The sequence below is a fragment of the Stomoxys calcitrans genome, chromosome 1, assembly GCF_963082655.1.
Source record: "Stomoxys calcitrans chromosome 1, idStoCalc2.1, whole genome shotgun sequence".
Taxonomy (NCBI): Eukaryota; Metazoa; Arthropoda; class Insecta; order Diptera; family Muscidae; genus Stomoxys; species Stomoxys calcitrans.
In genome coordinates this window covers 13,124,619-13,196,707 of record NC_081552.1, presented here as the reverse complement: position 1 = coordinate 13,196,707, position 72,089 = coordinate 13,124,619, and positions in this window count along the sequence as shown.

Below are 72,089 nucleotides of genomic sequence, written 5' to 3'. Positions count from 1 at the left end.
AATATAGAATACGACTACGATATCCAAATGTGGGACCAAGTCTTTGGGGGGACGCCCCTCCCAAAAATATCCTATAAAGAGGACAAATTTACGGCGCTAGCAATATGGAGCTCAAATGAAAGATATTTGGGAGTAAAGCACGAATCTGATACGAATATTCGGGAAAAAGTGTCTATGGTGCCACCCCACCCCATAACACCACCCAAATAGGAAGTAATTGACTACCATTGCAATATGAGGCTCAAATAAGAGGTATTTTAAAATAGAACACGAATCTGATAGGGATTTTCAGGGCCAAGTCACTGAGTGGACGCCCCATCCCCCAAAATATCCCCCGAATTTAAAAAATATGAGGCTCAAATCAAAGGTATTTTGGAGGAGACCACGTACCTGATATCAACATTCGGGACCAACTGTCTAGGGGACGTCCCACCCCCACAAGAACACCCAAATAGGACGTATTTGATCACCATGACAATTTGGGTCTTAAAGAGAGTAAAGCTGGATATTGGTAGTTATTACGGCCCATAACCCAAACCGGACATATTTGCTAATTTTTGCAATAAGGGATTGAAACGAAAGGTGTTTGAGATTAGAGGTTCAAATAAATGATATTTGAGAGTAGGAAACGATGCTGATATATTTTCAGAGCTAAGTGTTTAGGGGACCACCCACTCTCCAAGACACCCCTAAGTCGGGCATATTTACAGACAATGCCAATGTGCGGCTCAAATGAAAGGTATTGGGGAATAGAGCACGAAATTGATACCCACTTTCGGGACCAATTTTCTTCCCCAAAACTCCTCCCAAAGAATACAAATTTATCGACCATGGCAATACGTGGCTCAAAAGAAAGGTGTTTGAGATTAAAAATCGAATTTGATAACCAATATTGGCGCCAAGTATTTGGGGAACGTCTAATCCCATAAACTCCCCTTAAGCCAATGGCAATATGGGGTTGGAATAAATTTTATTTAAGCGAAGAGCTCGACGCTGATATTTATTTTAGGGGAAGTGTCCCCAGACACAACTTTACTCTCGAAAACACCCATAAATCGGAAATTATCAGAACGTTGGGCTCAAATATGGAGTACATCTATATATATATGTAAAAATTAGTTTGTGTTTGTTTGTTTGGTTGTTTGTTTGTGGGTTTGTAAATTTATTTGTTCCGAATAGACTCATAAACGGCTGAACCGATTTCTTTCAAATTTTCACAGATTGTGGGGAGTGGTCCGGAAGGAGCTATATGCTATATAATTTATTGATATTGGTAGGGGGGGCGGACCCTCCCCTTTACCCTAAAAGTACGGCCCCAAAATAAAAGTGAACCGATCGGGACAATATAGTATTCAAGTGAAAGGTATTCAAGAGTAGACTAAGAATTTCATATTAAAAATAGGATCCAAGTAACTGGGGGCCGCCCCGACCGCAAAACCCCATAAATAGGTTTATTGGACGATAATGGCAATATGGGACTCGAATGAAAGGTATTAGGGAGTAGATTATGAAAATGGTCAGTAAGGAGGAAAATACTTTTTAGTTTGTTGATATTGGAAGGGGGCGGACCCTCGCCCGTTACCCCAAAAACAACACTTAAAATCTAAAGTGGACCGATAGGGACAATATTGGTATCAATTAAAATGTATTGGGAAGTAAAATACGAAAATGCTATAAAAAATTGGGATGAAGTATGACAGGGGTCGTCCAACCCCAAAACCCAACCAACAAAACAATATCTATATGGGACTCAAATGAAAGGTATTCGGGACTAGACTACGCATATGACATAAAAAAAAGAGGTCCAAGTAATTGGGGGCGACCTACCCTCAAATGGCAATATAATTCGATCCTAGCTAGATGAGCCTCAAATTGAAAGCATTTGGTAGCACATTACGAATATGACATTCAACTTTGTGTCCAAGAATCTAGGTGGTGCTTTACCTCCCCATTAAAACAATGGGGTATCAAGTGACAGATATACTTAAGTGGAGTGCGTTATTCAAATTTGTGCTCAAGTGGCAGATGGAGTGGGGCGCCCCCACCCAAACGGCTGTATACACCAATTATGACAATATGGGGTGTTAAATTCAAAGTAAAAGGTGGTGGACTGCGAATATGATATCCTCATTCCGCTCATATACCTAGCGGACCGCCTCACCTCGAAACAGTTGATCAATTATAATGACCTAACAGGACACTGCCACCGTACCCCCAAAATTATGGCATCCAGTGTGATAGGAGCAGTTGCACACCTTAAGTCAAGGTAGCCGCCATTTTTAGCTCATCGAGCCTTTTTTTTCTACGCAAGCCCAAACAACGCGCTGCTGGGCAACACTTTCATGTTCAAAAGTTTAAATGGTTTAATTACTAAGAACTGTCGCCACCGCACCTAATATAAAGACCGACAAATTGGTTCTCTACCACTGAGAATCGTTTAATATGCCAATTTGATTTGATTTAAGAAAGACTAAATGATGACTTTTCAACAGGTAGCCATATAGTATGCTATAGACAACTACCACATCGTGATAGGCGCTAAGCCAAGCGAGTAGCAGCATAGACAAAGGAAATCTATTGACTCATAACATATGTTCAAAAAAGCTTTAACAGATGGGAGAAATTAAAATTCTCAGTCGTTTATATGTATAGGGTGATTTTTTTGAGGTTAGGATTTTCATGCATTAGTATTTGACAGATCACGTGGGATTTCAGACATGGTGTCAAAGAGAAAGATGCTCAGTATGCTTTGACATTTCATCATGAATAGACTTACTAACGAGCAACGCTTGCAAATCATTGAATTTTATTACCAAAATCAGTGTTCGGTTCGAAATGTGTTCAAATTTTGACAAATTTTGTTCAGCGATGAGGCTCATTTCTGGTTGAATGGCTACGTAAATAAGCAAAATTGCCGCATTTGGAGTGAAGAGCAACCAGAAGCCGTTCAAGAACTGCCCATGCATCCCGAAAAATGCACTGTTTGGTGTGGTTTGTACGCTGGTGGAATCATTGGACCGTATTTTTTCAAAGATGCTGTTGGACGTAACGTTACGGTGAATGAACACATTTCGAACCGAACACTGATTTTGGTAATAAAATTCAATAATTTGCAAGCGTTGCTCGTTAGTAAGTCTATTCATGATGAAATGTCAAAGCATACTGAGCATCTTTCTCTTTGACACCATGTCTGGAATCCCACGTGATCTGTCAAATACTAATGCATGAAAATCCTAACCTCAAAAAAATCACCCTTTAATTGCGCAAGCATCCGGGGAAACATGGAACGGAGAACTTTTAAGTTATTTTTTTATAACATTATGGGTATTAAGGCTAAACCTTTCCCTTATCGATGTCAGCACTATCATTTAAATAAGGGCATCTATTCTGTTTGCAAATAGATCAACTGAGTGGAGACGCCACGAACATAGAGAGAGATAGGGCAGAGTGGTAAAATTTGATCATGCTGCAATTATCTTTGTTATGGCAATCTATCGGTCCGTAAAATAAAGAAAAATAAAGTATTGGAATTTCGTTGCGGTTGTTTGCTGTATTATCGTTTGCAAATTTCCCACCCTAGGATAGGTGTTTCAGGTAGTTTAAGTGGTTATCTTTGCCATAGATAAAAATGTATTTAGTAGAGTGCGAATATCCAAATTTTGAGTTACACTGTTAGAGGGGAAGGCTCAACAAACCTACACAGAATCAGAGCTATTGGAGAATAGGTTAAGTTACAGAGGTGACATTTTTCTACGTCTTGAAAGAGAAAGCTCAGTGGAGCGGGTTTGATTGAAAATTTAGCTCAAAGATAAGAAGTCTCCTTTTTAAAGTCGAGCCCAAGTAGCATGCCGATAAGCACACATTTGTTTCGTTTTGTCACTCGATTCGTTCGCCAAGTCATTGAAAACAGCTGATTTTATAAAGGGAATATAGCTGTTTTCTATGACTTGGCGAACAAATCGAGTGACAACAAGTAAAAGCGGGAATTGTCCGACCGGGCCAAATCTTACACACCCTCTACCATGGATCTCATTTGTCATTTTTTTGCTCGATATCTCTTTATAGGCAAACAAAGGATAATGGATAAAAATTGCAAAGCTATTGGAGCTATTTCAGGTTATCAACCAATTCGGGACATGCTTGGGTTGGCTGTTAGAGACCATAGTAGATGTCATTGCCCAAAATTTCAGCAAAAATTGGATAAGAATTGAGCCCTATAGTGGCTTAAGAATTAAAATCGGCAGATCGGTTCTTATGGGGGCTAAATCAGGTTATGGACCCAATCAGACCATATTTGGCACGTATGTGGAAGGTCATATCAGAAGTCGATGAAATAATGTTTAGCCAAATCGCATAAGAATTGCGCCCTCTAGAGGCTCAGAGACTCAAATTGGGAAATCGGTTTATATGGGAGCTACATCAAGTTTTAAACTGGTTTGAACCATACTTAGCACAGATATTGGAAGTCATAACAAAATATCTTATACAAAATTTAAGACAATTTCGGAAAAGAATTTCGCCGTTTAGGAGTTCAAGAGGCCAAGATCCAAAATCGGTTTATATGGCAGCTATTACAAAACATAGACCAATATGACCCATTTAAAATCCCAACTGACCTACACTAATAGGATCTCTTCGAAATTTAGCATGCTTTCCACAAATGGACGGACCGACATGGCTAAATCGACTTAGAATGTCAAGACGATTAAAAATATACATATATACTTTATTGGATCTCAGATGAATATTTCGATGCCTTACAAACGGAATGACGAAATAAGATTATGATGGAGGGTATAAAAAGAAGAAACCAATTTTGTGGTCTAGGCCGTAAGTTTTTGCACTGAAGTCTTAAATGGATAATGATTATTGTCGCAACTATTATTGAAGGAATATTCATGGCCGCAAAATATATACGTAACTCAGTGAGTGCAAAGAAGAGTAAATGAAAAGAAAGTTATAATTCATATAGTGTAAAAGAAAGCGCTGCAAAGTGGGCCGGGTTCAGCTAGTCTTATATATAAAAATCAATTTGTGTTTGTTTGTCGGTTTGTTTGTTTGTGGGTTCCGTATAGACTCAAAAACGGCTAAACCGATTTTCGTGAAATTTTCACTGACGGTACATATGGCCCCATGGTGAAAATAAGGTACTACATGTTTTAATATCTGAAGGGGGCCGGACTCAAATGAAAGGCATTTCGGAGTGGAGCACGAAATTCATACCCACTATCAGAACCTCGTTTCTGGTCTTGAAATGCTGGACATTATAGGGCTCAAACAAAGCCTTATTCTAGCAGTATGCTGATATTATTTCAGGGTCCGCCCCTAAACTCCCTTCAAACCAGCCATGTTTGCCTACTATGGCAATAAAAAATTGGTATTTGATAGTAGAAAACGAATTTGATATCCAATTTTGAGGCCAAGTCTTTGGCGGTCGTCTCACCCCATAAACTCTCCAAACCAATGGCAATTGGGGCTCAAATAAAAGAAATTTGAGAGTGGAGCGCGATGCTGATATTTTTCAGGGCTCAGTGTGTGGGTGGCCACCCCACTCTGCACAACCCCAAACTGGACATATTTGTGGATAATGGAAAAAAGGGGCTCAAATCTGATATCTCATAAACTCCCCCCAAATCACACATAAATATATACCGACTATAGCAATATATAGCTCAAATGTAGTTTCTTCGAGAAAGATATGAATCTGATATCCACTTTTGGGGCAAAGGGTTTGGCTACTCCAATCCACCACCAAAACCAAGAGAATGAAGTAGACCTAACATCCAAAACTTACCCTTTTTTCTAAAATGTCAGGTCTCGGAGATAAGTGAGGCTATTTAAACGAAATTTAGTGTTTTTATAGTAATTCAAAAACAGAAATTTGGTATCCTTATTTGGGGTGGGACATCTAGGGGGCCGCGCCACCTCCAAAACCAGCCAAATGGAAATATAAAACAAAAAGATCACGAATCGGATACATGGGCGACCACCTCACCTCCAAAAATACTCCCATACCGGATATACCGGAGGTAGGTAAACCTCAGTAATATAAGGCTTAAATGAAAGGTGTGCGGGAATAGGGCACGAAAATGATATCCATATTGGGGCGAAATATCTGAAATTTTGTACCAGCACCCCAAATCTGGACATATTTCCTGACCATGCCTGTATAGGGCTCATATAAATTAAGACAGTGAAGAACGGCCCTGTCTATCCTTCATCCAGTCTACATTAAAAATAGAGTACATCTTACATCCAAACCTAAATGATCCTAAACCATCCGAGCGAATTCGTAGAGCATTAAGATCATATAGAATTCATATAAAGGAATTAATATTGTTATACAGTTAGTCAAGAGACATACATATACTATTTTCGTTGCATGGTATTTCACTAAAAGCTCTATAATTGTCTAAAACAAATATTTAAGGGATAATTTTGTTCCATATAAAGTAAAAGGAGGCGCAGCGGAGCGGGCCCGGTTCAGCAAGTGTATATATAAATATGAGAGCTATATCCAAAACTGAATCGATTGTAATGAAATCTTGCAGATATGTTACGATCAGTAACAAAACAATCGGTGCCAAATTTTGTGCAGTTCGGTTGAAAATTATATTTATTGCGCCCTTATAAGTGTAAATAGGGCGAAATATATATATTGTAGATGCTATATATTCAAATCTTAGGCGATGACAATAAAATTTTGCATATATTTTTAGATGAATAACAAAACAATGCGTACCAAATTTTATGTAGATTTTTACCAAAATTAATAGCGTTCGTCCTTAGGCCAAAAAAATTACATGTGCAAAATTTCGTGATGATTGGACAACAAATACGAACTGCACTTTGATTACCAAAGTACATGGACTCAAAGACCAGAGTAGTGGTGTAGGGTAAAACATGTAAAAGCGTGCTAAGTTCGGCCGGGCCGAATCTTGGAATCCCACCTCCCATGGATTCTGCTAAAATGTGGGAGCTATATCAGATTCTACACCGATTTGGACCGTAATTAGCACAGTTGTTAAGAGTCATAACAGCACACTGCGTGCAAAATTTCAGACAAATCGGACAAAAATTGCGTCTTCCAGTGGCTCAAGAAATCAAATCAGGATATCGGTTTATATGGGAGCTATATACTGATTTAGACCATACTAAGCACAGTTGTTGAAAGACATAAGAGAATACCGCGTGCAAAATTGCAGCCAAATCGCAATAGAAGTCAAATCGGGAGATCGGTTTATTTGGGTGCTACATCAGGTTCTTTACCGATTTGGATGGTACTTGAACGATTTGGACGGTACTTAACGCGGTTGTTGGAAGTCACAACAAAACAGTATGTGCAAAATTTTAGTCAAATTGGACAAAAATTGCGGCATCCAGGGGCTTAAGAAGTAATATCGGAGACTAGTTTATATGGGAGCTATATCCAAATCTGAACCGATTTGGCCCATTTTCAACCCGCAACGACCTACATCGATACTTAGTATCTGGGGAAAATTTCTTGCGGCTAGTTTACGCGTTCGACCGTTACCGTGATTTAAACAGCGGACGGATCGACTCACGATGTCAAGACGATCAAGAATTTATATATTTTATGGGGTTCTAGATCAATATTTCGAGGTGCTACAAACGGAATGACTAGATAAGTATACCCCCATCCTATGGGGTGGGCATAAAAACAACAACAAACAAGTAAAAAGCGTTAAGATCGGCCGGGCCGAACTTTGGATACCCACCACCTCGGGTATACAGGGTGGCTGATGAAAGCCGCTACCAAAAAAAAATGTAATAACTTTTTTTCTATTTAATAATAATAATTTAATAATTAATTTAATTAATTAATTAATTAATTTAATTAATAATAATTTAATAATTAATTTAATAATTTAATTTAACATGAATAAAAGAAAAATGTATTCCATACACCGAAAAAAAAATGTAGCAATATTCATCATTGTAGCAATATTCATCAGCCACCCTGTATATGTAAACCACCTTTCGTCAAAAATGCATGCCTTATGCCCCGTAGCAGCTATATCGAAAAATGTTCCGATCTGGACCAAAAACTAACAAGTACTAGCCATTGTTCAATTGTGTATAACAAAATATTGGTCTTTTTGATAGCTTTATATAAAAATAAACCGATATGAACCATTAACGACACGGATGTCGAAAACATAAGTCACTGTGTCATATTTCAGAGAGATCGGATTTTAAATGCGACTTTTATGGGGTCAAGACTTTATCGAGATATCGGTCAACATGGCAGCTATATCCAAATCTGAACCGATTTGGGCCAAGTTGCAGAAAAATGTCAAGGAGCCTAACACAACTCACTGTCTCAAATTTCGGCGACATCGGACAATAAATGCGCCTTTTATTGGCCCAAAACCTTAAATCTAGAAATCGGTCTATATGGCAGCTATATTCAAATCTGAACCGACCTGGGCCAAATTGAAGAAGGATGTTGAAGGTCCTAACACAACTCACTGTCCCAAAATTTCGGCGACATCGGACAATAAATGCGCCTTTTATGGGCTCAAGACCTTAAATCGAGAGATCCGTCTATATGGCAGCTATATGCAAATTTTGATCGATCTAGGCCAAATTGCAGATATATGTCCAAGGACTTAACATAACTCACTCATCGGACAATAAATGCGCCTTTTATGGGCTCAAAACCTTAAATCGAGAGATCGGTCTATATGGCAGCTATATCTAAATCTGAACCGATCTAGCCCAAATTTAAGAAGAAGGTCGGAGGGCCTTACGCAACTCATTGTCCCAAATTTTGGCAAAGTCGGAAATGGATGTTTCGATGTGCCTCTAAAGCAATGACAAAATGAATATACCCCCATCCTTCTGTGGTGGGTATAAAAACCAATGGATAAGAGATAAAAGGGTTTAAGCAGATATACATAAAAACAAGTAAAAGCGTGCTAAGTTTGGCTGGCCCGAATCTTGGAAGGATTAGCGCAACCCAAGGTAGTGGCAGAATCCATGGCGGTGGCCACAATAGATTCTGCTAAAAATTTATACGAAATAAATTTGTTTGAAGGACATAATTTTATTCTACGTACCAAACTTCTATCAAACCAGTAAAAATTAAAGCTTTCAGGAACCGAACAAAGATGATCGAGATACCGGTTTACATGGGAGCAATATCAGGTTATAGACTGCTTTGGACAGTATTTGCACAGTTATTGGAAGTCATAACGGAACACCTCATGCAAAATTTCAGCCAAAACGGACAAATATTGCGTTTTGTAAGGGCTAAAGAAGTCAATTCTGGAGATTCGTTTATATGGGAGCTTTTGGGTTGCCCAAAAAGTAATTGCGGATTTTTTAAAAGAAAGTAAATGCATTTTTAATAAAACTTAGAATGAACTTTAATCAAATATACTTTTTGTACACTTTTTTTCTAAAGCAAGCTAAAAGTAACAGCTGATAACTGACAGAGGAAAGAATGCAATTACAGAGTCACAAGCTGTGAAAAAATTTGTCAACGCCGACTATATGAAAAATCCGCAATTACTTTTTGGGCAATCCATATATCAGTATATAGTCCGATTTCTACCGTACTTATCACAGTTGTTGGAATTCACAATAGAACACCACATGCAAAATTTTAGCCAAATCGGACAAAGATTGCAACTTCCAGAGGCTCAAGACGTCAATTCGGGAGATCGGTTTATATGGGAGCTATATCTAAATCTGAAACGATATGGCTCATTTGCAATCTCCAGCGACCTACATTAGTATTAAGTATCTGTGCAAAATTTCAAGTGGTTACTTTACGCGTTCGATTGTTATCGTAATTTCAACAGACGGACGGACGGCCATGGTTAAATCGATCCATAACGTCGAGACGATCAAGAATACTCTTTGAGGTCTTAGACGAATATTTCGAGGTGCTACAAACGGAATGACTAGATTAGTATATCCCCATTCTATGGTGGTGGGTATTAAAACCGGCTGATTGAGCATTATAACCTTTTTTCTAACACCGTTTGCAAGCCACTACAAGAAAACAAACTTTTGGTAAAACCTAGAGCAACCTCATAAACGACATAAAACTCACCGGCAATTGATGCAAAGTGTTCTTGGTGTTTTCTTAAGATGCTGATGCATTTCCTCTCCCAAGATTCTACACTTCGTTTAATAGTTTATTTTAATAATATTGTCAACTTTTCTAACCTTCATAAAAACCGCAAGGAAGAAAAACTTTTTTCAATATGCACTTAAATGCAATCCTAAGGGGGCAGGGGATAAGAAAGACAGAACAATGAGAAAATTGCAACAAACTGCACTTTTTCTTATGGCGGTCATAAAAACTTATGGCAAATCTTGCTGGAACAGTTCGACTTTTCAAATCTGCATAAAATTCTTGCACACATAAGAAAGGAACCAAAGCTAAGAACTTTGTCTACGGAAACAAAATCGCCATTTGAAAGAGCCAATGGGAAATATGTTGCAAACTAAGATAACGACGAAAAACCTACAGAGAAGAAACCAAAACTAAGAAAAGATTCAAAGCCATTTACTTTAAATGTTGCGATTTCTTTTAAACACAAAATACAAATACCGTTTTATACCCACCTCCGAATGATGGGGATATATCCATTTTGTCATTGCGTTAGCAACACTTCGAAATATCCATTCCCGACCCTATAAAATATTGGGTTGCCCAAAAAGTAATTGCGGATTCTTTAAAAGGAAGTAAATGCATTTTTAATAAAACTTTTTTTAAAGCAAGCTAAAAGTAACAGCTGATAACTGACAGAAGAAAGAATGCAATTACAGAGTCACAAGCTGTGAAAAAATTTGTCAACGCCGACTATATGAAAAATCCGCAATTACATTTTGGGCAACCCAATATATATATTCTCGATCAGCGTAAAAATCTAAGACAATCTAGCCATGTCCATCAGTCTGTCTGTTGAAATCACGCTACAGTCTTTAGAAATAGAGATATTGAGCTGAAATTTTGCACAGATTCTTTCTTTTGTCCATTAGCAGGACTATATCGGACTATATCTCGATATAGCCCCCATATAGACCGATCCGCCAATTTAGGGTCTTAGGCCCATAAATGCCATATTTATTATCCGATTTTGCTGAAATTTGAGACAGTGTGTTGTGTTAGGCCCTTCGACTTCCTTCGTTAAGTTGGCATAGATCCGTCCAGATTAGGATATATGTAGCTGCCATCTATATCCAAATCTGGACCTCTCGATTTAAGGTTTTGGGCCCATTAAAGGCGCATTTATTGTCCGATGTCGCCGAAATTTGGGACAGTAAGTTATGTTAGGCCCTTCATCATCCCTCCTCAATTTGGCCAAGATCGTTCTAGATTTTGATATAGCTGCCATATAGACCGATCTCTCGACTTACATAAAATTAAAGGTGCATTTATTGTCTGACAGTGGGTTGTGTTAGGCTTTTCGACATTTTTCTAAAACGTGGTCCAAATCGGTCCAGATTTGGATATAGCTGCCATATAGACCGATATCTCGATTTAAAGCCTTGGCCCCATAAAAGGCGCATTTATAATCCGATTTCCCTGAAATTTCACACAGTGATGAAGCTACTTAAAAGAGCATTATTTTGTTCTGCACAATTGAACAATGACTTGTACTTATAAGTATTTGGTCCAAATCGGAACATATTTCGATGTAGCTGCTTTGGGGCATAAAGTATGAATTTTTCACCGGATTTTGACGAAAGGTAGTTTACATAAATACCCGAGGTGGTGGGTATCCAAAGTTCTGCCCGGCCGAACTTAACGCCTTTTTACTTGTTTTCTCTGCTTTTCATTTTCAAAGCAATATCATCCATTTAAGTGTTAAGCATATCAGAGTTAAGTTTAAAACGTTTTGAGTTTAATTCGAATTTGTCTACCGTGAAATGGATGCTTATTTGTGTTGCTACGAGTGTCTTTTCAAAGCCTTTCTGCTTTGTGTCACCGATTGCTTGAAATGTTCCAGTGTCATATTATATACCCACATACACACCCAAATTGCCAACACATTGGCTTATTCGAGTGCATATCTTAACTGGTTCACTATCTGCTGGCAATTCAATTTCGCAAACCCATTCACAATTACTCAATGGGTTTTATTTGATTTGAATGCTTGTTGGCAAACAAATAGCATTTGCAGCAATCATTTAGGGAATCTTCAATAAGGTATGAAAAGTTCGGGAAAGACAGAAGATGTCAGATGAAGGCTAGAACAAATATATGGACCAAGAACTTTTAAAAAAATTGGAATTGGGGAATGACCGATATTTCTGACATATTTTTAACATAAACCAAATTCTAATTAAATTTTCTATAAAAATAAACTCTTCACAAAATTTATATATATAATCAGTAAGGAAAGGCAAAAGTCGGGCGGAACTGACTATATATTGGGTTGCCCAAAAAGTAATTGCGGATTTTTTAAAAGAAAGTAAATGCATTTTTAATAAAACTTAGAACGAACTTTAATCAAATATCCTTTTTTTACATTTTTTTTTCTAAAGCAAGCTAAAAGTAACAGCTGATAACTGACAGAAGAAAGAATGCAATTACAGAGTCACAAGCTGTGAAAAAATTTGTCAATGCCGACTATATGAAAAATCCGCAATTACTTTTTGGGCAACCCAATATTTATTGAAACTTGTTCATAGAAAAAAATTTAGGAAAATGTTGTTTGGACAGATAGGCATAATAAAAGGACTTTAAACATCTTTATGCATAACTTAAGTAATGGTTTTAAAAAATAATCTCGAGGTTAGGTGATCTATAGAGAGTTTTTCGCTGAATGTTAGTCTTTAAAAAATTCATCAAAATGTAGACTTTAGAAAAAATTTAATAATTTTTTTTTTAGAAAAATTTTGCCTTTAGGAAAATTTTTAAAGAACTTTTATCTTTAAAAATTAAATTCGTGAAGGGTCCGGCCCGCTTAAGATTTGTCATAAAAGAATATTACGCTGAAATTTTGTCTCACGAAAAATATCATAAAAATTTTTTAAGAAAAAATTTCATTGCAATTTTGTTTTTACTAAGAATTTTATTACAATTTTATCCTTAAGAAAAATAATTTTAAGGCAGACCTGGCCTCAGCAAAATGTTGTCTTTGTACAATATTATAAATATGAAATTTTGTCATCATACAAAATGTTAATGAAATTTTGGTTTAGAATTTAATATATTAAAATTTTTTCTTCAGACAAAATAATTTTTAGGGGGGCTCGAGCCCGCGAACCCCTCTGGTTACGCCCCTGATGGAGCTACATCTTATTCTGAACCCAAAACAATTTGTGCCAAATAAATGTGGCTTTTATGGGCCAAAGATCCTAAATCGGCGGATCGGTCTATATGGGGGCTTTATCAAGATATAGTCCGATATAGTCCATCTTCGAACTTAACCTGCTTATGGACAAAAAAAGAATCAGTGCAAAGTTTCAGCTCAATATCTCCATTTTTAAAGACTGTAGCGTGATTTCAACAGACTGACGGACAGACGGACGGACATGTCTAGATCGTCTTAGATTTTTACGCTGATCAAGAATATATATACTTTATAGGGTCGGAAATGGATATTTCGATGTGTTGCAAACGGAATGACAAAATGAATATACCCCCATCCTTCGGTGGTGGGTATAAAAATATCGAATAAAACAGCAAGATGTTTTTCCAATAGGACTCAAATTCTGGCAACTGATGGTGTAAAGGCAAATATCGGCAAAAAAAAAAATATTTGTGGGAGCTACATATAAATCTAGGCACACTGGTACCCGAGTTGGAGGCTTGTTTGAATCCATGGGTGCCATGGGTTCGATTCCCACCAGAGGTCTTGGTTTGTTGCAATGTGGTATCACAATAGACTTAGAATTGTCTACGTGACTTTGCAAAGGACTGTCATTCCTACCTAATCTAACCTACATAAAAATCTTCACCGATTTTTATGAAATTTTGGAAGCTATATCCAAATCTGAACCGATTTAACTGAAATTTATTTTGCATATATAAGAACGTTAAAACAAGCACTTTATGCTAAATTTGGTCAAAATCGGACCAAAATGTGGCTTCTACGGCCCTATTAGGCCATATCGGATAAAATATATATATGGGATATATATCTAAATCTGATCCGATTTTGATGAAATTTTACACAAGTATTAAAAGGCCACGCGACACATCTCAAATAAATTTTGTAAAAATCGAACCAAAAGTATGGATACTTAAGACTGAAAAGGCCACATCGGATGAAAGATATATATAGGAGCTATATCTAAATCTGAACCGATTTCTTTCAAAATTAATAACGTCGTCCATGGACCAAAAAAGTGAAATTTGCAAAATTTTATGAAAATCGGACAACAAATGCGACCCGGGGGACCGATGCGTGCCCAAACCCCCCCTAAAAATAGGTTAATGGACGATAATGACAAGATATAACTTGAATGAAAGGTATTCGTGAGTAGATTAACGAATATGGTCAGGAAGGAGCTATAGGCTATATAATTTTTGGATATTGCAAGGGGGTCGGACCCTCCTCCTTACCCCAAAAGTAAAATTTCAAATTGAAAATTTTTGAACATTAACAATTCCGATTCAAATTTAAGCTCAATTATAAGGGCCCTCCTTTTTAAAGCCGAGTCCGAACGGCGTGCCGCAGGGCGACACCTTTTTGGAGAGAAGTTTTACATGGCATAGTACCCCACAAATGTTGCCGGTATTAGAAGGGGAAAACCACCGCTAAAAAATTTTCCTGATGGTCTCGCCAGCATTCGAGCCCAGGCGTTCAGCATCATAGGCGGACATGCTAACCTCTGCGCTACGGTGGTCTCCTTACCTTACCCCCAAAAATAAAAGTGGACCATTCGAGACAACCTAAGACTTAATAAAAGGTATTCAAGAGCAGAGTACAAATTCCATATTAAAAAATTGGGTCCAAGTAATTGGGGGGGCCGCCCCGACCCCAAAACCACCCAAATAGGTTTATTGGACGATAATGACAATATGGGACTAGAATGAAAGGTATTCGGAATAGATTACGAATATGGTCAGGGAGGTCCAAGTAATTGACGGTTGTCCATCCCCGATAAGCCCCCCAAATAGGAATATTACTCGATCATAGCTTGATGAAACTCAAAAGGCATTTGAGAGCAGATTACGAATATGACATTACATTTTGTGTCCAAGAATCTAGGTGGTCCTTTACCTCCTAAAATCGCCTCCAATAGATTATTTGATCCATTAAAACAGTGGGGAATCTAGTGATAGATGTTGATATTTTTTTCAGGGCTAAGAGTCTGGGGGATAACCTCAACTCCGAAAGAAACGCTAAATCTAAATTCGCAAAAAATAAAAAACCGCCGTGCGAATTCAGAGAGCAATAAAGATCATAAGGGATTCAGATAAAGTCATTTCTATTGTTATACTATCAAATACCAAGCTATTTTCGTAGCTTGGTATTTGACTATAAGCTCTTTAATGGTCGAAGCAATTGTTTCCAGTTACCCCTGTTGTCCTCATGCCTTTATTAACATGTAGACATGAATACTACATAAATCTATGCGCATCTTTTATCCTCTTTGATTATCTTGAAAAGTTCGAAAGCAATTGCAAACATATTTTTGTATAATTGAGGCTGCTTGGCTTATTGCAGCACTTCAAGCCAAAAACTGTATGGGGTGGCTCTCATCAAACTATGCCCGTCTTATTTGAATTAAATTGCATAGCATATATTTTAACCAAGGATAATGACACGTGTCTCATTTCCTTGGCAACCTGTGGAGAGTGATGCTGTTACAAATTGAACTTATCCATGCACCTTTGTAGAGACCGCACACTTTAATTATACAATCAATCTGAACCAATTAAAGTACTTAAATCAGGGAGGCCTATTGCAGGCAGCCTGCTTTCTACGCCATTGGCATACTCGAAGAGTTCAAATACTTTGCCAACCATCCCCTGATTGTGATGCGTTTGGCCATTCACCATACCACACCACAAGGTGAGTGAGTGCTTCTGAAGTTGTTCATTCAACTGTTCATGGTGTCACTCAGGCATGGCATATGTCGTCCTTTTTGTATACGACTGACACATATTCTCTTTTTCTTTTTTGTTGCGAAAAATGCCCTCATTACAGGTAAGCTGTCAGCATTTGAAAGTACAAAAGATTTTGCAAGTATGCGACATTGGGGGGAAAAGAGCAATGCAATCAGTCAAGGGGAAATGTTTCATAACTCCATGGTAACGCTTGATAACATTTTTGTAAACAGGCAAAAATGTGTCTCTGTATTTGCGCATGCAGTGATTGGTATACCAAGCCACTCGTAATAAGTCTTATATTTGCGAAAATTTAAATGTCCATAAACTAGTTAATACCAATAATAATCATCTCTAAAGAAGGCAATAAAAAGACAAGTCCTGCTATTGCATTCAATTATTCTGCCCCATGTCCTTATGCCACACAGCAGGTGTTAGTCAAGAGCTCTGTCCAAAAGCCTAGTCTTTGTTTTAGTTCTACTTCGCTTATGATTTATAAGAGAGTCCTTAGGAACATAGGACTTCAAATTCACAATACACCTTAAATTTCAAAAGGCCTTGTGCATATTCTAAAGACAGCGAACATAAAGAGCTCTGGCAAGACAAGATAAACCTATCCATAGAAGCCACAAGGAGGAAGACAAAAACCAGCCTAATTATATATTGAGGACTTAATACAATACATTAGCTTTAAGCCCTTAATTTATAATGAGATTATTCAATAACAAATACACATTTAAAGGAAAAAAATTTGATTTACAAAACTAGTAAAACTCAAACTTCAAACTTTAAAATACTTAGGACTATGCTTAAGGATATTAAATTCTTTAAACTCAAAGTATATTCTCATCTATACTGAAGCATAATAAGAATAACAAACCGCTCAGTAACGCTTTCCCATCCTATGATTAAACTTTCAAGGCTTCAGAATTAAAACAATCCTTCGGAAACCTGAAATTTATGCAGTTTTTACATTTGCAAGAGATTTGAATAATGTAAACTTCGGGACACATGGCAATAGTTCAAAGTTAAATACATTTCATCATGTACTTTTTGTGCCTTTACAATGCCACAAAGAAATTTTTAATTAAAATGCAACACAAAGATGCCCATTTTATAGCGACACATTGCAAAGCGAGATTGGTGGAATGCATGCGCTATTGCAAATATGAGCAATTTGCGTGGAAATTTGCAGGATAATACAATAGTAAGAAATGATGCAAGAATAAAAATGGAACAAATTTTAAGTTCGGATAGAAAAGGATAAGAGTAGTATAAGGGTATACTAATAGGATAAAGTTAGAACTAGGATAGGATAAGGATAGGATAAGGATATGATAAGGATAGGATAAGGATAGGATAAGGATAGGATAAGGATAGGATAAGGATAGGATAAGGATAGGATAAGGATAGGATAAGGATAGGATAAGGATAGGATAAGGATAGGATAAGGATAGGATAAGGATAGGATATGGATAGGATAGGATAGGATAGGATTGGATGGGATAGGATAGGATAGGATAGGATAGGATAGGATAGGATAGGATAGGATAGGATAGGATAGGATAGGATAGGATAGGATAGGATAGGATAGGATAGGATAGGATAGGATAGGATAGGATAGGATAGGATAGGATAGGATAGGATAGGATAGGATAGGATAGGATAGGATAGGATAGGATAGGATAGGATAGGATAGGATAGGATAGGATAGGATAGGATAGGATAGGATAGGATAGGATAGGATAGGATAGGATAGGATAGGATAGGATAGGATAGGATAGGATAGGATAGGATAGGATAAGGATAAGGATAAGGATAAGGATAAGGATAAGGATAAGGATAAGGATAAGGATAAGGATAAGGATAAGGATAAGGATAAGGATAAGGATAAGGATAAGGATAAGGATAAGGATAAGGATAAGGATAAGGATAAGGATAAGGATAAGGATAAGGATAAGGATAAGGATAAGGATAAGGATAAGGATAAGGATAAGGATAAGGATAAGGATAAGGATAAGGATAAGGATAACGATAACGATAACGATAAGGATATCGATAAGGATAAGGATACCGATAAGGATAAGAATAAGAATAAGAATAAGAATAAGGATAAGGATAACGATAAGGATAAGGATAAGGATAGGGATTAGTATAAGGATAAGGATAACGATAAGGATAAGAATAAGAATAAGGATAAGGATAACGATAAGGATAAGGATAAGGATAAGGATAAGGATAAGGATAAGGATGAGGATAAGGATGAGGATAGGGATTAGTATAAGGATAAGGATGAGGATAAGGATGAGGATAAGGATTGGATAAAGATAGGATAGGATAGGGATAGGATAGGATAGGGATAGGGATAGGGATAGGGATAGGGATAGGGAAAGGGATAGGGATAGGGATAGGGATAGGGATAGGGATAGGGATAGGGATAGGGATAGGGATAGGGTTAGGGATAGGGATAGGGATAGGGATAGGGATAGGGATAGGGATAGGGATAGGGATAGGGATAGGGATAGGGATAGGGATAGGGATAGGGATAGGGATAGGGATAGGGATAGGGATAGGGATAGGGATAGGGATAGGGATAGGGATAGGGATAGGGATAGGGATAGGGATAGGGATAGGGATAGGGATAGGGATAGGGATAGGGATAGGGATAGGGATAGGGATAGGGATAGGGATAGGGATAGGGATAGGGATAGGGATAGGGATAGGGATAGGGATAGGGATAGGGATAGGGATAGGGATAGGGATAGGGATAGGGATAGGGATAGGGATAGGGATAGGGATAGGGATAGGGATAGGGATAGGGATAGGGATAGGGATAGGATAAGGATAGAATAAGGATAGAATAAGGATAGAATAAGGATAGAATAAGGATAGAATAAGGATAGAATAAGGATAGAATAAGGATAGAATAAGGATAGAATAAGGATAGAATAAGGATAGGATAAGGATAGGATAAGGATAGGATAAGGATAGGATAAGGATAGGATAAGGATAGGATAAGGATAAAATAAGTGGAGGCCACCATAGCGCAGAGGTAAGCTTGTCCGCCTATGACGCTGATTGACTGGGTTCGAATCCTGCCCAAACCATACGAAACTATTTTAGCCTAATGCTGGCGACATTTGAGAAAATGTTCAAGTTTTCTTGCTAGTTTTTGTTTGCTCCTCTTTCGAGTCGAGCTCCGTCCTTTGGCAATGGAAAAGGAAATCTCTAGATCACAACACACACCAACCACTTTGGGACTCGTTTCGTTAGAATAACTCATTGCCTATATTAGGTGTGAAGGCTTCAAGGCCGTTTGTCGGTATGTTGTACTTATATCCAACTAGGCCCGCTCCGCTCCACCTTCTTTTACAATATATGGAACAAAACTATCCTTTGAGTGTTTATTTATGGTAATTAAAGAATTTTTTGTGAAATACAATGCTACGAAAATGGTATATATGTCAATTGACTAACAGTATAACAATATAATTGCCTTATATTAGGCGATGGAGCGGTTCCCAGTTATATAGCCCTGGAAAAATATTAGCAAAATAGGATAACAAATTCGTTTTCTGATTTCAAATATTTAATTCATTTTAGACCCTTATTGCTAAAGTCAGCAAATATGTTCAGTTTGGGGGGTGGGTTCCAAAAACTATTAACATTGAACTCTACTCGCTTTGAAGCCCAAATTTTCATGGTGAGCAAATACGTTCTATTTGGGGGTTGGACAGTTGGTCCTGAATGTTGAATTTTTTGTGGTGAAGTACTAACTTAACAGTCCATATATTTGATGTACAACTTTTGAACAAAAAAAATGTTGCCCAACAGCATGTTTTTTTGTCTTGTCTATCGATGAGCTAGAAATGGTTGCAATCTTAACGCTAATATTTGCAACTCCTCATATCACGGTGAACAGCATAATTTCTGGGGTATGGCGGCCTACATTTATTTCTGTCTCTACACATACAGCGGTCAAAAAAAGTATTCATCATTAGCAAAATTGATAATAAATTCACTTATTTTGGGTAATTGAAGAAAATTTAAAGTAAACAAATAATGCAGTTTTATGCAATAGTTTATTTTTCGTAATATGTTTTAAAATAAATTCAAAAAATAAATTTAATTAGCGCAAAAAATGCAATTTTATATAATAACACCAAAAACAGAACAAAAAAAGTATTCATCATTGATGTGCTATCATCAAAGTCAAATTCAAATATTATTTGGGAATCCCCCTTTTCTGTTTTATTTAGTAAAGGAGGCTTTGCCCTTGACAGCAAATATTTAATTTCATTGAAAATATAGTTTTTGTCAAAATGGGTCGTAAGCAAAACAAGGTTTCTGATGAGGTAAAAGTTTTGATAATAAAACACCACAGGAATGGTTTAACTCAAAAAACTATCAGTGAAATATTAAATAGACCACGATCTACTATACAATCCATCATCAGAAAATGGACAGAAACGAAAACTGTTGACAATAAACCAAGATCTGGTCGACCAAAAGCACTTTCAGTTGGTGATGTGCGTTGGCTAGTGCGGCAAGTTCAGAAAACTCCGAAGACAAATGCGACCATTCTTCATAAAAACACTATGGAATATTTAGGGAAGGAAGTTACTACACAAACAATTCGAAATACACTCAAAAGGCATAGTTACAGAGGAAGAACTGCACGTAAGAAGCCCTTTATAAATAAAATAAACCGAGTGAAAAGGCTAAACTTCGCAAAAATGTATGTAAAACAGCCCGAATCATTTTGGAAAACAGTCATTTTTGCAGACGAGAGCAAGTTTTATCTTTTTGGGTGCGATGGAAAGGTCATAGTGTACAAAAAACCAAATACAGAGCTTGAAGAACGAAACACAGTTGCTACTGTAAAACATGGTGGAGGTGGTTTAATGGTTTGGGGGTGTATGGCGGCTTCAGGAGCGGGAAATCTTGAAATTATTAATGGAGTAATGGATCATAAGTATTACATTGACATTTTAAAGAGGAATTTAAAAGATAGTGCTGTAAAACTTGGGCTTGGTAATAACTTTCAATATTATCAAGATAATGACCCCAAACATTCTGCTTTAAATACCAAGATGTGGATGCTGTATAACTGCCCCAAAGTCATTAAAACTCCTCCTCAAAGTCCCGACTTGAACCCAATTGAACATCTTTGGGAACATCTCGAACGCAAATTGAGAACGCGCAATTTTTCGAGCAAGAGTCAAATGCAACAGGTGATAATGGAGGAATGGACTAATATAGACCAAAATATAACCGCTAAATTAGTCCAATCGAAGAAGTTATAAGACGCGGTGGTCGAATAACAAAGTATTATTTTTTTTAAATTATGTTATTTATTTTTTTGTTTTTTTGCAATGATGAATACTTTTTTTGTTTAATTTTTTGTGTTCAGCTGTAAAATGGCCCTTTTTGTTCCAATAAATACTATTTTTTTCTTTAAAATCAATGAAATTGTGTACATATATACCACACAAGCACTACTGCATCATTAGTTTAATATGTTTTTATTCCAATTGTCTTTTGTAGACTTATTAAAAAAAAACATTGAATGATGAATACTTTTTTTGACCGCTGTAAGTTAAATAAGACAGTGTCCTGTTAGGTCATTATGATTGATCGACTGATTTGGGGTGAGGTAGTCCGCTAGATATATGAGCAGAATTCACAGTCCACAACCTTATACCTTTAATTTAAACCCACATTGTCATGATTGGTGTATACAGCCGTTTGGTGGAGGGTGTCTATATGAGGGTTGTGCGCCACACTCCATCTGTCCCTTGTGCACATATTTGAATGACGCACTCTACTCAAAAATATCTATCATTTGATCACCCCTTGATTTAAGGTTCAAATCGGTTCATAACCTGATGTAGTTGCCATATAAACCGATCTGAGATTTTGACTTCTTGAGCCTCTAGAGGTCGCAATTATTATCCGATTTGCCTGAAATTTTGTACGACGGATTCTTCTATAACCATCAACATACGTGTTTATTATGGTTTGAATCGGTCTATAACCCGATACAGCTCCCATATATTGATCTCTCTATTTTACTTCTTGAGCCCCCAAAGGGCGCAATTCTTATCCGAATTGGCTGACATTTTACACAGGTCTCCAACATATAATTTAATTGTGGTCCAAACCGGACCATATCTTGATATCGCTCTAATAGCAGAGCAAATCTTTTCTTATATCCGTTTTTCTTAAGAATAGATGCCGGGAAAGAACTTGACAAATGCGATCCATGGTGGAGGGTATATAAGATTCGGCCCGCCCGAACTTAGCACGCTTTTACTTGTTTTTTTTTTTAATAGGATAACAATGAGAGATAGGATAACAATGGGAGATCCTCTTCCAATATAAGGTTAAGGATTTTGCTGTCACACTTCTATTCCTGTAAGAACTCATCGAAGTTATGGCCTTTGTTTCCACTACCTCTCACATATCTGCGCTAGTAAGAAAAAATTGTCATCCAACTTCCTTTGGAATTTCCATTCCTTCCTCTTTCGATTTTTCTCTTCTTTCACTCTATATGCACCATTCTGCCGTTACTGTTCTTCCGTAATAAAAGAAACCTCGTAGCACATCCCGTTGAGAGCATACAAGAGACAAATTGAGAAAACATTTAACCTTCCCTGGAAATGGGCATATCCAGTGACATTCAATGGCTTTCACAATCAGTTGCAGTTGACATACACAGGCACATACCATGCCTATTTCACATGCACGTCTCCAACATGGGCATAAGTTAATGAGTTTTGTAGTTTCGTTGAGTAAAATTTCCGTTTCCTGCGGATGCATGACAAGTGCCATAAGGATTAGTGAACGCTGCAATTATAAGCGTGCCATACCAAAGTGTCACGAAGTTTTCATATGAAGTTTATGAATGCAACAACTCGACGCTCAAAGTAGGATATGGTGCGCAAAAAGAATAGTGAAATTATATCCTTAAGCATATTAAAAAAAAAAAACAAGTAAAAAGGCGTTATGTTCGGCTGGGCCGAACTTTAGATACCCACCACCTCGGGTATATATGTAAACCACATTGCATCAAAATACGGTGAAAAGGGCATACCTTATGTCCCATAATAGTTATATCGAAATATGATCCAACTTGGACCAAATTCTTATAAGTAAATGTCATTGTTCAATTGTGTTTAACAAAATATTGGTCTTTTTAGTAGCTATATCTAAAAATAAACCGATCTGAACTATATACGACACGGATGCCGAAAAGCATAACATAAGTCAGTGCGTCAAATCTCAGTGCAATCGGATTAAAAAAACGCCTTTTATGGGGCCAAGACTTTAAATCGAGAGATCGATCTACATAGCAGCTATATGCAAATCTTGATCGATCTAGACCAAATTGCAGAAATATATTGAGGGGCTTAACTTTACTCTTTGTCCCGATGGACCGATCTGAGCCAAATTGACGGAGGATGTTGAAGGGCCTAACACAACTCACTGTCCCAAATTTCCGCAAAGTTGGATAATAAATGTAGCTTTTATGGGCCTAAGACCCTAAATTAGAGGATCGGTCTATATGGCAGATATATCCAAATCTGAACCGATCTGAGCCATATCGACGGAGGATGTCGAAGGGTCTAAGGCAACTCACTTTTCCAAATTTTAGCAAAACCGGATAATAAATGTAGCTTTTATGGGCCTATGACCCTCAATCGGAGGATCGGTCTATATGGCAGCTATATCCAAATTTGAACCGATCTGAGCCATATTGACGGAGGATGTCGAAGGGCCTAAGATAACTCACTTTTCCAAATTTCAGCCAAGTGGCATAACAAATGTGGCTTTTATGGGCCTAAGACCCTAAATTGGGGGATCGGTCAATATGGCAGCTATATCGAAATCTGAACCGATCTGAGCCAAATTGACGGAGGATGTTGAAGGGCCTAACACAACTCACTGTCCCAAATTTTCGCAAAATTGGATAATAAATGTGGCTTTTATGAGCCTAAGACCCTAAATCGGAGGATCGATCTATATGGGGGCTATATCAAGATATAGTCCGATATATCCCATCTTCGAACTTAACCTGCTTATGAAAAAAAAAAGAATCTGTGCAAAATTTCAACTCAATATCTCTATTTTTGAAAACTGTAGCGTGATTTCAACAGACAGACGGACGGACATGTCTAGATCGTCTTAGATTTTTACGCTGATCAAGAGTATATATATTATAGGGTCGGAAATGGATATTTCGATGTGTTGCAAACGGAATGACAAAATGAATATACCCTAATCCGTCGGTGGTGGGTATAAAAATTGGATCCAAGTAACTGGGGGGCTGCCCCAAACACAAAACCCCCTAAAATAGGTTTATTGGACGATAATGAAAATATAGGACTCGAATGAAAGGTATTCGGGAGAAGACAACGAAAATGGTTACGAGGGAGGAAAAGGCTTTTTAGTTTGTCGATATTGGATGGGGCGGACCCTCTCCCGTTACCCCAAAAACGCCACTTAAAATCAAAAGTGGACCGATAGGGACAATATGGGTATCAAATGAAAGGTATTGGTGAGTAGAATACGAATATGGTATTAAGAGTCGGATCCAAGGAACCCAGAGGCCACTCCAACCTGAAGAGATCCCCAAACAAACATATTGGGCGTACATATAAATATGGGACTCAAATGAAATGTATACGGGAGTTGATTTTGAATTTGACATAAAAAATGATGTCTAAGTATTTGCGGGTCGCGCCACCCCCAAACCTCCCAAATAGGAATTTCTGCGATGTCGCCGAAATTTGGGACAGGGAGTTGTGTTAAGCCCCTCGATATACTTCAGCAATATAGCGCAGATCGATCTAGATTTGGATATAGCTGTCATATAGACCGATCTCTCGATTTAAGGTTTTGAGCCCATAAAAGGCGCATTTATTGTCCGATTTTGCCAAAATTTGGGACAGTGAGTTGCGTAAGGCTCTCCGACATACTTCTTTAATTTGGCCTAGATCGGTTCAGATTTGGATATAGCTGCCATATAGACCGACCTCTCGATTTAAGGTCTGGCGCCCGTAAAATGCGCATTTATTCTCCGATGTCGCCGAAATTTGGGACAGGAAGTTGTGTTAAGCCCCTCGATATACTTCTGTAATATGGCACAGATCGATCTAGATTCGGATATAGCTGTCATATAAACCGATCTCTCGATTTAAGGTTTTGGGCCCATAAAAGGCATTTTTTTTTTGTCCGAAATCGACGAAATATGGGACAGTGAGTTGTGTTAGGCTCTTCGAAACTTTCCTGCAACTTGGCGCAAATCGGTCATGATTTGGATATAGCTGCCAATTTTAGAGAATTGACCGAGTCCTTAAAATTTTCCATTTCATTGCTGATTTATTTCAAATAATTTATATTTAAATATTGCTAATTATTTTCACGTTTTTTTTGCCAGTTTAGGCGGAGATCATATAATTTCACAATTTTTCGTTTTGATTCTCCTCTTCTCGGAGATTCGAATGTACGGGACTCAAATAAATACTATCCAAAAGATGCACACATAGCATGTATATACCATGGAAGGTAAGTTGGCCTAATGTGTGTCTTCTTTTGTAGTGAGGTTCTTGGGCTAATATCTTGACGTCCTTGAAATTTGGTACATGTCCTCGAGTTGCTCAGCGGGCTGTGAGTGAAGTTTTCTGTTCTAAAGGCTTATTCCTTGCCTTTTGATCCGATTTATGAGCGGAAACCCTTGTCTTCAGTTTTGTTTTTGTAGTGCCAATATATGTCATTGGGCATATATTGGACTTGTCCCCATCGCAGCTTATCTTGTATACCACGTTAGTCTTGCTAAATAGGTTGTTGACGGTATTGCCGCTGTTTTAGTGCCAGTTGGTATGAGTATTTGTTGTAAATGTTGTAATTACCAAATCTCTCCTGAAATATATGTTGTCCTTTTATAAATTCTTGGTGTAAGTTCCTTCGTATCCTTGTATTTTTTATTCTTCACGTGTTTTATTAGATCTGTTACCATTTTTCTTGGGAAATCATTTGGCTCTAGTATGTTTCGAATTCTCTTCTCATCTTCGATGTGGAAGGATTTGTCGCTTATTCTGAACACCCTATCGATACAATTTGTGGCAGTGTTGATTTTTTCCTCCTTGGATGCTTTGAATAGAAGTTAATGAGTCTTCCCGATGCTGTTTCCTTTTGGTACCAATCGAGCTTCAATCTGTTGCCTTTCCTATGGACTATTGTGTCAAGGTAGGATAGCATGCCATTTGTTTCATTCATCTGTTTATTGAATGAATTCAATATTCGGAGTGCGTTTCCTACTTCATTCATGTCGATTAAGCAAAATATGTCATCTACATATTTGGTCAAAAATCGCGGTTTGCTCGTCAGTTTATCAATACAATTGTCTAGTAGTTCCTCCATGATTATGTCTGCTACAATCGGCGATAATGGCATTGCCCTTTTTATGATCATACAATCTGTCGTCATACATAAAGTATCTGGAATCCTTTGTACATAAGTTTACCATCTCAATAAGTAAATCCATTGGAATTTATGTATATTCTTGAATAATTGTCCATTTCTCCTTTATTGTCGATATTGCCAGATTGACAGGAACACTGGGGAACAAGGATACAACATCGAACGAGACTAGTAATTCCGTGTCTTTAATCTCTTGGTAGTTGATTCTCGTTTTGAATTCTATTCCGTCCTTTATGTTGTATATTGAGTCCTTCGTAACATTGTTTCATATCTCTGTGATGTATTTGGATAATCCGTATGAAGGGGAATTTATGGAGGAACTTATCGGCCTGTTTTATGGATTTTTGGTAGCCCATATATCCTTGGAGCGTTAGCAGTTTTACTCAATAACTTGTTTTATTATCGTCTTGTTTATGATGTTTTGATTAAAAAGGGTGTCCACAAATATCCTCTAGGGTGCATCTCATTCTCCCTTTTTCATCGCCACAGTTTTTCCTCCTTTATCTGCGCTTTATATTAAAATCTCCTCATTTTTATTTAGAAATTTTCGAGTTTCCCCCACTGTGATTAGAATAAATTTGTCTCTCCTACCCAAATTATCATTCTGTAAGTGGTTGTCTATCAATGTAACTAGTCTCACTCTCGCATTCTCTGTGGAAATGTTGTTTTCGTTGTCGGAAGTGAGAATTTCGGGCCCAACGACAATACCCATTCAACATTGGTTGGAATGTCTTGGTCTGTGTTGTTGTGTAGTTTTTTTTACTTAGAATTTCATTACAATTTTGCCCTTAAGAAAAATAATTTTAAGACGGTCTCAGCAAAACGTTGTCTTTGAAGAATATTATAAATATGAAATTTTGTCAATTTAATAAATGTTACTGAAATTTTTTGTTTAGAATATGTTTAATTTATATTTAAATAGCTGCTAATCTAAAATTAAATTTATATGAGCAGCTATATCAAAATATCTTCCGATTTCCACCATATTTGGGTTAGATGTTGGGAGAAAAGAACTCACCATTTGTAATTTCAGTTAAATAGGGTAATAGATAAAGCTTTAATGGGGTTCAGACCCTAAAACGGCAGATCGGTCTATATGACAACTATATCTAAATATAGTCCAATCTAAACCATATTTAAGTTGAATATTGGGAGTCTTAAAATAACTCATTATTTAAAATTTCCACGAAATCGAAACCTTAGACCCTTTATCAGCAGATCGGTCTATATGGCAACTATATCCAAATATGGTTCGAACTGAAACATATTAAAATCGAATGTAGAAAGGCTTAAAACAACTCACAACTCACTTTTTTTTAAATTCTGCGCAACCGGGTAATAAATGCAGCTTTTATGGGCTTTAGCCGCTAAATCGTCAAATCGGACTATATTGCAGCTATATCTAAACATAGCCCGTCCTGAACCATGTTTCAAATTTCAACTAAAGCTTTTATGGGCTTTAGACCCTTAATCGGCAGATCGGTATATTTGGCAGCTATATCTAAATATAGTCCAATCTGAAGCATATTTGAGTCGATTGTCGGGAGTTTTATAACAACCGACTGTGTCCAGTTCCAGCGCAATCGGGTAATAAATAAAGTCCATAATCCCTTCAGATACTTTATCGACAGATCGATCAATATGGCAGCTATATCTGAATATAGTCCGATCTGAATTATATTCGGGTCGGATGTTGGGAGACTTACAACAATTCGCTGTTTCACATTCAGTGAAATCGGGTAGTAAATAGAGCTTTATGGGCTTCAGACTCTTTATCGGCAGATCGGTCTATATAGCCGATATTTCCAAATAGGGTCCGATTTGGCCGTTCAAAAAACGTATCTGTGCCAAATTTCATCTCAATATCCTAATTTTTGAAGGCTGTAGAGTGATTGCAACAGACGGACGGACAGACACACGGACATATTTAAATCGCCTTAGAATTTGACTACGATTCGAAATATATATACTTTATAAAGTCGGAAATTGATATTTCGATGAATAAAACAACTTAAATGAGTTTGGAAACTGAAAATTCCCATAAAATATTAGGGTTTGTTTGGTTAGACATTCTTACCTATAAAATTAATATGCTCCTAAACATAGGACAAGTAAAAGGAAACAAGTAAAAGCGTGCTTTGTTTGGCCGGGCCGAATCTTATATACCCTCCACCATGGATCGCATTTGTCAAGTTCTTTGATAACTTGTTCAATATATATCTGAGCTACATCAATTTATTGACCGACGTGGACCATGCTTGTCAGGGTTGTTAGAAGTCATCGAAAACTATCAACTCCAAAATGTCAGCGAAATGAGTAAAAATTGCGCCCACCAGTGGCTCAGAGTGTCAAATTGAGAGAAGCCGATCTCCCAGTGGCAGGTATACCAGGTTATCAACCGATTTAGACAGTGCTTTTCAGCACAATCGGATAAGAACTGGGACCTCTAGAGGCTCAAAAAGTCAAGACCCAGGGTCGGTTTTTATGGCGGCTTTATCAAAACATGGGGCGATTTGGCCCATTACAATCTCAACCGACCAATACTTAGTATTTGTGCAAAACATCAAGCTTCTTCGAAAGTTACCGTGCTTTCGACAGATAGACGGACGGACATAGCTAGATCGATATAAAATGTGATGATGATTAAGAATATATATATTTTATATGGTCTTAGACACAAATTTCGAGGTGTAACACCTCGCAATATTCGACTTGTTTTCAATATTTTGCACAAGTTGTTGATATTAAAGCGGTCTTGGGTGGCTCAGTCAATGGGGTTCTGAGGACTTGGGCGAAGGAAAGAGTGAAGGTCGTCGCATACGAGTGAAGTCGTCTTTATGGTGGGTTGCCGTTTTCCCTCTACTATTACGGACCTCGGAGGTATCTGTCAGAATGGGCGAGGGGCAAACACCCCACAAAGACTAGGCTGGTACTTTTCTCCAGGAGTAGTAATCTGGGTGTTTTTAGTTAAGCTGTCCTGATCGGGGTAGAGCTGTCGCTTTTTCGCAGGCTAAGAGCTTGGGTATGATTCCTTCTCAGAATTCAATTTGGAAAAGGAACGTCAATGAAGGGCTCAAAAGGGTGTTTAATGGGCACTTCTTCACTCGCAACTAGTTGCGGAGAGTTGCACTCAACCCGAGCCACTTTTTGATAAAAATTACTGTACCACTATTCCTGATAGAACCGATTGGAACTACGATATTCCTGGTAACAGAAGTTACAAAAACTAAACTACCATGTAGGCTTTTTGGGGTGTACTCTTAAAATCTAGAACTGGTCATATCGAAAAGGTTACCCGACCACTGCAGTGTGTATCAAGCGGAGATCCTTGCAATTAAGGAAGTGGTGGAATGGCTAAAATCATTCAAGAGATACCGGAATCTGTGGGTATGCCTCTAGCGACATGTAAGCTAAGTTCCAACGACCAGGCCCGAGAGACAACGAGTGATAGATTGTCATAAAGTGGTGGCTGTGAGTATTCCAAACTGTGTGGCCTAATCTAGGCTTGAAGAGGTCTACCGCTTTGCTGTCATTGGCTTGAACAGATGTGTCAGCCATTGTGTCCGTCATGACAGGTCACTGTCTTATCGGAAAACATGCTGACAGACTGAAGGATGCCAGCAATGACTTTTGTTTGGGTTCTCATTTCTTTTTGAGAACCTGTCTGATTTAGCGGATGTGAACATTCACATGTTATTGGGCTTTTTAAAGCGATCTGGATGGTTAAACGGTAGGAACTAGAAGGCATCTTCCTTCTTCTGTTCCTGTGGTATCACAATGGCCGAAAACGTATAAGTGGTAGACTTAAACCTTATCTCTTCTAACCAAAGGGCTCAAGAAGTCAAACCGTGAGATCGGTTTATATGGGGACTACATCAGGTTATACACCGATTTGGACCCAACTTGGCACAGTTGTTGAAAGTCGTAACAGAACACCAAATGAAAAATGTCAGCCAAATCGGGCAAAAATCGCGGCTTGTAAGGGCTCAAGAAGTCAAATCATGAGATCGGTTTATATAGGAACTATATCAGCTAATAGACCGATTTGGAGCGTACTTGAGACAGTTATTGGAAGTCACAATAGAACACTACACTAAGAGAACACTACGTGCAAAATTCAAGCCAAAGCGGACAAAAATTGCGGCTTGTATGGATTCAAGTAGTCAAATCGGGAGATCAGTTTATATGGGAGCTTTATTTTAATCTGAACCGATATGGCCCGGTTGCAGTCCCCAAAGACCTATGTCAATACTAAATATCTGGGTAATATGGGTCTAATGCCCATAAAAGCTTTTTTTAACCGATTTCTCTGAAATTTGAAACAGTGATTAATTTTACACCTCCCAACATAGGACCCAAATATGGTTCAGATCGGACTACATTTAGATACAGCTGTCATATAGACCGATCTGTCGATAAAATGTCTGACTACATTTAGATATAGCTGTCATATAGACCGATCTGCCGATAAAATGTCTAAAGCCCTTAAAAGCTTTATTTATTACCCGATTCCGCTGAAATTTTAATAATTTTAAGCCTCCCGACATCTGACCTAAATATGGTTTAAATCGGACTATATTTATATATAGCTACCATATAGACCGATCTCTAGATAAAGGGTCTGAAACCCAAAAAAAGGTTATTGTTTTAGCCAATTTTCCTGAAATTTGGAACAGTGAGTAGTTTTACTCCTCCCAACATGGGACCCAAATATGGTTGATATTGGACTATATCTAGATATAGCTGCCATATAGACCGATCTGCCGATAAAGGGTCTGAAGCCCATAAAATGTATTATCTGATTTTGCTGAAATTTAAATGAAACAGTGGTCCGTCCCAAATATGGTTTGGATCGGACAATATTTAGATATAGCTGCCATATAGTCCGGTCTCCCGATAAAGGGTCTGAAGCCCATAAAAGCTTTATTTTTTATCCAATTTCGCTGAAATTTGAAACAGTGAGTTGTTTTAGGCCACCCGCCATCCGACCTTAATATGGTAAATATCGGACTGTGTTTACATATAGCTGTCATATAGACCAACATGCCGGTTAAAGGTTTGAAGCTCATAAAGGCTTTATTTATTACCCGACTTTGTTGAAATTTGAAATACAAATTCAACAGTGACTTATATTTATTGGAACAAACAATGTCAGCGCCCAATTTGGGTGCATAAGTTATCCAGCCAAAGTTATGCCCGGCTGAACTTAATGCCTTTTTACTTGTTTATGGGTTGGTGGTAGATCGTGCGATTTAACGCCTTAGACTAATTTTTGTGGGGCTATGTTAAAGCTCATGTATATACAGACAAGCTCGCTTCAATTGATGCATTGGTAGACAACATTGAAACAAGCACTTATTCGTGAGATACCAGCCGAAATGTCGTCAAGAGTATGCCAAAATTGGACAAAGTGGATGGACCATTTGAGGCGCAGTCACGGTCAACATTTGAATGAAATAACCATCAAACATTAAGTTATATGGACCGTACTATCGGTTCAACTAAAGATTTCATGAATTTTTTTGAATTTTATGTGTAGCTTTCAAAACTCACCCTTTACAATTAAATATACAAAAACTCCTAGATATTAAGAAAAAATCTTTTATCGAAAGAAATATTTACTTGAAGTTGAAGAAAAGTGGGTATCTTAAATTTCAGTTTAAAACTAGGTCAAGCATTTTCTCAGTATAAGGTAGGTATAATGTAGCCATTATACCAAAAGACAATAAAAAATATATTTTACTACAATTTAAGATAAAAATTCCTTAACTTAAGTTAAATATATTTTACCAAAGGAAATTTATACTCTTACAAATTATTAAATCAAGGATTAACATTTCTCAGTGTATCCTCCCATTGAAATTGTTCTACATTGATTTGCAGTAAAATATCTGCCTTCTTCCCAATCTCAAACTAGCACCAGAGAAACTACCTTAACACAGTTAGAGCTGTACTAATCACAGGTTTCGACAGATAGTGTACTCAATATTCTGTGGTTGGGCAACTGCTCCTACCTGTAAATGAATATATCTTGCTTAAACCTATTTAAAATACTTTCAAACATAAATGGCATACTTATAGTCGTCTTGACCATTTCACTTTAATGCTCTTTCCCTAAAGCCACTTGAAATTCAAAGAGCTTAAAACTTTTTCTTATGCACTACAAGTTTTAGAATATTTCTTCACTTATCTTTAAACAAAATACGAATATTTACTTAAAATTCTCAAAGAAAGTTAAAAAAAAAATTCTTTGAAATTGTCTTGGTATTCATCACTCCCTCAACAACAACAACAAATGTATAATAGAGACATAAAAAGTGAAAGGAAATGTACTAAACAAATAGCCTTTACTGAAAGGAAGGAGCAAATATATATAAACTGTTGGCCTTTGCCAATAAAAAACGTCTTGGACAAATGTCCCACAAATAGACATGCAGACAGACAGGCGGTCTGCATGCTCTTACAGACTGAAAAAGTTTCAATAAGAACAAGTAAGACAGTGCTAAGTTCGGCCAGGCCGACTCTTATATACCCCCCACCATGTATCGCATTGGTCGAGGTCTTTGCGCAGTATCTCTTTTTAGGCAAACAAAGAATAATGAATAAGAACTGTTATGGTATTGGAGCTAAATCAAATTATAGTCCCATTCGGACTATAAATGAATTGAATGCTGAAAATTGTAGGAGTCATTGTGCAATATTTCAATTCATTCGCATAAGAAATCCGCCTTGTAGGGGCTCAGGAAGCAAAATCGGGAGATCGGTTTATATGGGAGCTGTATCAAGCTATAAATCAATTCAGACCATTATGAACACGTATGTTGAAGGTCATAGTCTCCCATGACCGTTTTAAAAAATTTTTGCCAAATCAGTTTATATCGCACCTATATCAGGTTATGTACCGATTTGCGCCATACTTAGCACAGTTATTGGAAGTTATACCAAAACGCATTGCAAAATGTCAGTCAAATCGGACGAGAATTGCGCCCTCTAGAGAGTCAAGAAGTTAGGACCCAAGATCAATTCATGTAGGAGCAATATTTAAATCTGAACCTATATCGTCCATTTGCAATCAACAACGACCTACATCAATATTAAGTGTCTGTGCAAAATTTCAGCGGCTAGCTTTACGGGTTCGAGCTCTATCGTGATATCGACAGACGAACGGGCGAACGGACGGACATGGCTAAACCGACTCAGGACGTCGAGATGATCAAGAATATATATACTTTTTGGGGTCTTAGATGCATATTTCAAGTTGTTACAAATAGAACGACGAAATTAGTTTACCCCCATCTTATGGTGGAGGGTATAAAAAATGACTTTGTCCAACAATGATTTGGTATGGTATAAAGAAAACAAAATTTTTACAATAAATTGAAACGTGGGCAAATAGAATGAATAAAAAAGAGTAAAAGCGTGCTAAGTTCGGTCGGGCCGAATCTTGGGAACCCACCGCCATGGATTCTACCAAGAATTTATACAAAATAAATTAAGTTTAAAGGGATAAATTTATTCTACATATCAAACTTCTGCCAAACCATCAAAAATTAAAGCTGCTAGGAACAGAACAGGAATAATCGAGTGACCGGTTTGCATGAGAGCTATATCAGGTTAAAAACTGATTTGGATCGTACTTGGTACGGTTGTTGGAAGTCATAATAGAGCATCACAAGAAAGATTTCAGCCAAATTCGACAACAATTGCGGCTTGCAAAGGCTCAAGAAGTCAAAACGAGAGATCGGTTTATATGGGAACTATATCAGCCAAACCGGACAAGAAGTGTGGCTTCCAAGGGTTTATATGGGAGCTATATCTAAATCTGAACCGATATGGTCCATTTGCAATCCCCAACTACCAATATCAATATCAAGTATCTGTGCCTATGGTATGGTGGGTATAAACAAAATGAACAATAATAAGTACTAAAATTGCTTTTCCAGGCTGTAATATGAACGACCAACCACATAGAACAAAAGTTCCATTTTCCAACACCAAGGCGAAGATTTTGGTAATGATGACGATAGTATCCATTCAAAAATCCATGATTGCCGATCTTTTGTTTTGCACTTAAAATAGTTTTTCTGAGTTGAGTAAATGGGATTTTTATACCCTCCACCAATGGATGGGAGTATACTCATTTCGTCATTCTGTTTGTAACTACTCGAAATATTGGTCTTAGACCTCATATATTCTTCACCATGCCCGCCCGTCTGTCCGTCCGTCTGTCTGTCTGTCGAAAGCACGCTAACTTTCGAAGTAGTAATGCTAGCTGCTTGAAATACTTCTTATTAGTGTAGGTCGGATGGGATTGCAAATGGACCATATCGGTCCATGTCTTGATATAGCTGTCATATAAACCGATCTTGGATCTTGACTTCTTGAGCCTCTAGTGGGCGCAATTGAAATTTGGCACGACATGTTTCGTTATGACTTCCAAAAACTGTGCTAAGTACCATACTTGCCATAGGGAAATTGGTCCATAACCTGATATAGCTGTCTTATAAACCAAATCTAGAATCTTGACTTCTTGAGCCCCTATAAGTCTTAATAATTATCCAAATTTGCTGAAATTTTCAAGAACGGCTTCTTCTATAACCTACAATATACGTGTCAAATACGGCCCTAATCGATCTATAGCCTGATACACCTCCCATATAAAATGATCTTCCTATTTTACTTCTTGAGCCTTTTAAGGGCGCAATTGCTATCAGATTTGGCTGAAATTTGGCATGACGTGTTTTGTTATAACTTCCAACAACTGTACTAAGTATGGTTCAAATCGGTTTATAACCTGATATAGCTGCCATATAAACCGATCTTGGGTCTTGACTTCTTGAGCCTCCAGAGTGCACAATTCTTATCCGATCAGAATGAAATTTTGCACGACGTGTTGTGTTATGATATCCAATACCTGTGCTAAGTATGGTTCAAATCGCTTCATAACCTGATATAGCTGCCATATAAACCGATCTTGGGTCTTGACTTCTTGAGCCTCTAGAGTGCGCAATTCTTATCCGATTGGGATGAAATTTTGCACGACGTGTTTTGTTATGATATCCAACAACTGTGCTAAGTATGGTTCAAATCGGTTTATAACCTGATATAGCTGCCATATAAACCGATCTTGGGTCTTGACTTCTTGAGCCTCTAGAGTGCGCAATTCTTATCCGATTGGGATGAAATTTTGCACGACGTGTTTTGTTATGATATCCAACAACTGTGCTAAGTATGGTTCAAATCGCTCCATAACCTGATATAGCTGCCATATAAACCGATCTTGGGTCTTGACTTCTTGAGCCTCTAGAGTGCGCAATTCTTATCCGATTGGGATGAAATTTTGCACGACATGTTTTGTTATGATATCCAACAACTGTGCCAAGTATGGTTCAAATCGGTACATAACCTGATATAGCTGTCATATAAACCGATCTTGGGTCTTGACTTCTTGAGCCTCTAGAGGGCGCAATTCTTATCCGATTGGAATGAAATTTTGCACGACGTGTTTTGTTATGATATCCAACAACTGTGTGGTTTAAATCGGTTAATAACCTGATATAGCTGTCATATAAACAGATCTGGGATCTTGACTTCTTGAGCCTCTAGAGGTCGCAATTATTATCCGATTTGCCTGAAATTTTGTACTACGGATCCTCTCATGACCATCAACATACGTGTTTATTATGATCTGGATCGGTTTATAGCCCGATACAGCTCCCATATAAATCGATCTCTCTATTTTACTTCTTGAGCCCCCAAACACAGGACTCCAACATATAAATTATTGTGGTGCTAACCGCACCATATCTTGATATCGCTCTAACAGCAGAGCAAATCTTTTCTTATATCCTTTTTTGCCTAAGAAGAGATGCCGGGAAAAGAACTTGACAAATGCGATCCATGGTGGAGGGTATATAAGATTCGGCCCGGCCGAACTTAGCACGCTTTTACTTGTTTTTTTCTACAAAATTGAACAATTACTTGGACTTATTAGACCACTCAATGTCCGTGCCGAATTTGGTCCAAATCAGACCATATTTCGATATAGCTGCTATGGGGCATAAATTATGCATTTGTCACCGGATTATGACGATAGGTGGAGTACATATATTCCCGAGGTGGTGGCTATCCGAAGCTCGGCCCAGCCGAAATTAACTCCTTTTTATACCCACCACCCACCATAGCATGGAGTATACTAATCTAGTCATTCCGCTTGTAACACCTCGAAATATTCGTCTCGACGTTGTTAATCGATCTAGCCATGTCTATACGTCCGTCCGTTCGTCTGTCGAAATCACAGTAGAGCTCGAACCCGCAAAGCTAGCCGCATGAAATTTTCCACAGATACTTAATATCGATGTAGGTTGTTAGGGATTGCAAATGGGCCATATCGGCTCAGATTTAAATAATGCTCCTATATAAACCGATCTCCTGATTTGACTTCTTGAGTACCTTGGCTGAACGTAGTGTTCCGCTATTACTTCTAACAACAGTGCAAAGTAAGGTCCGAATCGGTCTATAACCTGATTTAGCTCCCATATAAACCGATCGCCCGATTTTATTCTTGAGTCCTTACAAGCGGCAATTTGTGTCTGAATATTGCGATGAAATTTGCATGTTGCGATGTTCTGTTCCGACTTCCAACAACTGTGCCAAATACGGCCAAGATCAGTCTATAACCTGATATAGCTCCTATGTAAACCGGTCTCTCATTCTGTTTCAGCTCTTAGAAGCTTTAATTTTTGCTTTTTGACAAAAGTTTGGTATTCTACAATAATTTATTGATATTGATATTATATTGATCAATATAATTTATTGATATTCACTTTTATTTTGGGTTGGGGGAGGGGGACCATCCCTAAAGTAGGTATTACCCTAAAAGTAGGTATTAAAGAGTAGACTAAGAATTTCATATTTAAAATTGGATCCAAGTAACTGTGGGGCCGCCCAGACCACAAAACCCCCTAAAATAGGTTTATTGGATGGTAATGACAATATGGGACTCAGATGAAGGCCTTTGGGAGTCGATTATGAAAATGCTCAGGAAGGAGGAAAAGGCTTTTTAGTTTGTTGATATTGGAAGGGGGCAGACCTTCCCCCGTTACCCCAAAAACACCACTTAAAATCAAAAGTGGACCGATAGGGACAATATTGGTATCAAATGAAAGGTATTGGGAAGTAGAATACAAAAATGCTATTAAAAATTGGGATGAAGTATGCGAGGGGTCGTCCCACCCAAAAAACTTTGTTTGTTTGTTTGTTTGTTTGTTTGTTTGTTTGTTTGTTTGTTTGTTTGTTTGTTTGTTTGTTTGTTTGTTTGTTTGTTTGTTTGTTTGTTTGTTTGTTTGTTTGTTTGTTTGTTTGTTTGTTTGTTTGTTTGTTTGTTTGTTTGTTTGTTTGTTTGTTTGTTTGTTTGTTTGTTTGTTTGTTTGTTTGTTTGTTTGTTTGTTTGTTTGTTTGTTTGTTTGTTTGTTTGTTTGTTTGTTTGTTTGTTTGTTTGTTTGTTTGTTTGTTTGTTTGTTTGTTTGTTTGTTTGTTTGTTTGTTTGTTTGTTTGTTTGTTTGTTTGTTTGTTTGTTTGTTTGTTTGTTTGTTTGTTTGTTTGTTTGTTTGTTTGTTTGTTTGTTTGTTTGTTTGTTTGTTTGTTTGTTTGTTTGTTTGTTTGTTTGTTTGTTTGTTTGTTTGTTTGTTTGTTTGTTTGTTTGTTTGTTTGTTTGATAATCCGTGGTAAAAGTTGAATACTACATTTTTATACACTCCACCATATGATGGGGGGTATACTAATTTCGTCATTCTGATTGTAACTACTCGAAATATTCGTCTGAGACCCCATAAAGTATATATATTCTTGATCATCGCGACATTTTATGTCGATCTAGCCATGTCCGTCCGTCCGTCCGTCTGTCTGTCGAAAGCACGCTAACTTCCGAAGGAGTAAAGCTAGCCGCTTGAAATTTTGCTCAACTACTTCCTATTAGTGTAGGTCGGTTGGTATTGTAAATGGGCAATATAGGTCCATGTTTTAATATAGCTGCCATATAAACCGATCTTGGGTCTTGACTTCTTGAGCCTCTAGAGTGCGCAATTCTTATCCGATTATAATGAAATTAAGCACGACGTGTTTTGTTATGATATCCAACAACTGTGCCAAGTATGGTTCAAATCGGTCCATAACAGGATATAGCTGCCATATAAACCACTCTTGGGTCTTGACTTCTTGAGCCTCTGGAGTGCGCAATTCTTATCCAATTTATCCATATAAACCGATCTTGAGTCTTGACTGCTTGAGCCTCTAGAGCGTGCAATTCTTATCCGATTGGAATGAAATTTTGCACGGCGTGTTTCAAATCGGTCTATAACCTGATATAGCTGCCATATAAACCGATCTTGCGTCTTGACTTCTTGAGCCTCTAGGGAGTGCAATTCTTATCCGATTTGAATGAATATTTGCACGAAGTATTTTATTATTATATCCAACAACTGTGCCATGTATGGTTGAAATCGGTTCATAACCTGATATAGCTGCCATATAAACCGATCTGGGATCTTGACTTTTTGAGCCTCTAGAGGTCACAATTATTATCCGATTTGCCTGAAATTTTGTGCGACGGATCCTTTTATGACCATCATACGTATTATGGTCTGAATCGGTCTATAACCCGATACAGCTCCCATATAAATCGATCGCTCTACTTTTCTTCTTAAGCCCCCAAAGGGCGCAATTCTTATTCGAATTAGCTAACATTTTACACAGGTCTCCAACATATAATTTAATTGTGGTCCAAGCGAGACCATGTCTTGTTAGCGCTCAAATAGCAGAGGAAATCTTTTTTTATATCCTTTTTTGCCTAAGAAGAGATGCCGGGGAAAGAACTCGACAAATTCGATCCATGGTGGAGGGTATATAAGATTCGGCCCGGCCGAACTTTGCACGCTTTTACTTGTTTAATATCTGAAGGGGGGCGAACCCTCCCCCTTACCCTAATTTACAGCAGTTCCAGATGGGTGCTGCGATATAAACGAAATTGTGTGTGCTCTCGTGGGACTGAAGTGAAAGTTATTTACGATAAGAAAACGTTTCTGAAATTGTCAGACCAAGTGTTAGCGGGATCACCTCAACCCCAAAACACCCCTTAATCGGAGATATTAACCGACCATGGAAATATGGGACTCAAATGAAAGGTATTTGCGAGTAGAATATGAATCTTATATCCAAATGTGGGACCACGTTTCTGGCCGTCCTCCCCTTCCCCAAAACACCCCCCAAACAGGACTTATTAACTGACCATAGGAATATGGGGCTTAAGGTAGTTGAGTGTAGAGTTCTAATCTGATATCCAAAAATGGGACCAAATGTTTTGGGGGCCGCCTCTCACCAAAATCATATCCCAAAGGGGACAAATTTACGACCATAGCAATATGGGGCCCAAATGAAAGGTCTTTGTGAGTAAAGCGCGAATCTGATATCAATATTCGGGAAAAGTGTCTATGGGGCCACCTATCCCCACAACACCACCCAAATAGGACGTATTTGCTGACTATTGCAATATGAGGCTCAAATAAGAGGGTTTTTAGAGTAGAACACGAAGCCGATATATATTTTCAAGGCCAACTCACTGCGTGGCCGCCCATCCCCCAAAACACCCCCCAAGCCGGTCATGTTTGCCGACTATGGAAGTATGTGGACCACGTATCTGATATCAACATTAGGAACCAACTGTCTAGGGGACGTACCACCACCATAAAAACCCCCAAATAGAACATAGTTACTCAGCAAGACAATTTGGATCTTAAAGAGAGTGGAACTAAATATTTATAGTTTTTAGGGCCCATATCCCAAACGGGATATATATGCTGACTTTTGCAATAAGTAGTTCAAATGAGATTAGAAAATGAAAGTAAAAGAAGGCACAGCGGAGCCGGCTCGGGTCAACTAGTAAAGTATATATATTCTTGATCAGCTTAAAAATCTAAGACGATCTAGCCATCTCCGTCCGTCTGTCTGTTGAAATCACGCAACAGTCTTGAAAAACTTTGCACAGATTCTTTTTTGTCCATAAGCAGGATAAGTTCGAAGATGGGCTATATCGGACTATATCATGATATAGCCCCCATATAGACCGATCTCTTGATTTAAGGTCTTGGGTCCATAAAAGGCGCATTTATTGTCCGATTTCGCAGAAATTTGGGACAGTGAGAAGTGTTAGGCCCTTCGACATCCTTCTTCAATTTGGCTCAGATCAGTCCAGATTTCGATAAATCTACCGTATAGACCGTTCTCTCGATTTAAGATTTTGGGTTAAAAAAGGCGCATTTATAATCCGTTTTTACTGAAATTTGACACAGGGACTTATGTTAGTCTCTTCAACATCCTACATCCTTAAACGACGATATCGGACAAAAGATGTTGTTTAAATTTGTATCTTTATCTATATCAATATTAAATCCGAATTGAATTAAACGGCTTTCAATGCCTCAGATTTATCTTTAAGTTATCGAATTCAATCATATGATTCTTAACCCAAGCTATGTTCATTATGATCTTAATTAGCTGAATAATTTCTTTACCCAAATGAAGTGGGAATACTATTTGAAAAGGAAAGAATAAAAGACACTTACATACTAGCAGTAAAACGGTGAGCATCTCTTGTTATTGCACTTTGCAAGGTTCTCTACTAATCTCTGCCTTCGACTTGTTTCTTGTCACGACGGCGGTGTCTTAACACTCCCAAGCATTTGTTTGACGTGTTTAAGACATATTTTTTTTACATTGTTTGAAGATTTTTAATTTCTGGAAACTCAACGCCTCTCCACGAAGACCTTTGGCAATTTTACCCAAAGTTACTTTAAATATCTGTACATGGTCCTTCGACGCCTTAACTGATCCGGCATTTGGAGAATAATTTATTGGACAAAATTGGAAAAAAAAAAATTAGCAATGAGGTACGTGTAATCAACATTCATCAAAAAAAACGGAGTAAATCCCTTGAAAAAACCCCATATTTATAAAGGCTGACATGGAAGCAAATGTTACCTTAACAAAACCTGTAAATCATTAGGAGAAAAATCGTGAGTAGAAAACAAAGCAAAATTTGATAGAATACATAAGAAGTGAAAAGAAAAACGGAATAGACTACCGTTAATATTGGTTCAATTTGTACATCAAATAATACGAAATCTCAAGAACAAGTAAATGTTGCAGACCAGATGCTTCGCAACATTTACCAGTCTACCGTTGAGTACTAACATAGCCGACCGGCTTATTAGCGACAGCGCGTTTCAAGAACACAGCAATTAACATCAATGTTTCTCAGTCTTTCGAATGTGGATAAACACGAATGAAATAACATTCTGATTCTCTTCGACAATTGGAACGTATTGTTTAAAGAGCTGGTTACAACGTGCTCTTTTATTTTTGTTCTGTTTTCACATAATTTCGCAATTCTCTTAATTTCTTATTCTGTAACACAAAATTGCTTTAAAAAGCACAAAGTACAAATCTCTTTTGATCGCTCTTCAAGAAGGAGACAAATAGAAGAAAAAGAAAAGAAAACAGTAAAACGTCTTCAGTCTCAAGAGATGGGTTGTTTTTGCCACGATGGATGTTTGAATAGTTCGACGATTAACCAACAGCAATAACGTCAAAAAGAAAAAAAAAAACAAAAGAAAAAACATACACAAAATTGAAACGAAGATATCCATAGGATACAATCGAATGCTCAGTACTTACGTTACTACACTCGAGAAAAAAAAAAAAAAAAATTACAATTTTATTTACGTTTGGTTTGGATAATAATTTATGAATAATTTCAAACCTTTCTGAAAGCATTGTAGATGATTCTACAAATAATCTCACTTAAGAACTACATATAAAATTTCACCCCTTCTGAATGCGGTGTTAACTTTTTTACAAGAAAATCAAATTCACTCGACTTACACGAACATTTGCGTTGATGAAAATTGGTAGCATATTACTTACATTACAAGCTACAAGTTTTTACCTTCAGCTTGGAAACAGATACACAAAAATTTTTTTTGGCAGGAATTTGTAATTTTGTACTCACGTTACAAACTCTTTTATTTTCCTTGCCGCCATACATACGTTATTCACTAAATCTATTGAATCTAGGCTTGAGAAGTTTGTCTGTCAATTTAAAGCGTAAAATTTTGAAGTATCACATTCTTCGAGGGTCATTATGGAGGTAAATGTCAAAGACGCTACAACGAAAGATGTTTTCATATACTCCTCGGACTTCTTAGTTTTATTTTCTTCGAAATTCAGTGATTTACGTGAAGATGACCAAACTGAATCGATGTTAGAGGTTAAAATGACTGATTTGGAGGATAGGTGGAAACAATTACAAAAGGCATACGCCGCCTTGAATATGTCTCAGGATGGTCAGGATAAGGGTTTCATGGAATCGGCCAGGGCTAAATTTGATGCGTGTTCGGAAAGTTACTATAGATGCAAATCTCAGTTGCTAGATCTATTGAGAATAAAGAGAGGTGTCACCCAGCAGATAGAATCCCTACATCCTTCAACATCTCGCTCTCCGGTATTCCATTCCGAATCATCAGGCTATTGTATCAAACTTCCCCCCTGTGATACGGAAGTTTTCGAAGGCGGATACGAGCAGTGGCCCTCGTTCCGCGATATGTTTTCCGCTATTTATATAAACCATCCCAAGCTGACTCCAGCACAAAAGTTATTTCACCTCAGAAATAAGACTAAGGGAGATGCCGGGTCCATTGTCAAGAGGTACACGTTATGTGATGAGGCTTTTCCTTTGGCCTGGGAGGCGTTGGCATCACGCTATGAAAACAAAAGGGTTTTAGTTGATACCCAGTTGAGAGTTCTTTTCAATATCCCGGTTGTCTCAGTAGAAGATAGTCGTTCTATCCAAAGTCTCCAATCCACTGTTAACGATTGCCTTTCCCAACTTGAGACATTAGGGGTTTCTACTAGTGGCTGGGATCCTTTATTAATTTACCTTGTCTCAACTAAACTCCCAGACAATACGTTAGCTCTTTGGGAGCAATCGTTAGAATCCCACAAGATCCTCCCGAAATGGTCTCAAATGAACAACTTTCTTATTAATCGATTCGAGGTGGTCGAAAGAATCTCAAGTATTAAAGATACGAGGACACTATTTTCAACGAGGTTTCAAGAGACGCCAGGTATACAATCTTATGTGGTACAAGGAAGATCTGAGACGACTTGCAAGCTTTGTAGTCAGGGGCATTCGATAAGGGCTTGCCAGGTTTTTAAGCAGCTTTCGGTGTCGGAACGCATTGATTTCGTTCATAGGAATCGGTATTGTAACAATTGTCTGTCAGCTTCCCATTTAAAGAAGGAGTGTAAGAGTAAGAACACTTGTGCAGAATGTGGGAAGTACCATCACACTCTGCTTCACTTGAACACCAGTAAGAATATTGGACGGAATTCCTCTGAATCCTCACAAACCCAGTTCACTACGCATGAGAACCCTACTACATCTAACCAGGCTGCTTTGTGTTCCACCATATCGGAGGTGAACCCCACGGCTCTTACATTTGATACCAAGGAACTGAATGTTAACGTCCATGTGTCTTCAAATTGTAGCGAGGTTTTATTGAGAACCGCTTTAGTTCCTCTTGAGTACTTAGGAGAGATATTCACTGTGAGAGCCTTGATCGATCCTGGTTCTCAAAGGACTTTTGTGTCTGATCGGATTAGGAATCGTCTTCAATTACCAAGCCATCACTCACCCTACATGATTGGTGGAATTGGTGGTCAAACCCAGCAATCTGAGAGAGAGTGTAGCTTGACTCTCTGCTCCAAATTTAATGATGAGAGGATTCAGGTATCGGCTATAGTTTTGCCCAAAGTCACGAATTATCTTCCGCCTTTCACAATTACACCCCCTCATCTTGAGGAATTCAAAGACCTTTCATTGGCAGATCCTTTCTTTTTTAAATCCGCCCAGATCGATTTGATAATTGGTGAAGATAATACCCATCAGATTGAACTCAGTGGGATACGTAGAAGCATATGTGGCAATCTCTCTGCCCACAATACAATTTTTGGTTGGGTGATAAGCGGCCCTATGCCCCCAAAGACTGTTCGGGCTTTTACAACAACTGCTGTTCCTTCGGAGCACAACTATCTGAATGAAATTCTTCGCAGATTCTGGGAATCTGAAGAGATTCCAATTGTTCCCAAACAAAGCAAGGAAGACGTTTACTGCGAGGACTACTACAGGAAAACTACCCAAAGAACTCCTGAGGGTAGATATATGGTCCGATTACCATTTAATCAGGAATTTGATTACTCTCCTTCATTGGGTACTTCGCGGTTCATTGCGCTTCGACAATATTTGAGGCTAGAGCAATCATTGGCGAGAGATCCGGGGTTATCCGGAGAATACCGTTCAGTACTGAATGAGTATCTAGAGTTAGGACATATGGAGGAGACAACCTGTGAGGAGGAGATTAAGGATGGGAAATGCCAATCTTTTTACTTGCCGCATCATGGGGTTTACCGGCCCCAAAGCAGGACCACGAAGCTACGTGTGGTGTTCAATGGCTCTCAGAAGACCAAAACTGGTATATCTCTCAACGATGTTTTATTGACAGGCCCTACTCTCCAGTCTGACCTTATGTCTATAATCTTGAAATGGCGTTGTTTTCGTTTTGTTTTTTGTGGCGACCTCCAGAAAATGTATCGACAGATACTGGTCGACCCAAGGGATAGAAAATTCCAGCGCATTCTTTTCCAAACCACTCCTGACTCTCCAATGAAAGACTTTCAATTGAACACTGTCACATTCGGTATCAGCTGCGCACCCTTCCTGGCAATTAGGACACTGATCCAATTGGCAGATGACTCTGAAGGTCAGTATCCCTTGGCAGCATCAATTCTCAGAAATCACACATACGTTGATGATATTTTGGCTGGAGGATACTCTCTAGAAGAAGCGCTTCAGTGTCAATCCCAGTTAATAACATCACTAAAGTCGGCAGGATTTCCACTCAGGAAGATAGCTGCTAACACGTCTCCATTACTGGACCATTTGTCTCCCGCTGATCTTTATGACTCTAATTTTCTCAGATTCTATGAGACAAGTTCCACGAAGGCTCTAGGCATTCAGTGGAATGCCCTCAAAGATAGTTTCACATACTCGTATACCAATGAGAATGCCACGGACGCTACCACCAAGCGTCAGATTCTTTCTGCCGTGGCTAAACTCTATGACCCAGCGGGCTGGCTTTCTCCCATTGTGGTACGGGCTAAAATTTTACTGCAAAGCTTGTGGTTGGAGGGTTTGGATTGGGATCAACCCATCAGTACCAACTCAATGGTGCGATGGAAATGCATAGCCTCTCAATTGCCCCTCATTGAGGATATCGAAATCCCCCGTTGGATACGTTACTCTCCATCTGATGGCCTTCAGATACACGGATTTTGTGATGCCTCTCAGAAGGCATATTGTGCAGTTGTGTATGTTCGAGTAGAAACTTCGTCTGGTGTATTTTCGAATCTGCTAGTGGCGAAAACCAAGGTGGCACCTCTAGAAATTATTAGCCTACCTAGGCTGGAACTTTGTGGTGCTGTCCTTCTGTCGAAATTAGTGCACAAGGTATTGTCGTTCATGTCATTTAATAGTCCTGATATTTACTTGTGGTGCGACTCCCTTATTACGCTCGGCTGGCTTAGTAAGCCGCCTTACGTATGGAAAACATATGTAGCGAATCGGGTTTCACTAATCCGTTATAACCTGCCGAACGGCACCTGGAGATATATCCCAACAGATGACAATCCCGCTGATTTGGGTACAAGAGGGTGTCGTATAAGTGAATTGGTGAAAAAAGACCTGTGGTGGTACGGACCATCCTGGCTTGCTAAGGATTCGTCATGTTGGCCCCGACAAGCAGTTCCCAATCCACCTGAATCTGAAAGGCGGAAAATAGAAAGCTATTCGGCTGTCATTTCTGAGGGCGATCCGTTGGAACAATTCTCCTCCTACCCAAGGGCACTAAGAGTCTTTTGCTACGTTTTCCGCTTTTACCATCACTCGTTAATTTCCAGAAATTCGAACCTACGCCAGCCACGAATTGATCTTTCCCATAGTGAAATGGATTTTGTACGGAGACGATTTATCCTTTTAACCCAAAAACGGTTCTATACACAAGAGTATACAGATTTATCTCGTTCCAAAATCGTAGACAGGAAGAGTTCATTATCCCCTCTGAACCCGTTTATAGACGAAAATGGGCTTCTTAGGGTCAACGGGCGATTGGCGTCATCACACCTTCCTTATAATGAGAAATTCCCGGTGATATTACCAAACCATTCCCAATTTACAAAATTGTATCTAAATTTCATCCACCAGTTTTTAATACACGGCGAGTGTTCTCTCATGTGCCGCATAGTACAGACTGAGTTTCACATTTCGAGGCTAAAGTATACTATTAAACGAATAATACATTTCTGTAAGACTTGTAACCTCTTTAAGAAAAAAGCATTATCGCAAATAATGGCTCCCTTGCCAGAAGATCGGTGTACCCTCTCATTGCCGTTTGAGACAACTGGGATTGACTTTGCTGGCCCTTTTGAGCTCAAAAGCTCAACCCTTAGAACTTCACCAATAATTAAGGGATATGTGAGTCTTTTTATATGCTTCGCAACCAAGGCAATCCACCTTGAACCTTGCTCTGAACTCTCCTCATCCGCATTCCTAGCAGCGTTTGCTAGATTCGTTGGAAGGCGAGGTTTGCCAAAGAAGGTTGTCTCAGACAATGGGAAAAATTTCCTTGGGGCTAGTCGAACTTTACTCAAGGACTTCAAGCATTTTGTCTCAAATGCATCTTCTGATGTATCTCAAAAGTATATTATACACGGTCTCGAATGGTCATTTATTCCCCCTCATGCCCCACATATGGGAGGGCTATGGGAATCGGCAGTTAAATCCTTCAAATTTCATTTTAAACGTGTCATGGGTTCCCAGCGGTGTACATTTGAAGAATTCACAACTATATTAGCTCGAATTGAAGGAGTTCTCAACTCTCGACCAATCTCGGCCCTCTCAGAAGATCCCAATGATATGTCCGTTCTCACACCAGGACATTTCCTTAGAGGTGGGCCTCTTATGGCATTGCCTGAATTAAACTCATCTCATATCTCAATTTTAAACCGATGGGAGAAACTAAAGTCGTTGCACCATCAATTTGCCATTCGCTGGAAAGATGACTATTTGAGAAATTTACAGAAACGCTATAAATGGAAGAATCCTGCCCCTAACATTCCCAAAGATAGTTTAGTTGCTATTATCGACGACCTTCTTCCTCCCAATGAATGGAAAATGGGAAGGGTAATGGAGACGTACGCCGGAAGAGATCAAAAAGATAGAGTAGCCGACATTCGTACCGCAAGTGGAACACTTACAAGGCCCATCGTAAAATTGTGCCTTCTTCCGTATGAACCCCATTCAACTTCTTAATTGCAGCAGACATTGCTCATTTCTCAAGATAATTACTTTGTATCTCACTTTAAATGTATATCTAAATTATTAACAATTTAAACTTTCCTTTCTTCTCAAGAGCTCCACGTAATCCACGAGTACATCAGTGCAAAATATGCTGGCGCTATCATTCCCTTCGCTATTGTAAACGATTCCTCAATATGAACGCAACAGATAGACTCCATACTGTTACGAAGAAGCAATATTGTGTAAACTGTCTTGCTCGAAGTCATTCGTCAAGAAACTGCACTTCAAAGATCACCTGTAAGAATTGTGGTGAACACCATCATACACTACTGCATCATTCACTTCACCCTCGCATTAATGAATCTCATCACTCTACTCAAAGAGGCACCGAAAATAATCGAAGCAACTCATCGAACACTGTCCACCAATCATCAACTCGCCAAGAATTAGCAAACAAAACCATCAACCAGTCACAACAACAGTTAATAACAGACCAGCAGCAAAATATTGCAATAGCGATAAGATCATTAGTAAACCTTCTTTTTTGAATGCGTATACGGGTTATTACTTCTTGCATAGATGCAAGGCCCCCCCAGCATGTTTAAATTTGTATCTTTATCTATATCAATATTAAATCCGAATTGAATTAAACGGCTTTCAATGCCTCAGATTTATCTTTAAGTTATCGAATTCAATCATATGATTCTTAACCCAAGCTATGTTCATTATGATCTTAATTAGCTGAATAATTTCTTTACCCAAATGAAGTGGGAATACTATTTGAAAAGGAAAGAATAAAAGACACTTACATACTAGCAGTAAAACGGTGAGCATCTCTTGTTATTGCACTTTGCAAGGTTCTCTACTAATCTCTGCCTTCGACTTGTTTCTTGTCACGACGGCGGTGTCTTAACACTCCCAAGCATTTGTTTGACGTGTTTAAGACATATTTTTTTTACATTGTTTGAAGATTTTTAATTTCTGGAAACTCAACGCCTCTCCACGAAGACCTTTGGCAATTTTACCCAAAGTTACTTTAAATATCTGTACAGATGTATATGGGAGATATATATAAATCTGATCCGATTCTGTTAAAAATTTTCACACATATTGGTACGTCACAAAAAGCTTTTCGTGCCAAACTTAGTAAAGATCGGACCAAAATTGGGCCTTCAACAGCCTTTATAGGTCAAATCGGATGAAAGTTATATATAGGAGCTACACCTAAATCCGAACCTATTAAATGAAATTTTGCACACGTTTTAGGACGTCACAAGAAACATCTCATGCTAAAATTTGGTAAAACCGGACCAAAATTGTGGCTCCTACAGCTTTAAAATTGCATATCGCATGAACGACATAATGGGAGCTATATCTAAATCTGTACCGACTTTTATGAAATTTCGAATACATTGGGACGTCAAAAGGATCGGACCAAAATTATAGCTTCTACAGCTTTAAAAGGGCACATGAATCTGGACCGATTGTTTTCAATAGCGTTCGTTCTTGGACCAAAAAAGAGACTTATGCAAAATTTTGTGAAAATCGGACAACAAATGCGAACAATTACAAGAATACATGGACAGACGGACATAGCTAAATCGAATCAGAAAGTGAATCTAAACCGATCGGTAAGCTTATCAATGCGTCTACCTCGTCTCCTTCTTAGCGTTGCAAATAAATGCACAAATCAATAATACCCTGTACCACAGTGGTGGTGTAGGGTATAAATACACCCGTTGAGGAGGTTACTTTTTTATGGACAACCGAAATCAAAAATTTTATGTCATGGTTAAATTATGGACAAAAATGAAGATGTTTGACAGCGAAACAAATAAGAAACGTACGTGAGACTTTTAAACCAAAGTTGGCAAGAAGAAAGTATCTAAAAGATCACCCTTTGGATAAAATGCTACACTTTTTGTGCACAATCGAAGTCACCGTAAATACCCAGCAAAAACTGTCATTACCAAATAACCAGAAAGGTAAGCTCATTCAAAAACTAGTAACTACTCACTGTTTCTTATTACTTTTACATGGCGATGTCCTAGGAGGAAAGTTCTTCCGCACAAGCATACCAATAATTCAAAAATAGGTACTTATGCCTAAGCATACAAGTTGCCAAAAAATAATGACATATTATCTTAGTTGAACGTTGCTAAAAAATAACTACTTAGACTCAAATATGTTCGCGCCTTTCCCCACCACCACGTCCTCAGTGCTCAGTTTCGTTGAAGAAGACAAATTTTACATGAATAATTCAAATTATAAACAAATTTAAAATTTTACAACCTTGCCAAAACTTAGCACAACGCTTTCCTCGACGCCTACCACAATATCTGGGGAGTTTACTCGAAATCGGTTCAGATTTAGATATAGCTCATACATATATGTTCGTCAGTTTTTGGGTAATTTTGCAATATTTTTGGAATTTGTCAACCGTAGTTATTACAGTTTAAACATATTTGCTTGAAATTTGGTACGGATTGTTTAAAGGGTTATCTGAAAACATCCTCCGAGGTCCATCAAAATTGGTTCAGAATTGGATATAGCTCCAACATAATACTTATAGCGTAGGTGTAGGTTATTATACAGTTGGCACCGCCCGACTTTTGCTCTTCCTTACAGGTTTTTATATTATTAACGCCAAAGTATTTCCCAACTAGTGCTACTAAGTGGTGTCGCTTTTCGGCAAGCCAATAAAATGGAGGTCCCTTATCATTGAGCTTAAACATGTAACGGACAGCACTCATGGGTATGAGATAATTTTGCCCACTGTTCCTTAATGGCATTTTTATACCCACCACCGAAGGATGAGGGTATATTCATTTTGTCATTCCGTTTGCAACACATCGAAATATCCATTTCCGACCCTATAAAGTACATATATTCTTGATCAGCGTAAAAATCTAAGACGATCTAGACATGTCCGTCCGTCTGTCCGTCTGTCTGTTGAAATCACACTACAGTCTTCAAAAATAGAGATATTGAGCTGAAATTTTGCACAGATTCTTTTTTTGTCCATAAGCAGGTTAAGTTCGAAGATGAGCTATATCGGACTTTATCTTGATATAGCCCCCATATAGACCGATCCGCCGATCCGCCGATTTAGGGTCTAAGGCCAATAAAAGCCACATTTATTATCCGATTTTGCTGAAATTTTGGACCGTGAGTTGTGTTAGGCCCTTCGACATCCTTCGTCAGTTTTGCCCAGATCGGTTCAGACTTATATATAGCTGCCATATAGACCGATCTTCCGATTTAGGGTCTTAGGCCCATAAAAGCCACATTTATTATCCGATTTCGCTGAAATTTGGGACAGTGAGTTGTGTTAGGTCTTTCGACATCCTCCGTCAATTTCGCCTAGATCGGTTCAGATTTAGATATAGCTGCCATATAGACCGATTTCTTGATTTATGGTTTTGGGCCCATAAAATGCTCATTTATTGCCCGATGTCGCCGAAATGCGGAACAGTGAGTTAAGTTAAGCACCTTGACATACTTCTGCAATATCGCACAGATCGGTCCAGATTTGGATATTGCTGCCATATAGACCGCTATCTAGGTTTTAGGTTTTGGGGCCATAAAAGACGCATTTATTGTCCGATGTCGCTGAAATTTGACACAGTGAGTTTGGTTAGGCTCTTCGACGCCCTTCTTAAATTTTGCCCAGATCAGTCCAGATTTGCATATAGCTGCCATATAGACCGATCTCTCGATTTAAGGTTTAGGGCCCATAAAAGAGGCATTTATTGTGCGATTTCGCCGAAAGTTGGGACAGTGCTTTGTGTTAGGCTTTTCGACATGTTTATGCAACTTGGCCCAAATCAGCCCAGATTTGGATATAGCTGTCATGTAGACCGATATCTCTTGGCCCCATAAAAGGCGCATTTATAATCCGATTTCACTGAAATTTGACACAGCGACTTATGTTCGGCTTTTCGACATCCGTGTCGTATATAGTTCAGATCGGTATGAGGTATATGAGTATAAGGTATGAAATTTTCACCGAATTTTGATGAAAGGTGTTTTACATATATACCCGAGGTGGTGGGTATCCAAAGTTCGGCCCGGCCGAACTTAACGCCTTTTTACTTGTTTTCAATACCAAGGTTATAATAAGGATTTTTTTCTATTATTACAAATAAGTGCTTATTCTTGAGTTTGATCGTAGGTTGTATGTAATGACATTTGTACTACCGGTAACACAGATGGTATTCCTGTTGATAACTCGTTATATTTTAGCAGCTAGTAAATCTAAGGATAATTAGTTATAAATTATTTTACATGGCAAAAATAATGACATCTACTTACCAGGTTTTTGCTGGGTATCTTAAATTATTTTTTGAGACGAGCTTAATCATCGTAGATCTAAGCCAACAGAAAAGGAAAGCCAGAGATCACAACAGGTTCTTCAGTCACATAAGGTGTGCAGGTTTTAAAGAGCTAAACATTGGTAGGTTGTACATATATCGAATTTACCGCGAAAACATGTCTACGAGGTGTGTGCGACACTAACAAAGGCATTTGTTTTTCGTTGTAGTGATAGATTTTCTGTTCTGCAACCACAATTGCTTCCATGGTATACATGTATGTGCATGTTTTCTCCAAATTGTATTAATGGCTTCGGAGGTAGACAACGACAATGGTTATCGCTGTTGCTACGAGTGTCCAGGATCGAATTACGAATTAAGAAAAGATGGCTAAAACTTTTTTGCCTTGTCCAATATCTTATACAGAAAAACAAGTAAAAGAGTGCTAAGTTCGGCTGGGTCGAATACTGAGAAAAATTTATACAAAATAATTTTGGTTGAATGGCATAATTTTATTCTGCATACCAAACTCCGGTCAAAGCAGCAAAAAGTAAAGCTTCTAGGAACCGAACAAGGATGATCGAGAGACCGATTTACATGGGATCTATATCGGGTTATAGACCGATTTGGATCGTATTTGGCACAGTTGTTGGAAGTCATAACACTAACTAAATGCTCAATTTCAGCCAAAACGGACGAAAATTGCGACTTGTAAGGGTTCAAAAGTCAAATCGGGAGATCAGTTTTTTATGGGAACATATCAGGTTATAGACCAATTTGAAAGTCGTGGCAGAACACTGCATGCAAAATTTCAACTAAATCGGATGACAATTGAGTTCTGCAGGGTCTCAAGAAGTCAAAACGGGAGATCTGTTAATATGGAAGTTATACCAGGTTATAGCCCGATTTAGACCGTACTTGGCACAGTTGTGAATGTCATAATAAAACACATCATGCAAAATTTCAGCCAAATCGGACCAAAAACTGCGTCTTGGAAGGGCCAAGTAGTCAAATCGAGAGATCGGTTTATGTGGGAGCTATGTCAGGTAATAGACTGATAATGCGTGCGATCGCTATCGTGATTTCGACAGACGGACGGACGGACATGGCTAGTTCGACTCAGAATGTCGAGACGATCAAGAATATATATACTTTATAGGGTCCTATATCAATATTTCGAGATGTTATAAACGGAATGACTACATTAGTATACCCCCATCCTATGGTGGTGGGTATGTCAATAAGAGCATGTTAAGTTCGGCCGGGCCAAATCTTACATACACTCCACCAGTTCTTTGCGTGGTATCTCTTTTTAGGCAAACAAAGAAGAATGCATATTAGTCCGATTGGGATCATAATTGAATTGAATGTTGAAGACCATAGTATGAGTCATTGTGTAATATTTTAGTCAGGGGCTCAAGAAACATATGTACCGATTAAATTAAAACCATATTTAGCACAGATGATGAAAGGGAGAGGAAAATATTCCATGCAAAATTTTAGCCAAATCGGATAAGAATTGCGCCCTCTAAAGGCTCAAGAAGTCAAGATCGGTTTATATGGCAGCTGTATCAAAACATGGACCGATATGGTCAATTTACAATCCCAACCTACGCTTAGAGGAACTATTTGTGCAAAATTTAAAGCGCCTAGCTTTTCTTCTTCGAAAGTTAGCGAAGGCACACAGACGGTTGGACAGACGGACGAACAAGTCTAGATCGATTTAAAGTGTCATGGAGACTAAGAATATATATATTTTATGGGGCCTTAGACAGAATTACGAAATTAGTATACCCCCATCTTATGGTGGGGGCATACTAATATTTCGTCCTTCAACTATTCCTTCAACCGCCCACCATGCAGTGCTATAACATAATCTAATCGTTAACATCGTCATCATTATTATTATCAACATCAACATTACCATTGAAATGTATCATAATTTACCCATAGATGACAGTGTAGCTAAAGATCTCGTTTATTTTTTATCCTCAGTAAAGAAGATTGCTAATTTATTTTCTGACAGTTCCTACTCAACACTTGAGCCCAGGCATAAGGCGTAATAAAGACCCGATTTAAAAAGACATCAATCTGAACCCCTTTTCGGTTTTTTTTTTCGATGATGGTTATGCCTTACCATCATCCAAAGTGATAAAGTAACAGCCGCATCATGCGGCACACTCAAACTTCAGACATTTCATCAACATCATTCTTATCCTGCTCGCTCGTCAGCAACACAATCGGCAGTGCGTCAGTGCCAGTTTTTGGGCACTCAGTCCTTTGCCATGAATATGAAGAAAACTGATTTTTTCCTGGGCTGTTGGGCAATCTTATTGTTGGGCGGTTATGTGACAATGGTTATGAAGAAGAAAAAGAAATGTAAAATATGGAGGGCCAAGTTTCCTTTTACCCAAAAAAAAAAAAAAACCGGATCCTTGGGAAAAGATCAAAAGCAATAAAACAATGAGCACACGCGTTACACAGGGAACAACGACGTTCATTTAATCGTTGAACGTTGGTCCACAACTTTGGCTATGGCAGCAGGCATCGTTACATGCACATCATCATCATAAACTGCATCACTCTCAGCCTAGTGTGACCAAGCCAAAGCACTTGCAGCGCCCCGGAAGTCTCAGTACATTAGGTCGCTGTTTCCTCTTCTGGCCTAGAAAGTGTTTGTGTGTGTGTGTGTGTGTTTGAGGGAAAGGGGATGCATTCATTCAGTCCATTTTATTGGCATAAATCACAGATATGTGTTAATTTAAATCCTCTGCTGGTGGCAGACAGGCCGCACAGTCTGTTTTGCGGATTTGGCTATAACACGCTTGATAGCGCTCAAAAAGCTATGGTGGCTGATGGGGTGATGGTGAGCTAAGGACTCAATCAATTTTCTACATAACTTGAACATGAGCAATAAAAATTTTGTTAATGTTGGTGTTTGGTAGGGGGATTTCTTTCGCTAAACTCGTTGTTCGCAAACGAGGAAGGTTATAAAAAAAGAACAAGTAAAAGGGTGCTAAGTTCGGCCGTTCTGAATCTTATATACCCTCTACCATGGATAGTACTTTTCAAGTTCTTTGAATTAATTTTTCAAATATATATGAGCTATATGAAGTTATTGACCGATATGGACCGTACTTATCATGCCGTACAAGTCATAGAAAAATATCACCTCGAAAATTTCAGGCAAATTGAATAATAATTGCGCCCTCAAGAGGCTCAGAAAGACATATAGGACTATGAGCTCATTTCCTTTGCCATTGCCCGGCTTTCGCGTCTAACAGATACCGGCACTTAGGTGGATATAAAACAAGTAAAAGGGGTATATATGTAAACCACCTTCCATCAAAATCCAGTGAAAATTCCATACCTTATGTCCCATAGCAGTTATAACGCAATATGTTCCGATTTGGATCAAATACTAATAAGTACAAGTCATTGTTCCATTGTACAATGTATAACAAAATATTGGTCTTTTTAGTAGTTATATCTAAAAATAAACCGATCTGAACTATATACGACACGGATGTCGAAAAGCATAACATAAGTCAGTGTGTCAAATTTCAGTGCAATCGGATTAAAAATGCGCCTTTTATGCACCAAGACTTCAAATCGAGAGATCGGTCTATATGGCAGCTATATGCAAATCTTGATCGATGTAGACCAAATTGCAGAAATATGTGGAGGGGCTTAACTTAACTCTTTGTTCCAAATTTCGGCAACATCGGATAATAAATGCGCTTTTAATGGCCCCAAAACCTAAAACCGAGAGATCGGTCTATATGGCAGCTATATTCAAATCTGGACCGATCTAAGCCAAATTGATGGAGAATGTTGAAGGGCCTAACACAACTCATTGCCCCAAATTTCCGCAAAATCGGATAATAAATGTGGCTTTTATGGGCCTAAGACCCTAAATCGGAGGATCGGTCTAATGGCAGCTATATCTAAATCTGAACCGATCTGAGCCATATTATCGGAGGATATCGAAGGGCGTAGACAACGCACTGCCCTAAATTTCAGCAAAATTGGATAATAAATGTAGCTTTTAATGGCCTATCACCCTAAATCCGATCGGTCTATATGGCAGCTATATCCAAATCTATACCGATCTGGGCCAAATTGACGAAGGACGTTGAAGGGTCTAACACAACTCACTGTCCCAAATTTCAGCAAGATCGGATAATAAGAGTGGCTTTAATGGCCTTAGACCCTAAATTGGAGGTAAATAGGAGGATCGGTCTATATGGCAGCTATATCCAAATCTGAACCGATGTGAGCCATATTAAGGGAAGCTGTCGAAGGGCCAAAGAAAACTCACTGTTCCAAGTTTCAGTAAAATCGGGTAATGAATGTGGCTTTTATGGGCCTAAGACCCTAAATTGAAGGATCGGTCTATTTGGCAGCTATATCTAAATCTGGACCGATCTTGGAAACCCACCACCATAAAATCTGCTGAAAATTTATACAAAATTAATGTTGCATAATTTTTTTCTACATAACAAACTTCTGACAAACCAGCAAGTATTAAAGCTTCTAAGAACCGATTTGCACCGTACTTAGCATGGTCGTTGAAAATAAAAACAGAACACTATATTCAAAATTTCAGCCAAATCGGACAAAAATTGCGGCTTCCAGGGGCTAAAAAAGTCAAACCGGGAGATCGGTTTATATGGGAGCTATATTTAAATCGGAACCGATATGGCCCATTTGTAATCCCCAACGATCTACATTAATATTAAGTAGCTGTGCAAAATTTCAAGCGGCTAGCTCTACGTGTTCGACCGCTATAGTGATTTCTACAGACTGGATTGTGAGGATCCAGAATATATATTGTACTAGCTGACCTGGGCCCACTCCGCTGCGACTTCTTTTACTTCATATGGAACAAAAGTTTCCTTGGAATATTTATTTTCGAAGATCTGTTAGTGAAATACCATGCTAACTTGACTAAGAGTTTAACAATATAAGTGCCTTTATCTGAATCCCATATGATCTTTATTGGTCTACGAATTTAAATTTGGATGTAAGGTGTACTCCATTCTTAAAATATTTCATTTTAGCCCGATATTCTTAGATTTCTGATTTAGTGGTGTTTTTGGGGGAGAGGTGGTCCCCCAGGTACTTCGCCCTAAAAAAATATCAGCATCGTGCTCTACTCTCAAATACCTTTCATTTGAGTTTATTCGATATGACTTTTTAAAGATGTGGAAATCCAAATTTGTTGTCCTAACGTAAGAAAATCTTACAAGGTTATATTTGATATTTCAATAGGTATCCAAATTAAAGTCTGACTAAATTTCGAGATAAGTTCAACATATAAAAAGTACTACGTATACTAGGTGATGTAGGGTATTAAATAGTCAGCTCCACCCGACTTTTGCCTTTCCGTTCTGGTTTTCCTATTTATTTCATACCAAACAAACCTAGCTTAAGAACGACAAACTTTCTTCTTGATCCTTAGAGCACGTGAACAAAGTACTCGTACATATCAACAGAACAAAACACATCACCATACCCAGAGACGTTATGTATGTCCAGTCAATAACTTTCCTTTTTATACCATTTCCAAACCACCCTCGTTTGTGTTTTACAAAGTTTTTAACATCTTCATCCACACAACAATTTTTGGCACAGCAACCATAAACCCAAATCAACAGCAAAATGCTGGAACCAACAAAAAAATCATCAAACTTTTCAAACCCTTCTCTTTAGTTACTCGGCTCTCACAAAGCAAATACAACAAACAAGCACAAAATTCATAAGCACACGTGCCACACCGAATGTTGTAATTTTTTGTGCTTGTTTTTGAACACAAAACGAATTCATAAAAGAAGCCAAGCATAGCCGAATTGCAGCAGAAGTCCCCCGACGACAATAGATGAGGGAAACTTACACATGTAAACGTTTCATTAGAGCAACAATAATTACAGCGCAACAGCAAGCAATTGGGGAGAGGGTGGGAGAATATCATGCAGCGAGACCCTGAGAGAAGTAAAAAGAGAGTGGGAGAACTTGAGCAAGAGGATTTTTAACACTTGAAAAGTGAGTGTGGGTGATCACAGAAACAGGTTCAGACTGAGCAGCAACAGCTATGGGCAGCAAATGAGCAACAACCTTTGGTTGCCTAGGAGAGGCAAACAAAAATGATGATGCTTTCATTATAAGAGAAGAGATTAAAACAATTCAGTACGAAAGTAATTTGATGAAACAGTTGTTAGGTAACAATAGGAGGGGGTGGGGGGGTGGGGGTTTGGTCGTGACTGTGATTGTAAAACAAGATATACAGGGTAAAAGTAATATATGGGTAAAATTATACTTTAAAGAATATGTAGCTGTCCCTATGGTTCTAAAGGGTGATTTTTTTAGCTATTATATTTTTGGCAACACTGGTTTAAACAGCTCACGCACGATTCGAGTTTCATTTCACTGGCAAACATCTCCAGTTTGATCTATAATTTAACTATGAATCGTCTTACAAACGAACAACGCTTGCAAATTAGGGGATTTTATTATTAAAATGCGTGCTCTGTTAAGAAAGTTCATGGCGCTCTAATTTTTTTCCTCTTCTTTGGCTCAATGGGTACGCAATTGAGCAGAAAATTGCTGATTTTGGAGTGAAGATCTGCCAGGAGCATTGCAAGAGCTACCAATGCATTCAGAAAAAGTCACAGTTTGGTGCATCACTGGACCGTACTTCTACAAAGATAATGCGAATCGTTATGTAACTGTGAATGGTGAACTCTACCGTGAGATGATATCCAATTTTTTTTTTTTGCCCAAAACACACAATAAATTGAAAACATATACATTTCAACTATCCGTTAAGTCTTTGAAGGCCAACTTTGACAGCATTTAAGATTTATTCTGAACAACAAGAAAAGATAGAACAATAAGACAACTATTTAAACTTAAAAAAAGTTCGGCCAGGCCGAATGTTGGTAAACCACCACCAGTTGTTGGAAGTCATAACAATCAACTTCATGAAAAATTTCAAATTTGGCTCAAGAAGTCAAGATCCAAGATCGGTATATATAGCAGCTATATCAGGCTATGGACCGATTTAAACAATAGTTGTTGCAAAATTTCAGCCAAATGGGATGAAAATAGCGCCCTCTAGTGGCTCAAGAAGTCATGACCCAAGATCGGTTTATACGGCAGCTGTATCAAAACATGGACGATTTGGCAAATTTACAATCCCTACCGACCTACAATAATAAGAAGTATTCGTGTAAAAATTTCCAGCGTCTAGCTTTACTTCTTCGAAAGTTAGCGTGCCTACGACAGACGGACGGACATTGCTAGATCGAATTAAAATGTCATGAAGATCAAGAATATATATATATACTTTATGGGGCCTTTAAGACATATTTTGAGGTGTTACAAACGGAATGACGAAATAAGTATATCCCCCATCCTATGGTGGAGAGTATAAAAAGGTTCAATTCGATATTTCAATAGGTATGCAAAATTAAAGTGTGACGTGATTTCGACATAGGTTCCAGACTCGGTGGTGCTGGGTGTTATATAGTCGGCTCCACCCGACTTTTGCTTTTCCTTATTGGTTAAAAACTGTAACGTGATTTCCACAGCAGGTGGTTAGATCGTCTTAGACTTTTATGTGGGTCATGCTATATATATGCTTTATAGGGTTAAAAATGATTATTGCGATGTGTTGCAAACGGAATGACAAAATGAATATGCCCCCTTTCTTCGGTGGTACTTATGTAATTGAATTATAAGATATTGTTTAAATCTTATTATAATGTAAATGGTGTTGTTCGAAAATAACACCTTCTTCTACTAACAAGATTTTGCAATCCCACCCTTCCAACACTCTGCTATTTATTGTCGCACCACTGTGAATTTCCCATTCATTGTGGTTTTAAGTCCTTACACCTCAAACACAATGCCTATAACAATGAACAATCGAACAGGCACCAAACTGCTGAAATTGAAAACGAAATGGTCCAATTAGGCCACAAATTAATGAATACAAATCAAAATCAATAGGATTTGAAATCAAATTGGAAAACAGCCAAATGGCAAATTTCTTAGAACAATGGCTGTAAATTTCAAATTAAAAAGAAACCAAATGGCCATTAAAACCCTGGGCCAGAACGAGATTTGAAACACAATATAAATGCTAAATGCCTTGGCCATATAAAACTAAAATTTATAAATTGAATGAAATACCTTATCTAGGGTGAAGGTGGCAAAACAAAAAATCATATAAGCTTTAGAAAAAAACCAAGCCAATGCAGAAATACAGGAGATAATATTGCAACAGACTAAATGCATGTCTCCCTAACTTTGTGTCTTTGAAAATGAAATCACTTCTTAAGTGACACAAAGCTAATGGAACAGGTAGTAAATGAAAGAAAATGAAAATCTCAACACTTTGGCATCTAGTAATCTTACAGAGACTTTTTGTAAGATGTATCTTGTAGTGTGTATATGTGTGAGACAATTGTCTGGCCTTGGTCATGATCATTGTCTGGCTTAGGTAATCTGATTCGCGCATATGGACACCCATCCGCGTTGCCGTGTGAATATACATACGTTGCATATTCACACAGGTGAGCAACCCAACAGCATTAGAACATGCTGGCTAGGCTTAAGCTAGCTTAGAAATATTTTGTTTAAATAAAATTCAATTTAAGAACAACAGCCAATTGAAGTGGTCCGACATAATTGAAAAGTATCCTGTTCCAACCGATAGCGATAGTGCTAGAAGATTTATTGCTTTTTGCAATTATTATCGAAGGTTTGTCAGAAATTTTTCATTCTATTCTCGGCATATAACTCGACTTTGCAAGAAAAATGTAAAATTTGAATGGACATTACAATGCAATGAGGCATTCGAGTACCTCAAGAAACAATTGTTGAAACCTACACTTCTGCAGTACCCGAATTTTGAAAAGCAATTTTGTATTACAACGGATGCAAGCAAATATGCATGTGGAGCTGTGCTCAGCCAAGAGTATAATGGAAAAGAGCTTCCTGTTGCATTTGCATCCAAAACGTTTACAAACGGCGAAAGTAATAAATCAACAACCGAACAAGAGTTAATTGCAATTCATTGGGCAATACAATATTTCCGGCCGTACATTTACGGAACACATTTTTTAGTGAAAACGGATCACAAGCCCTTATCATATTTATTTTCGCTCAAAAATCCAAGTTCCAAGTTGACGAGAATAAGATTGGATTTGGAGGAATATGATTTTACCGTGGAATTTCTCAAGGGAAAACAAAATGTTGTAGCGGATGCTCTTTCCCGCATCACTCTTAATGAGCTAAAAGAGCAATATGAACAGACAGTTGGAGTATATAAAGTCGTGACAAGATCTGAAACTCGTCGAAATAGTCCAAACCACGTTTATGACGATACTCGTGGAAATATTTCAATCGAAGAGCCCAACGTTTATGACGTCATTAATTTTAATGATGTTAAAAATTCGTAAAATTAAAGTTATCTTTAAACCAGTGTTGCTTAAAACATGGCAAAGTGATTTTAAAACGAATTCATGTTGTGGATTTGTGTGCTAATGGAAATTTTGATTTAGATCAATTTTTCCACAGGCTTAATAGAGAAGCTGGCTCACTGAAAATATCCCAACTTCAGATGGCACCAAGCGAACAAATATTTAAATTTGTTCCACTTGATTTATTCAAGAAAACGGGCAAGAAGATATTAAATAGGGTAAAAGTAGCGCTACTACCTATGGTGACCATTATAAACGGAAATAATGAGAAAGAAAAAAAGACTATTTTGACAAGATACCATGATGATGCCGCTGAAGGAGGTCATGCTGGTATTACACGTACTTACGGGAAGATTAAAAGACACTATAATTGGAAAGGTATGGTTCGGGATATTACCAGATATGTTAAGGCATGCAAGAAATGTCAACTCTCAAAGGTAACCCGACATACCAAAACTCCGATGACATTGACACATACGCCAGCACAGCCCTTTGATATTGTGTTGATTGACACCATTGGACCCTTCCCGAAATCCGAAACAGGCAATGAGTATGCAGTAACACTTATTTGTGATTTCACAAAATACTTAGTTGCTTTGCCAATACCGGACAAAAATTCCAAAACAGTAGCTAAAGCAATCTTTGAGTCTCATATATTGACTTATGGGCCTATGAGAACTATAGTTACTGACATGGGTACTGAATATAAAAACAGTTTGATTGAACACTTGTGCAAATATTTGAAAGTGAAAAACATTACTTCCACAGCCTACCATCATCAAACTCTTGGGACAGTAGAGAGGAACCATCGGACTTTCAACGAATATGTAAGGTCTTACATATCCATTGACAAGGACGATTGGGATGTGTGGTTAAGGTACTTCACGTATTGTTACAATACGACACCTTCAGTTTCTCACGGATATTGCCCCTATGAACTGTTATTCGGCAGGGTTCCGAACATGTTTCAGGTATTTAATCAAATTAAGGATATTCAACCATTGTATAATCCTGAGGATTACTCCAAGGAAGTAAGATACAGGATGGAAATGGCGTATAAAAGGGCAAGGCAATTGCTAGAAACGGCAAAAATAGAGCGTAAAGAAAGGCATGATAAAGGAAAAATCGAACCAATTTTCAATATAGGTGATACTGTGCTTCTTCGTAATGAAACTGGTCACAAATTAGATAGTAAATATTTAGGCCCTTATAACATAATTGACGTGATGAAAAATGGTAATTACGTTATAAAGGGCAAAAAGACTATTACTGTTCATAGCGATAGATTAAAAATATTTAGAAAATAGATTAGAGACAGGCCTGTTCACCAATTTATTTTCATAGTTTTTTTTGGTATTTCTTTTTAAATATATTCAAATTCGTGTACCTTAATTAAGTTAATTTTAGCATTTATTACTATTTTTTTTTTGTAATTTTGTTAAATGTATATCCTGTCACTTTGAGAAAATTAATCTAACTAACACATAACATTTAATTAAATTGTAGAATTAATAATTAATGTTTTTTTAAATTATTTTTTTTTTATTCATAAATTTTGTTATAAATTTTAATAAATAATATAAAATAAAAAAAAACTTTTGTCATATACTTTTTTTTAAATATAAATGAATAATAAGGAATCTTACTAATTTTAAAATCCAATAATGTTTGTTTATATAAAAATCAAATTAATTTTATAACATAATTTTAAATATTTTCCTCTCCTTTTGTAGTAATAAATAAATATTAAGCCATTTTGTAATTCATACAAAACAAAAATTATTTAACTTTAAGATTTTATTAAAAACGTTTATATTTTCCATAAGAAATAATTATCTATTAAGTAATTTTGTACATATTAAAAAATGATTAGCAAGTAATCATTTTTTTGTGAAAAGGGAGATGTAGTGTGTATATGTGTGAGACAATTGTCTGGCCTTGGTCATGATCATTGTCTGGCTTAGGTAATCTGATTCGCGCATATGGACACCCATCCGCGTTGCCGTGTGAATATACAGGGTGGCTGATGAATATTGCTACAATGATGAATATTGCTACATTTTTTTTTCGGTGTATGGAATACATTTTTCTTTTATTCATGTTAAATTAAATTATTAAATTAATTATTAAATTATTATTAATTAAATTAATTAATTAATTAATTAAATTAATTATTAAATTATTATTATTAAATAGAAAAAAAGTTATTACATTTTTTTTTGGTAGCGGCTTTCATCAGCCACCCTGTACATACGTTGCATATTCACACAGGTGAGCAACCCAACAGCATTAGAACATGCTGGCTAGGCTTAAGCTAGCTTAGAAATATTTTGTTTAAATAAAATTCAATTTAAGAACAACAGCCAATTGAAGTGGTCCTCAATTCTTTCACAATCTATCGGGCACAGCTTGCAATTAATTGGCGGTACATCATCAAGGCCTGGCGATTTAAATGAGTCGAAACTTTTTATCGCCCAAAGGACATTCGGCTCAGACATAATTTCTCCAACAACTTCCGACGAATACATATCAGTGATAGCCTCTTCGGGCGCCACGTTGTCCGTTGGAGAGTTTTCCGGAAACTGTGTATCAACGAGTAGTTTTGTGACATTGTCCATAGTTTCTCTGAATTCTGAATGTATTCTGCCGTAATAAGTTTTCCTTAGGCTAGAGGCCACAGATGTACGCTCCACATAGCTTTTTACGTACACCCTTGTATTTTCTTAGCTCAGCCTTATAGATATCTCAGTTGTGTAGTATCCTTGTGGCTATCGCAATGTTACCTCATTAACGCCAGGTAACGCCGTAGCGCAGAGGTTAGCATATCCGCCTATGACGCTGAACGCCTGGGTTCGAATCCTGGCGAGACCATCAGAAAAAATTTTCAGCAGTGGTTTTCCCCTCCTAATGCTGGCAACATTTGTGAGGTACTATGCCATGTTAAACTTCTCTCCAAAGAGGTGTCGCACTGCGGCACGCCGTTCGGACTCGGCTGTAAAAAGGAGGCCCCTTATCTTTGAGCTTAAACTTGAATCGGACAGCACTCATTGATATGTGAGATGTTTACCCTTGTTCCTTAGTGGAATGTTCATGGGCAAAATTTGCATTTTCTTTTTACCTCATTAACGCCTGACTATGGATTCACGATTTTGATGAAATTTCATATATTCAATATTTAGACTATGAATATTGACGTAGTCATGTTTATACACTCCATCATAGGATGGGAGTATACTAATTTCGTTATTCCGTTTGTAACACATCGAAATATTGATCTGAGACCCAACAAAGTACATATGTTCTTGATCGTTTTGACAATCTTAGTCGATTTAACCTTGTCCGTCCGTCCATCTGTCTGTCCTTCTGTGGAAAACTGGCTCACTTTCGAAGGAGTATTGCTGATATAGTTCCCATATAAATCTCAGATCTTGACTTCTTGAGCCGCTAAAGGGCGCAATTATTATCCGTTTTGTCCGAAATTTTTCATTTAGTGTTTTGGTTTGACCACCAACAGCTATGCAAATATGGCTCAAATCGGTTCATAACCTGATATAGCTCCTAAATAAACCGATCTCGCAACCTGCCAAATTTTTCGTGAAGTGGTTTGTCCTAACTACTAACAAGTGCGCAAAATATGATTCAAATCGGTACACAACCTGATATAGCTCCTATATAATTCGATCTCGGATCTTCACTTCGTGAGCTTTAGAGGGCGCAATTATTACAAAATTAAGCTGAAATTTTGCAAAATATGTTTTGGTTGTATCATAAACAATGGTGACAAATATGGCCCAAATCAGTTCACAACCTCATATAGCTCCAATATAAACCGATCTCCCGAATATACTCCTTGAACCACTAGAGGGAGCCATTCTTATTAGATTTGGTTGAAATTTTTCACAACGACTTCTTGTATGACCATTAAATATAGTTTGAACAGTGGAGGGTATATAAGATTCGGTCACCATGGATCGCATTTGTCGAGTTCTATGCGCAGTATCTCTTTTTAAGCAAACAAAGAATATTGAATAACAACTGTTATGCTATTAGAGCTATATCAAGTTATAGTTCGATTCGGACCATAAATGAATGCTGAACATTGTAGAAGTCATTGTGTAATATTTCAGTTCATTTGGATAAGAATTGCGCCTTGTAGGGGCTCAAGCAGCAAAATCGGGAGATAGGTTTATAAAAGAGCTGTATCAAGCTATTGATCGATTCAGACCATATTAGACATGTATGTTGAAGGTCATGAGAGAAGCCGTTGTTTCAGCCAAATCGGATGAGAATTGCGTCTTCTAGAGGCTCAAGAAGTCAAGATCCCAGATCGGTTTATATGGCAGCTATATCACATTCTATACCGATTTACGTCATATGTAGCACAGTAGTGGAAGTCATAACAGAACTCCTCATGCAAAATTTCAGCCAAATCGGATGAGAATTGCGCCCTCTAAAGGCTCAAGAAGTCAAGACGCTTAATATGGCAGATATAAAACATTAACTGATTTGGCCCATTTACAATCTCAACGGACCAACACTAATAAGAAATATTTGTACAATATTTCAAGCGGCTAGCTTTAGTCCTTCGAAAGTTAGCGTGCTTTCGACAGACAGACGGACGGACAGACATGGCTAGATCGATTTAAAATGACATGACGAACAAGAATTTACATACTTTATGGGTCTCAGACTCATATTTCGAGATGTTACAAACAGAATGACGAAATTAGTATACCCCCATCCTTTGGTGGAGTTTATAAAAGCAAATAAAAAGGCGTTGAATGCGGCCGAGCCGAACTTTGGGTACCCACCACCTCGGGTATATAAAAAACCACCTTTGGTCAAAATCCGTTGGAAAATGCCCCAATAGCAGCTTTATTGAAATATGGTCCGACTTGGATAAAATTCGACATGGCTATTGAGTGGTCTAATAAATACAAGTCATTGTTTAATTTTTAGAACAAAATATTGGTCTTTGTGGCAGCCATATCCAAATATAGACCAATCAGAACTATATACGACACGGATGTCGAAAAGCCTAACATAAGTCACTGTGTCAAATTTGAGCGAAATCGGATTATAAATATGCCTTTTATGGGGCCAAGACATTTAATCGATAGATCGGTCTATATGGCAGCTATAGCCAAATCTGAACAGATCTGGGCCAAATTGCAGAAAGATGTCGAATAGCCTAACACAACTCATTGTCCCAAATTTTGGCGCAATTTTAAAATAAATGCGCCTTTTATGGGTCCAAAACCTTAAATCGAGAGATCGGTCTATATGCCAGCTATATTTAAATCTGGACCGACCTGAGCCAAATTGAAGAAAAATGTCGGGTGCCCTAACACAACTCACTGTCCCAAATTTCAGCAATATCGGATAATAAATGTGGCTTTTATGGGCTTAAGACTCTAAATCGGCGAATCGGTCTATATGGGGGCTATTACGATATGGTCCGATATAACCCATCTTCGAACTTAACGTGATTATGGACCAAAAAAGAATCTGTGCTAGGTTTCATTTCAATATGTCTATTTTTAAAGACTGTAGCGCGATTTTAATAGACAGATGGACGGACAAGGCTAGATGGTCTTAGATTTTTACGCTGATCAAGAATATATATACTTAATACGATCGGAAACGGATATTCGATGTGTTGCAAATGAGTTTATCCCCATCATTCCGTGGTGGGTATAACAACTAACAGCGTGCCAAGTTCGACCGGGCCAAATCTTGGGAAGCCACCACCATGGATTCTGCTTAAATTGTATACAAAATAAATTTAGTTGAAGGACAATTTTATTTTATATACCAAACTTCTGACAAACCAGCAAATATTTAAGCTTCCTGGAACCGAACAAGGAGCTATATCAGGTTATAGACAGATTTGGACCCTATTTGGAACAAAATTTGCGGTTTGTAAGTACTCAAAAAGGGGGATCGGTTTATATGGAAGCTATATATCAGGTTATAAACCGATTTGCAACGTATTTGACGCAGTTGTTGAAAGTCATAACGGAACTAGAGATGCAAAATGTCAGCAAAATCAGACAAAAATTGCAGTCTGTAAGGACCAAAGGAGTCACATCGGGAGATAAGTTTATATGGGAGCTATATAGACTGATTTGAGTCGTACTTAGCATGGATATTGGAATATAATACACGTCTTTGTTTAAAATTGTTTCCATTTCGGGTGAAAATAAAGGCTTCCAGGGTCTCAAGAAGTCAAATCGGGGGATCGGTTAATATGGGGGTTATATCCAAATCTGAACCCATTTGCAATCCCCAACGACCTACACCAATAAAAAGTATCTATGAAAAATTTCAAGTTGTTAGCGATCGACAGCTATAGTGATTTCAACCGACGAACGGATGAACGGACGGATATGGGTAGATAGACTCGGACGACAATCTGAGAGTAGATTCAGAATATATATACTTTATGGGATCGCAGATCAATATTTCGAGGTGTTACAAACGGAGTGGTGTTAGGTAAAAAAATTTTTGCAAATTAAAAAAAAAAACAAGTGTATACAACAACAAGTAAAAAGGTGTTAAGTTCGGCCGGGCCGAACTTTGGATACCCACCACCTCGGGTATATATGTAAACCACTTTTCATTCCGAATCTCGACCGATCTGGACCAAATTTACGAAGGAAGTCGAAGGGCTTGACACAACTCACAGTCCCAAATTTCATCAAAATCGGATACTAAATGTGGCACTTTTGGGCCTAAGACCCTAAATCGGAGGATCGGTCTATGTGGCAGCTATATCCAAATCTTGACCGATCTGAGCCAAATTGGCGAAGGATGTCGAAGGGTCTAACACATCTCACTGTCCCAAATTTCAGCAAAATCGGATGATAAATGTGGCTTTTATGGGCCTAAGACCCTAAATCGGAGGGTCGGTCTATATGGCAGCTATATCCAAATCTGTGCCGATCTGAGCCAAATTAACGAAGAATGTCGAAGGGCCTAACACAACTCACTGTCCCAAATTCTAGCGAAATCGGATAATAAATGTGGCTTTTATGGACCTAAGACCCTAAATCGGCGGATCGGTCTATATGTCCGATTTAGCCCATGTTCGAACTTAACCTGCTTATGGACAAACAAAGAATCTGTGCAAAGTTTCAGCTCAATATCTCTATTTTTGAAGACTGTAGCGTGATTTCAACAGACAGACGGACAGACGGACGGACAGATGTCTAGATCGTCTTTGATTTCTACGCTGATCAAGAATATATATACTTTATAAGGTCGGAAATGGATATTTCGATGTGTTGCAAACGGAATGACAAAATGAATATACCCCCATCCTTCGGTGGTGGGTATAAAAAAATTTTGTACCCATTACCATTGGATGAGGGTATACTAATCTATTCATTCCATTTATAACACCTCGAAAAATTCGTCTAAGACCCCATAAAGTACACATATTCTTGATCGACGTTCTGAGTCGATCTAGCCATGTCCGTCCGTCCGTCTGTCGAAATCATGATAGCGTTTGAAAGCGTAAATCCAGCCACTTGAAATGACGGTTCAAATAGGTCTATCGTCATTAATGGGTTAAAAAAGTTTTTCTGGAATCTTTCCCTAGATCAACCAGTTCTAGGATATACCATGGCGGTCGCTGTTTGGCTCTAGGACCCCTGTGCCGTTGGTCTAGATGGAATATCCTTCTTCTTGACTAAGTCAAGTGCTGCTTCCCGCTAGATCTCAAAAATATTTTATTTTGGGCCAAACGTATGTAAATTGGATGTTGGTGCCCGAAAGCAATTAGTTTGTATTGGCCCGATACCAGTCTGCCTGGACCTCGGCAATCCCGCAAATATATCGGAGTATGCAGATTATAGGCCATTGACTATTCTACTCCAATTGTTACCAGGTATGCAGCCCTGTTCTTTGTACTTTGGCGACACTTACCATCACTAAGCTGTCCTTAGCAACATTATCTTGGGTTCTTGTACTCATATTACTGTATTTCGCCCAGTTCTTTTGGGGATGCGATTTTCTTTAAGTTACCGCAGCATTTTGGCTGACTGCTGTGCCATTTCCGAATAAAGACATGAGCATTTTGGGGTAGCCCGTGCAGTGAATTTCCGAGCCCAGTAAAGGGAGCTTCTTTTCGTATCGGCCTCTTCGCACCAAGCCTCTCATTAAATCTGAGTGCGATGAGCCTTTTTATACCCACCACCATAGGATGGTGGGCATACTAATCTAGTCATTCCGTTTGTAACACCTCGAAATATTGATCTGCGATCCGTTCGTCTATAGAATTCAATGTCGAACGTGTAAAGTAAACCGCTTGAAATTTTGTACAGATACTTCTTATTATGTTGGTCGTAGGGGATTGTAAATGGGTCATATCGAGTTAGATTTGGATATAGCTTCCATCATAAACATAGATTGGGAGTGGGCTAAGCATCCCCAGAAGAGCTTTAGCCCCACCCCCCAGAGTTTTTAAAATTTTATAGTTTTGCTATTCAAAACCGGCTCCCCATTAGCCTTCTACGATTTTCAAAAGTATCAACTTTTGCCCGGGTTGGCAGGAATTGTCTACGAAGGGTAAAATTAGGCTGAACTAAGTTCATTTTGTGTACAGATTTGTAGCAGAATCCATGGTGGTGGGTTCCTAATATTCGGCCCGGCAGAACTTTGCACTTGTTATATTGGTTATATTGCTCTTACTTGTTATAATTGGAATGTATTATTTTCGTTTGATTTTATTTTGTCACAGAGTTGGGTTAGGTTGGGTTGAAAAGGAGGAGCAGATAATAATCCACCCCATGCTACTATGGATATACACCTAAGCCAGTAAACGGATAGTTGTGCGCTCTTAAAACTGCTTTAAAATTGCGGCTTCCAGGAGCTCAAAAAGTCAAATCTGGAGATCGGATTATATGGGAGCTATATCTAAATCTGAACTGATATGGCCCATTTGCTATCCCCAACGATCTATTGGGTTGCCCAAAAAGTAATTGCGGATTTTTTAAAAGAAAGTAAATGCATCTTTAATAAAACTTAGAATGAACTTTAATCAAATATACTTTTTTTAAACTTTTTTTCTAAAGCAAGCTAAAAGTTACAGCTGATTACTGACAGAAGAAAGAATGCAATTACAGAGTCACAAGCTGTGAAAAAATTTGTCAACGCCGACTATATGAAATATCCGCAATAACTTTTTGGGCAATCCAATATATCGATATTAAGTATCTGTGCAAAATTTCAGGCGGCTAGCTTAATGCATTCGACCTCTTTCGTGATTTCGATTCAGAACGACTAGACGATCAAGAATATATATACTTTATGGGGTCTAAGACGAATATTTCGAGGTGTTATAAACGGAATGACTAGTTAAGTAAACCCATATGCTATGGTGGTGGGTATAAAATGTAACTTCGAAAAAGAACATCTTAAGTTGGGAATTCCGTGCAACTTACAAAATCCTTAATTGTTTTCCATACCACTTCCCCAAGTAGGTGCATGTCTGGTATCGTGTCCCCGGTGTCAGTTAGCCGCGAAAGCCGGGCATAGAAAATGCTCCAACATCTCATCATCTTCCCCACATCTTGTCACAGAGTTACTTTGGAATTTAATTTTTACAATAAATGTTATACTCTCAACAATTTTAAATAAAAGAAAAGATTACCTTGTCGTCAAAAACATTTCACTGCCTTCCCTTCATTTCGTCTTGGAAGACAATTCCCCTACATATTAAAACTTTTGATGACAACTTTCATTTATTTGCCACTACTGCAAATAAAGACAAGTTGTCTCCTCTTCTCGTTTAGATTCCTGTCAAACATTGTCCTCCTCCCTTCAATTAGGGAGAATTTCCAATTATTTCTCCCCTCTCTAATATTTTTGGGGGTGTGGGAAAACGACATTTAACGATTTCTTCACCAAGGAGTGGTGGAAATTTGATAATTCAATGTAAACAAAGACCAAAAAGCAAACCAATTACATTAACGTGGTAATGAGGTTCTAATACAAATCTTGTCATCTTTTGTGGCGAGCTAATTTTTGTAAGTGAAAGTGAAAAAAAGTCTCAAGAAAAATTCAATTAGTTTTTGTCTTTGATGGCAAAGAATTTAAGCTCATTTTTTAATTTTCTTCTTTTGAAGAAGACAACACACAGGCTAGGCCGTGGGAGAAAATTTAATACAAAGATGGCAACTGTATTAAAGCAAAACAAGTAAAAACGTGTTGAGTTCGGACGTGCCGAACTTTAAATACACACCACCATGGATAAATTAATCAACCTCTCTTATAATAACCCCACTACC